Source organism: Apus apus, chromosome Z, assembly GCF_020740795.1.
Source record: "Apus apus isolate bApuApu2 chromosome Z, bApuApu2.pri.cur, whole genome shotgun sequence".
Classification (NCBI taxonomy): domain Eukaryota; kingdom Metazoa; phylum Chordata; class Aves; order Apodiformes; family Apodidae; genus Apus; species Apus apus.
This window is the reverse complement of record NC_067312.1, coordinates 41,179,393-41,251,481: the sequence shown is the minus strand read 5'-3', so window position 1 is coordinate 41,251,481 and position 72,089 is coordinate 41,179,393. Positions and strand designations below refer to the sequence as shown.

General features: G+C 44.9%; 1 protein-coding gene and 1 pseudogene across 1 annotated transcript; both read right to left on the bottom strand.

Annotated features, from left to right (window-relative positions):
- Positions 1-17,494: 17,494 nt before the first annotated feature.
- Positions 17,495-18,228, bottom strand: LOC127396012 (forkhead box protein J1-like; annotated as a pseudogene).
- A 16,643-nt stretch (positions 18,229-34,871) lies between these two features.
- On the bottom strand, positions 34,872-64,975 carry RASEF (RAS and EF-hand domain containing). The gene is made up of 17 exons (XM_051642736.1): positions 64,620-64,975; positions 54,811-54,957; positions 53,924-54,014; positions 51,075-51,170; positions 49,904-49,981; positions 49,299-49,414; positions 48,548-48,616; positions 47,129-47,213; positions 45,720-45,811; positions 43,875-44,109; positions 42,705-42,842; positions 42,439-42,586; positions 41,383-41,464; positions 39,988-40,102; positions 38,997-39,116; positions 37,693-37,769; positions 34,872-35,057 (listed from the first exon to the last, which is right to left on the bottom strand). The coding sequence occupies exons 1-17, from the start codon at positions 64,973-64,975 to the stop codon at positions 34,949-34,951; spliced, it is 2,154 nt and encodes a 717-aa protein (XP_051498696.1). The 3' UTR covers positions 34,872-34,948.
- Positions 64,976-72,089: the final 7,114 nt, after the last annotated feature.

Genomic DNA, 72,089 nt, shown 5'->3' with positions numbered 1-72,089 from the left:
GGCCCTCCCTCCTCAGGAGGATCTTCAAGGCTCTGCGCAGGGCTTTCTGCTTCTCCAGCAGGGCCAGACAGAGCTAGGAGCCCAGCTCCTCCCGTGCCAGCGCCAGGCGGGTCCCTGAGCCTGCGCAGCGCCCGGAGGAGCGGCCCGGGGAGGCCCGCGAGGGATGGGGGCACGGGCACTGCTCCAGGCACTCAGCTGCAGCGGACAGCCCTGATGGACATGGTGCTGCCAGCCCCTCTGCTCGGCCCTGCCTGCTTTGGGCACAATAAAATCTCACAGGTTCCCCCCAGGGAGCGTCTGGGGGTGACAGGGGGTGCAGGCGAGAGCTGTGCCGCAGGCAGAGCTGGAGAGCCCCTGTGCTGCCCCTGCTCTGGGCCCAGCAGCACCTTGTGACCTTAGCCCCTAGTAGTTAGGTGTTTGATGTTCCCTTAGCCCCTAGTAGTTAGGCGTTCGGTGTAGTTACCTCTTTGTGGGGTGTTGAGTGTTGTCTTCTTAGTTAAGTGTTAAGTGTAGTTATCTAACCTCCCTGTTAGACATTAAGATGTTTATGCAGGATATCCCCGACTCCTAATTAGTCAGGCATGTGTGGAATAAAGCCTTTTGTGACCACTTAGGAGCCATTGTCGTGACTTCCACCCCAGGGCTGGCCGAGTGACAGGGGCTGCTGGGATGTTTCTGTTCCTCCTGAGTCCTCGTGGTGGCTCCTGGCCCTGCAACAGACTGTCTAAAAGGTCACCTCCCCCGACCCCCCCTAGTGGGACGGGACCCCCTTGACAGCCCGGACCTCTCGCAGCCCTTTACACGCTCCTCTGCCATTGCACACTCCTATGCACGTGCAAACCCTTTGCACACCCCTTCCTTTGTGCACACGGGGCCTTCACACACCCCTCTGCACAGGCTGACGCTGCACGCCCCTTAGCCCTCCTCGCACACCCCTTGACACATCCCTGTGACTCCACACACCCCTTGGCACACCCAAACTCTTTGCTTCCCAAAGCACAGGGGCTGCTTTTATACCCAAAATACCAGAAAGAACTTGATCTCGTCACATTTTTCTGACACTCACACACGTGATTGTTTAACTAAGCCCTCGCTGCCATTGAAAGTGGCTGCATTGAAAGTCACCACGCCTGCTCAAAGGGTGGGGGGCTCTTTGTTGCAGCTCATTAAGATGTTAACGGGGTGAATCCAATTACTCCGTTATTTCACCCCAAAGCTCCAGGCTGTCCCCAGGACAAGCTGTGGGCAGTTCTCCTCTCCCTTCCTGTCCTCTCTCCTGCACGCACTGCTCTCCCCTCTGCTCCCGCGTTGCTCTCAGCTCTGCTCTCCGCCTCCCCTTCTTCCACATGTTGATGGCAGAGGCACAGCCCTCGTCTCTGAGGCCTCGGCCTTGGCCAGAGCTGTGGCCACATGTTTTGGAGTCGAGGAAGCTTTGCAGCGTCTTACAGGAGCCACCTCTGGGCCTTGTCCCTTACAACCAAGCCAGGACCAGACCAGACCAGCACGGTCCCAGCTGGTCCCAGCTGCTGAGGGGTGGGTGTCTCCACAGCCACCACCAGGCCTTTGTGATGTGGGGCCTGTTGCCCGGACACCCTTGTGATGGGGGTCTCCGTGGTGACCATGGGGGTATATAAGGAACCCGAGCCCTGGGATGCCCACTCGCAGGAGAGCATCTCCCTCAGGAGGCAGCAGCTCCCCCGCACACCTGAGGATCGTCTGCAGCAGTGGACACCCAAGATGTCCATGGAGAAGGAGAAGAAGGCCCGTTCTCAGCCCGCCAAGAGGCTGTCAGCAGGCATGCAGCAGAGGCACCATGTGAGGGACAGGGTGGGAGGAGAGGGGAGCCCGGCCACAGGAGCTCTGTCAGCCGGGACACGGGGGCTGCAGGGATGAAGGCCACACTCACGCAGCCTCTCTCCTTGGCTTCTCTTGCAGTCGGACAGCCTGGTGTACAAGGTGGCACAGCAGCAGACAGCCCGTCGCTTATCCCTGCCACAACTCCCCAGGCAGGCAGCGGCACCTGGGCAGGCAACGCCAAGAGCTGCCAGCACCTGCCCCAAGCTGCCCCCTCTGCCAGCCGCACCCGCTGCACCACTGCCCAGCGGCAGGGGCAGGTCCAGCAGCGCCGCTGCAGGCAGGGAAGTGGCTGCCAGCACCTGCCCCAAGCTGCCCCCTCTGCCAGCCGTACCCGCTGCACCACTGCCCAGCGGCAGGGCCACGTCCAGCAGCGCTGCAGGCAGGGAAGTGGCTGCCAGCACCTGCCCCAAGCTGCCCCCTCTGCCAGCCGCACCCGCTGCGCCACTGCCCAGCGGCAGGGGCAGGTCCAGCAGTGCTGCAGGCAGGGAAGTGGCTGCCAGCTCCTGCCCCAAGCTGCCCCCTCTGCCAGCCGCACCTGCTGCACCTTCACCCAGCGGCACATCCCGCAGCGCTGCAGGCAGCCACCACCAACAGCCCGTCCCGCCTGCTCAGGGCGTCTGGGATGAGTGGGGCAGCAGTGCCGCCAGGGCGCAGAGCTGGAGGCCTGCCCCACACAGCCCCGCAGCCTCTGCCCCCGCCCGGCAGGGCACAGCCCGGTGCCTGGTCCGTGAGGCCATCAGCAGGGCTGTCACCGAGCTCTGGGGACCCGGCCGGCAGCCGGTGGCACGGCAGGACTGGGCAGGCAGCTCAGCTGTGGCCACACTGACCAGGGCAGCCGAGGGCCGGGCAGCTGAGGGCGGCCAGGCCCCTGCAGCTCAGCCCCTGCCTGCTGCCCCCCGTGCACATCGGGGCAGCAGTGCTGCTGGCACGGCCCCCGTGCCTGCTGCCCCGGGCAGGGACGCGGGACCAGGATGCCGGGGACCAGCGGCAGAAGACAACTTCAAGTGCGCTGTGGGCCAGCTGAGCATCACAGCACAGCTGTCGCCGCGTCCAGCTCCTGTCGATCACATGTCAGTCCTGCCCATCCAGACGGTGCGTCTGGAGGTGCAGGAGAGGAGCTGTCTGGCCTCCAGCCAGCAGGGCCCGGCCCAGCCCAGCAAAGCCACCCTGCAGGGGCAGCAGGACATCCCAGAGGAGAGGCAGCTCCAGCAGCAGGAGGGCGAGGAGCAGTCTTTCTCCCTTACGAGGCCGCTGCAGCTCAATGTCCGAGCCAAGAACGTGAGTGCCAAGGAGGGTGTGGGTGGGGGCAGGACAGGGTGATGGAGCCTCCCTCGGCTTGGAGTCAGCTGCTGCTCTGCAGAGCTGCAGCCCCATCATCTCCTGCATCCGTGCCACAGCAACCACTGCTGGCAGGTCCCCACCAGGCATCTGCTGCTGGGCGCCAGGCTGCCTTTACCATCATCCCTGTGCTCTCCTTTCCAGGTCTGCAAAGTGAGCTTGAAGCTGCATCAGCTAGAGGTCCCACGGAGGGAAATCCCAAAGGCTGCCCTGGGCAGCCAGGACACATTGGAGTGGCTGGAAGCCCATGGACCCAGAGAGCATCAGGTGGGGGCAGCAGGGAGGAAAGTCCTGCCAGCAGCAGCAGACAAACCAGGGGCCTTGACCCAGAAGGAGGAGGAGGAGAAAGAAGGCGACAGCCACCAGCAGCTGTCTCAAACAGATGCTATCAGTGGCTACAGGATTGGAGTCAAGCCCTTGTCCCCAGAGCTCCTTCAGGACCCCTACACTTGCTCCAAGGAGAGACCCAGCCAACCCAGCAGCTCAAGCACAGAGTCTGCAAGAGAGGCAGCTGGTGACCAGCAGAGCCCATCTTCTGACTCCGCGAGGATCATAGAAGCTGAGCTGGCAGCTTCTGCCCTGGTCAGAGCTGTTGAGGAAGAGGGGCCTCTGGATCCTGCGGCACAAGACAAGGCCAAAGCACCAGCTCCTGTATTCAAGGAGCAAGACACAGCAGCAGAGGCAGAGCAAAAGGAACCGGCCCTGCACAGCCCCGCCCATGATGACCTGGCTCTGCTGGACACAGACCAGTGCATTGTGCGTGAGGTCACAGGCAGGGCTTTGCTTGTGTCCCAGGGCCCCAGCCAGGAGGACAGAGCAGCAGAGGCAGACAGTGAGGAACCTGCCCTGCACAGCCCCGCCCATGATGACCTGACTCTGCTGGAGACCAAAGAGTTCACCCTTAGTGAGGTCACAGGCAGGGCTGTGGTTGTGTCCCAGGGACCCATCGAGGAGGACACAGCAGCAGAGGCAGAGAGTGAGGAACAGGAACCTGCCCTGCACAGCCCCTCTCATGATGACCTGACTCTGCTGGACTCTGAACAGTTCACCATGAGTGAGGTCACAGGCAGGGCTGTGGTTGTGTCCCAGGGACCCAGCCAGGAGGTCACAGCAGCAGAGGAAGAACTCAAAGAAGCTGCCCTGCACAGCCCCTCACGTGATGACCTGACTCCTATGGACACCAACCAGTGCACTGTGAGCCAGGTCACAGGCGGGGCTGGGGTTACTGTGATCCAGGGACCCATCGAGGAGGTCACAGCAGCAGAGGCAGAGAGCGAGGAACCTGCCAACAGCACGGGTGAGGCAAGGGCAGCAAGAACAAGAGCGGTCCAGGCAGCTGAGGATGCTGAGGCCCAAACAGCCCACCCTGCCCCAGCAGCCCAGCAGCAGGCAGCAGCTTGCCCGTCACCCACCCAGCCCCTCGCCCGCACTTCTCCTTCCGCCTCAGCCATCGCCGCGCTCCCACGGGCCCAGGCCCGGCAGCACCGGCCCTCCCTCCTCAGGAGGATCTTCAAGGCTCTGCGCAGGGCTTTCTGCTTCTCCAGCAGGGCCAGACAGAGCTAGGAGCCCAGCTCCTCCCGTGCCAGCGCCAGGCGGGTCCCTGAGCCTGCGCAGCGCCCGGAGGAGCGGCCCGGGGAGGCCCGCGAGGGATGGGGGCACGGGCACTGCTCCAGGCACTCAGCTGCAGCGGACAGCCCTGATGGACATGGTGCTGCCAGCCCCTCTGCTCGGCCCTGCCTGCTTTGGGCACAATAAAATCTCACAGGTTCCCCCCAGGGAGCGTCTGGGGGTGACAGGGGGTGCAGGCGAGAGCTGTGCCGCAGGCAGAGCTGGAGAGCCCCTGTGCTGCCCCTGCTCTGGGCCCAGCAGCACCTTGTGACCTTAGCCCCTAGTAGTTAGGTGTTTGATGTTCCCTTAGCCCCTAGTAGTTAGGCGTTCGGTGTAGTTACCTCTTTGTGGGGTGTTGAGTGTTGTCTTCTTAGTTAAGTGTTAAGTGTAGTTATCTAACCTCCCTGTTAGACATTAAGATGTTTATGCAGGATATCCCCGACTCCTAATTAGTCAGGCATGTGTGGAATAAAGCCTTTTGTGACCACTTAGGAGCCATTGTCGTGACTTCCACCCCAGGGCTGGCCGAGTGACAGGGGCTGCTGGGATGTTTCTGTTCCTCCTGAGTCCTCGTGGTGGCTCCTGGCCCTGCAACAGACTGTCTAAAAGGTCACCTCCCCCGACCCCCCCTAGTGGGACGGGACCCCCTTGACAGCCCGGACCTCTCGCAGCCCTTTACACGCTCCTCTGCCATTGCACACTCCTATGCACGTGCAAACCCTTTGCACACCCCTTCCTTTGTGCACACGGGGCCTTCACACACCCCTCTGCACAGGCTGACGCTGCACGCCCCTTAGCCCTCCTCGCACACCCCTTGACACATCCCTGTGACTCCACACACCCCTTGGCACACCCAAACTCTTTGCTTCCCAAAGCACAGGGGCTGCTTTTATACCCAAAATACCAGAAAGAACTTGATCTCGTCACATTTTTCTGACACTCACACACGTGATTGTTTAACTAAGCCCTCGCTGCCATTGAAAGTGGCTGCATTGAAAGTCACCACGCCTGCTCAAAGGGTGGGGGGCTCTTTGTTGCAGCTCATTAAGATGTTAACGGGGTGAATCCAATTACTCCGTTATTTCACCCCAAAGCTCCAGGCTGTCCCCAGGACAAGCTGTGGGCAGTTCTCCTCTCCCTTCCTGTCCTCTCTCCTGCACGCACTGCTCTCCCCTCTGCTCCCGCGTTGCTCTCAGCTCTGCTCTCCGCCTCCCCTTCTTCCACATGTTGATGGCAGAGGCACAGCCCTCGTCTCTGAGGCCTCGGCCTTGGCCAGAGCTGTGGCCACATGTTTTGGAGTCGAGGAAGCTTTGCAGCGTCTTACAGGAGCCACCTCTGGGCCTTGTCCCTTACAACCAAGCCAGGACCAGACCAGACCAGCACGGTCCCAGCTGGTCCCAGCTGCTGAGGGGTGGGTGTCTCCACAGCCACCACCAGGCCTTTGTGATGTGGGGCCTGTTGCCCGGACACCCTTGTGATGGGGGTCTCCGTGGTGACCATGGGGGTATATAAGGAACCCGAGCCCTGGGATGCCCACTCGCAGGAGAGCATCTCCCTCAGGAGGCAGCAGCTCCCCCGCACACCTGAGGATCGTCTGCAGCAGTGGACACCCAAGATGTCCATGGAGAAGGAGAAGAAGGCCCGTTCTCAGCCCGCCAAGAGGCTGTCAGCAGGCATGCAGCAGAGGCACCATGTGAGGGACAGGGTGGGAGGAGAGGGGAGCCCGGCCACAGGAGCTCTGTCAGCCGGGACACGGGGGCTGCAGGGATGAAGGCCACACTCACGCAGCCTCTCTCCTTGGCTTCTCTTGCAGTCGGACAGCCTGGTGTACAAGGTGGCACAGCAGCAGACAGCCCGTCGCTTATCCCTGCCACAACTCCCCAGGCAGGCAGCGGCACCTGGGCAGGCAACGCCAAGAGCTGCCAGCACCTGCCCCAAGCTGCCCCCTCTGCCAGCCGCACCCGCTGCACCACTGCCCAGCGGCAGGGGCAGGTCCAGCAGCGCCGCTGCAGGCAGGGAAGTGGCTGCCAGCACCTGCCCCAAGCTGCCCCCTCTGCCAGCCGTACCCGCTGCACCACTGCCCAGCGGCAGGGCCACGTCCAGCAGCGCTGCAGGCAGGGAAGTGGCTGCCAGCACCTGCCCCAAGCTGCCCCCTCTGCCAGCCGCACCCGCTGCACCACTGCCCAGCGGCAGGGGCAGGTCCAGCAGTGCTGCAGGCAGGGAAGTGGCTGCCAGCTCCTGCCCCAAGCTGCCCCCTCTGCCAGCCGCACCTGCTGCACCTTCACCCAGCGGCACATCCCGCAGCGCTGCAGGCAGCCACCACCAACAGCCCGTCCCGCCTGCTCAGGGCGTCTGGGATGAGTGGGGCAGCAGTGCCGCCAGGGCGCAGAGCTGGAGGCCTGCCCCACACAGCCCCGCAGCCTCTGCCCCCGCCCGGCAGGGCACAGCCCGGTGCCTGGTCCGTGAGGCCATCAGCAGGGCTGTCACCGAGCTCTGGGGACCCGGCCGGCAGCCGGTGGCACGGCAGGACTGGGCAGGCAGCTCAGCTGTGGCCACACTGACCAGGGCAGCCGAGGGCCGGGCAGCTGAGGGCGGCCAGGCCCCTGCAGCTCAGCCCCTGCCTGCTGCCCCCCGTGCACATCGGGGCAGCAGTGCTGCTGGCACGGCCCCCGTGCCTGCTGCCCCGGGCAGGGACGCGGGACCAGGATGCCGGGGACCAGCGGCAGAAGACAACTTCAAGTGCGCTGTGGGCCAGCTGAGCATCACAGCACAGCTGTCGCCGCGTCCAGCTCCTGTCGATCACATGTCAGTCCTGCCCATCCAGACGGTGCGTCTGGAGGTGCAGGAGAGGAGCTGTCTGGCCTCCAGCCAGCAGGGCCCGGCCCAGCCCAGCAAAGCCACCCTGCAGGGGCAGCAGGACATCCCAGAGGAGAGGCAGCTCCAGCAGCAGGAGGGCGAGGAGCAGTCTTTCTCCCTTACGAGGCCGCTGCAGCTCAATGTCCGAGCCAAGAACGTGAGTGCCAAGGAGGGTGTGGGTGGGGGCAGGACAGGGTGATGGAGCCTCCCTCGGCTTGGAGTCAGCTGCTGCTCTGCAGAGCTGCAGCCCCATCATCTCCTGCATCCGTGCCACAGCAACCACTGCTGGCAGGTCCCCACCAGGCATCTGCTGCTGGGCGCCAGGCTGCCTTTACCATCATCCCTGTGCTCTCCTTTCCAGGTCTGCAAAGTGAGCTTGAAGCTGCATCAGCTAGAGGTCCCACGGAGGGAAATCCCAAAGGCTGCCCTGGGCAGCCAGGACACATTGGAGTGGCTGGAAGCCCATGGACCCAGAGAGCATCAGGTGGGGGCAGCAGGGAGGAAAGTCCTGCCAGCAGCAGCAGACAAACCAGGGGCCTTGACCCAGAAGGAGGAGGAGGAGAAAGAAGGCGACAGCCACCAGCAGCTGTCTCAAACAGATGCTATCAGTGGCTACAGGATTGGAGTCAAGCCCTTGTCCCCAGAGCTCCTTCAGGACCCCTACACTTGCTCCAAGGAGAGACCCAGCCAACCCAGCAGCTCAAGCACAGAGTCTGCAAGAGAGGCAGCTGGTGACCAGCAGAGCCCATCTTCTGACTCCGCGAGGATCATAGAAGCTGAGCTGGCAGCTTCTGCCCTGGTCAGAGCTGTTGAGGAAGAGGGGCCTCTGGATCCTGCGGCACAAGACAAGGCCAAAGCACCAGCTCCTGTATTCAAGGAGCAAGACACAGCAGCAGAGGCAGAGCAAAAGGAACCGGCCCTGCACAGCCCCGCCCATGATGACCTGGCTCTGCTGGACACAGACCAGTGCATTGTGCGTGAGGTCACAGGCAGGGCTTTGCTTGTGTCCCGGGGCCCCAGCCAGGAGGACAGAGCAGCAGAGGCAGACAGTGAGGAACCTGCCCTGCACAGCCCCGCCCATGATGACCTGACTCTGCTGGAGACCAAAGAGTTCACCCTTAGTGAGGTCACAGGCAGGGCTGTGGTTGTGTCCCAGGGACCCATCGAGGAGGACACAGCAGCAGAGGCAGAGAGTGAGGAACAGGAACCTGCCCTGCACAGCCCCTCTCATGATGACCTGACTCTGCTGGACTCTGAACAGTTCACCATGAGTGAGGTCACAGGCAGGGCTGTGGTTGTGTCCCAGGGACCCAGCCAGGAGGTCACAGCAGCAGAGGAAGAACTCAAAGAAGCTGCCCTGCACAGCCCCTCACGTGATGACCTGACTCCTATGGACACCAACCAGTGCACTGTGAGCCAGGTCACAGGCGGGGCTGGGGTTACTGTGATCCAGGGACCCATCGAGGAGGTCACAGCAGCAGAGGCAGAGAGCGAGGAACCTGCCAACAGCACGGGTGAGGCAAGGGCAGCAAGAACAAGAGCGGTCCAGGCAGCTGAGGATGCTGAGGCCCAAACAGCCCACCCTGCCCCAGCAGCCCAGCAGCAGGCAGCAGCTTGCCCGTCACCCACCCAGCCCCTCGCCCGCACTTCTCCTTCCGCCTCAGCCATCGCCGCGCTCCCACGGGCCCAGGCCCGGCAGCACCGGCCCTCCCTCCTCAGGAGGATCTTCAAGGCTCTGCGCAGGGCTTTCTGCTTCTCCAGCAGGGCCAGACAGAGCTAGGAGCCCAGCTCCTCCCGTGCCAGCGCCAGGCGGGTCCCTGAGCCTGCGCAGCGCCCGGAGGAGCGGCCCGGGGAGGCCCGCGAGGGATGGGGGCACGGGCACTGCTCCAGGCACTCAGCTGCAGCGGACAGCCCTGATGGACATGGTGCTGCCAGCCCCTCTGCTCGGCCCTGCCTGCTTTGGGCACAATAAAATCTCACAGGTTCCCCCCAGGGAGCGTCTGGGGGTGACAGGGGGTGCAGGCGAGAGCTGTGCCGCAGGCAGAGCTGGAGAGCCCCTGTGCTGCCCCTGCTCTGGGCCCAGCAGCACCTTGTGACCTTAGCCCCTAGTAGTTAGGTGTTTGATGTTCCCTTAGCCCCTAGTAGTTAGGCGTTCGGTGTAGTTACCTCTTTGTGGGGTGTTGAGTGTTGTCTTCTTAGTTAAGTGTTAAGTGTAGTTATCTAACCTCCCTGTTAGACATTAAGATGTTTATGCAGGATATCCCCGACTCCTAATTAGTCAGGCATGTGTGGAATAAAGCCTTTTGTGACCACTTAGGAGCCATTGTCGTGACTTCCACCCCAGGGCTGGCCGAGTGACAGGGGCTGCTGGGATGTTTCTGTTCCTCCTGAGTCCTCGTGGTGGCTCCTGGCCCTGCAACAGACTGTCTAAAAGGTCACCTCCCCCGACCCCCCCTAGTGGGACGGGACCCCCCTTGACAGCCCGGACCTCTCGCAGCCCTTTACACGCTCCTCTGCCATTGCACACTCCTATGCACGTGCAAACCCTTTGCACACCCCTTCCTTTGTGCACACGGGGCCTTCACACACCCCTCTGCACAGGCTGACGCTGCACGCCCCTTAGCCCTCCTCGCACACCCCTTGACACATCCCTGTGACTCCACACACCCCTTGGCACACCCAAACTCTTTGCTTCCCAAAGCACAGGGGCTGCTTTTATACCCAAAATACCAGAAAGAACTTGATCTCGTCACATTTTTCTGACACTCACACACGTGATTGTTTAACTAAGCCCTCGCTGCCATTGAAAGTGGCTGCATTGAAAGTCACCACGCCTGCTCAAAGGGTGGGGGGCTCTTTGTTGCAGCTCATTAAGATGTTAACGGGGTGAATCCAATTACTCCGTTATTTCACCCCAAAGCTCCAGGCTGTCCCCAGGACAAGTTGTGGGCAGTTCTCCTCTCCCTCCCTGTCCTCTCTCCTGCACGCACTGCTCTCCCCTCTGCTCCTGCGTTGCGCTCAGCTCTGCTCTCCACCTCCCCTTCTTCCACATGTTGATGGCAGAGGCACATGAATGAGAATTTCTGGGGAGTAAAACTCATACCACTGATTAATTAATGGGAGGAGATATTCTGGCCCTGTAGGTTGTAAACCATGGGAATAGAATGCAGCCAAGTGAAGTGGAAAAGCACTGACCCTGAGAAGCAAATAGTAAGAAGCCGCAGTAAATCTAAGGTATGTGAGCAGAGGAATGTGCTAAAGCCTGCATTTAGATAAGGAAACTTGCGCTTAGCTAAAAAAGTAGCATTTTGAGAAAGGCAGCCGATGTGGAGTTACGCTGAGAGCATGACTGCTGCGTGAACAGGTTAAGGGAACCAATGAAACAGGAACAGGAGTCGTGTGGACAGTGAAAATGTGTATAAAAGGCAGCCTGTGTATAAAATAAACGGCATTTTGCTTGCATCAAGCTGCGTCCCATCTCTTAGTCGCCGCAAATTGGTGGCCCCGACGTGATGGGTCGACGATCCGCCTCGCTGAAGAGGTCTGCGTCGAGCCCCACAGGGCGTTGAATGAGCCGCTGAAAGGAAGCGGGAGCCAGCCGACCTGAAATCCCTCCGGAACTGGGAGGTGAGCTGTGGGAAACATGGGGAATCAAGTATCTCCCCCAGAAAGAGACGTTTATAATTTAATGAAGTGTCTCCTTAAAAAACATGGGAGGAACTTTCCCGAGCATGACCTTAAAGCGGTGCTTAAGTGGGTGCAGATCAAAATACCCACCGTGACTGCGTCTGGTGTTTTTACATGGGAATTTTGTAGCAATGTTGGTGTTAAACTGTGGGACGTGGCAGCAACCGGGAATGTGGGGGCAGAGCGCATGCTCCCATGGTGGAGGGGGATATTTGAGACTTTGAAAGCCCAAGAACAGAGCATAGGACCGCAAGCCACTGCTTCTGTGGAAACCCCTACAGTGCCTCCTTTGTTACTGTCAGGGGGATCACCTACTGAACCCATGTCAGAAAATCCACCCCAACATTCCAAACTTTTGGGTGCGTATGCAGCAGGTCATACTCCAGATAACCCCCTAGACCCAGGTTCTATTAACCCGGAGGATGAGCCGGCCCTGTACCCCCCCAATCCAGGGCTTCTATAAGACGGCAGGCTCTAAAAGAGAAAGACCTGGACATTGCTGAGAGAATCGTTGCTCCTGTCATGTACCAAGCCCAGGGGCGGAATCCGCAATGGGAAGCCCTGTCTTTTTCGGTCATTAAGGAGCTCCGCCACACCATCACAGAACATGAGCTTTCCTCCCCATATTTTGCCAGCCTCCTTAATTCGGTGTTTGATATGTATGTAATGACTCCTCATGATTTAAAGTCTTTAGCGCAGCTGCTACTGACCCCGACTCAGTATTCCTTATGGGACTCAAACTGGAGGAGGGGGCTTCAGGCCCTCCACTTAACGTATGCAGGACATAACAATGCAGCACTGGCCACGCTTACCCTTGAACACCTTACTGGCACGGGTCAGCATACAGACACGGTGACGCAAGCTCGAGAGTGTCCGCGGGAAGCCCTTGAAGCAGTTTGCGAAGAGGCTAGAAAAGCCTTTCTCAAGGTCCCTGACTTACAAAGACCACAAAAGGCTTTTACCACCATTACTCAGGAACCCCGAGAGCCTTATATGCAGTTTATTGATAGGTTGAAACAGGCTTTGAAGAGTCAAATTGATAACTCGGAAACTAGGGAAATATTGTTGTTAAAGCTAGCTGTTGGAAATGCTAATGCTGATTGTAAAAAGCTGTTGAATTCCCCGCCTAATCAAAATCCTACTTTGATTGAGATGGTTGAAGCCTGTAACAGGATAGGTACTGTAGATCATAAATATGAGGCTATGGCTGCCGCTTTTGCAGCTATGAAAGGTCCATCAGGCTTGGGGAATTGTTATGGGTGTGGGAAACCAGGACACCTGAAAAAAGACTGTCTGGCAACAAAAGGGGGGGTTAGAACTAGAGCCTCTGGGATCTGTCCGAGATGCCAGAAAGGACGTCATTATACTAATCAGTGTCGATCTAAGTATAACTTCCAGGGACAGCTGCTGCAGGGAAACCGGTCACGGAGCGCGGGTCGGCGTCGCTCGCAGACACAAGTGCTACAGCCGATGTCACAGCCTCAGCAGAGGGAAGCATCAGTGCCTCAAGTCTTCCCCCAGCAACAGCTGGCAGCGCCGGACTGGACCTGGCAACCTCCCACGCAGTAACGTTACTTGACTCTTCTGTTCATTTTTACTTTCAAGAAATGTTTTGGGACTTTTACCCCCTAATATGCAGGCACTTTTGTTAGGAAGATCATCTACATCATTGTCAGGACTCTTTGTGTTACCTGGGGTCATTGACTCTGACAGTAATGAAGAAATTAAAATCATGGCCTGGACCCCATTTCCTCCCTGTACAGTGCCGAAAGGTAGTCGTATAGCACAACTGATGCTGGTTTCTAGGGGGGAAAACACTTCTTCCACCTATGAACCACAACAAAGGTGGGGAGGGTTTGGATCTACAGGGAACCCACAGATTTTATGGGTGCAAACCATTTCACAAAAACGCCCTATGTGTCAATGTATCCTTATCTATAAAGGACAACAAGTAGCATTAAGTGGAATAATAGACACTGGAGCTGATGTAATGGTCATTTCTCAGGCCAAGTGGCCCCCACGATGCTAATGTATCTCAAGCATTGGCCTGAATAGGGGGAACTGGCAAAAGTCACCAGAGTACTGAGTTGCTTCAAATCCGGAGCCCAGAAGGCCATATGGCCCCCGTGCAACCCTTTGTATTACCTGTCCCTACGGTTTTATGGGGGCATGATGTGTTATCACAATGAGGGATTTCTATTCAGACCCATTTTTAGAGGGGTCATTGAAGTGTGCGACACCCTACAGTTAACTTGGAAGATAAACACTCCCATTTGGGTAGATCAATGGCCCCCTACCACTAGAAAAGCTTCGCGCCCTTCAAGAACTAGTCATGGAACAGTTAAAGAGGGGGCATATTGTGCCTTCCACTAGTCCATGGAATTCACCAGTTTTTGTTATTAAAAAACAAACTGGCAGGTGGCGCTTGCTCCATGACTTAAGAAAAATGAATGACGCTATAGAAGATATGGGAGCCCTCCAACCAGGGCTCCCCTCTCCCACTATGATTCCCAGACATTGGCATCTAACTGTTACTGATCTTAAAGACTGCTTTTTCAATATCCCATTGCATCCGGACGATGCTCCTAAATTTGCCTTTTCAGTCCCAAGCGTCAATATGCAAGCTCCGTTACAGAGATATCACTGGGTTGTTCCGCCACAGGGAATGAAGAACAGCCCTACAACCTGTCAGTGGTATGTGGCTAGGGTACTTAGTCCTATTCAGGCTGCAGTGCCTGATGCATTATTATATCATTATATGGATGATATCCTCGTGGCTGCACAACACCAGAAAGCCATGGAGAAAGCTTTAGCCCTTGTCACGGCTGCTGTTACTAAAGCAGGCCTTTGTATTGCGCCGGAAAAGGTTCAGAAAAAAACAGCACCATGGAAATATTTAGGTTGGCACATAAGAGCTCAGACCATAACCCCTCAGCCCTTACAGATAAAGGCAAACATTGAGACCCTACATGATGCACAGAAATTACTGGGAACAATAAACTGGGTCCGACCGCTGTTAGGAATCTCCAATGCAGAACTAGCCCCTCTGTTTGCCCTGTTAAAAGGGGACGCTGACTTACGTTCTCCTCGCAGTCTTAGCCCAGAAGCCGCTCAATCTTTACAGAAGGTTGCCACGGCAATAATGGTCAGGCAAGCACATCGATGGGCTCCTGGGTTGCCTTTTCACCTTATTCTTTTAAATCCTGCCCAGCAGCCTCATGCGCTAATACTTCAGTGGGATCCTCAAATGTCAGATCCCCTGCTCATTATTGAGTGGGTCTTTTTATCAAATCAGCCAACAAAGACTATCTTAACCCAGCACAAGATGTTCGCCTTTTTGATGGTTAAGGCTTGGCAATGTTTGTTGTTGCTGGCAGGCGTGGACTTTTGCTGTATCTGTTTGCCTGTTACCGATATTTATCTACAGTGGCTAAACCAGCGGTCAGACACTTTTGCTGTGGCATTGGCAGATTATACAGGCCAACTTACATCCCATCCACCTCAGCACAGGCTTTTTACCACTGGCTTTAATTTGGTGCCTATGCCTAAAAGAAGCAACCAGCCATCACAGGCCCTTACAGGTTTTACAGACGGGTCTGGGAGGTCACACAAATCAGTCATTTTATGGTGGCATTCTCAGTCTAATCGATGGGACTCAGACATAACTGCTGTTCCCCGATCCCCTCAAATTGTGGAACTAGCTGCACTTGTTTGGGCTTTTCGAAGGTGGTCTACTCCACTTAATCTTATCACGGATTCAGATTATGTTGCATGAGTTGTTGAGTGGGCCGAAGCAGCAGTATTGCGTGATGTGTCACATCCTGATTTATTTCTTTTGTTACAGGCATTGATTTTTCTTTTAGATTCATGGCCTCACCCCTATTTTATCATGCATGTATTCCTCATTCCCCTACGGGCCAGTCTTTGATGGAGCGATCTCATCAATCTTTAAAGTGCATTTTACAACAACAGAAAGGGGGAATGGGGACTGCCATTCCTGAGGAATGATTACAGAAAGCTTTGTATGTTTTTAATTTTTTAAATTGCTCTTTAATAGATTAAAATCCTCCAATAGTTTGGCATTTTAATGGAAATGCCTCCCTTGAGGCATGGACGAAAGCTCCTCTGTTGATTCGTGATCCTGAAACAGGTAAGGTTTTGGGACCTTATCCTGTTGTCATGTGGGGAAGAGGTTATGCTTGTGTTTCCACAGAGAATGGCCCTAGATGGATCCCAGCAAACAATGTGAGGCCCTTCCGTGAACCCTTACTGCAATCAACAAACAGCAGCCCAGGCCCTGCATCTGTTCATCAAACACCTGAAACCTCTGACGCTGTTGACAACTGAGAAATCATCAGAACATTTGGGAAGGACTTTATTCCGACTCTTTTAGCCATTGGGAACATGATTGGTTGCTTGGTTTTAATAATAATGGGAATAAAGCCCCAAATCCTTTGGGGCAACCCCCTTCCTGAGGAGAATGTATGGATTACACTGGCAAACCTGACTGGACAAGATACCTTGTGTTTGGCTACTGCCTCTCCAAGAAACCCCTTTTCCACGTCTCGTTGGGTTGCCGCTGGACAAATGGCCAGTGCCGATGGCACAGCAGACCATGGTCCAGGGCAGTAACCCTGCTAAGGTTTGAGATGGATGGACCCCCTATCTCCCACGTGTCAAATTAGAACCACAAGAGACTGAGGTTTTGGGATTGTTAAAAATGGATTTTTGTGTCAAATTTAATTATAGGGGAAAAAATCAACCTAGAGTATGGGATGTTTCTTCAGCTCACCCCATTTTTAGAAATGAAAGTGTTTGGTGCAATTATACAGCACCTAAAACATCTAAGTCCAGTAATGTTCCCTTGCAATTACCACCAGGAAAGTTTTTTATTTGTGGAGACAGAGCCTGGCCCACCATCCCATTTACATAAAAGGGGGTCCCTGTAGTTTGGGACGCCTTTTCCTATTAACTCCTAACACATCTATGATTTTACAGCATCGTTTTCCTCATAGAAGGAACGTGGCATTCATGGATATACCCCTGAATGCGATGATAACCTGAAGTTTTGGTCTCTGGGCCAATGCTGGGCTGCATCCTTTTTTGTACGAGGGGTTGCAGCTGCAAAAGCATTAGGGCTTTTAGATAAGCTTGGATGCTGACTTGCTAAAGAAACTAATGCTACTAGCGAAGCATTGTCTGGTCTTTTGTTAGATGTTGACAGTGTTCGCCATGCTACATTGCAAAATAGAGCTGCCATAGATTTTTTGCTTTTAGCACAAGGACATGGTTGTGAAGATTTTGAGGGTATGTGTTGCATAAACTTGCAAGACCAAGTGCTGGATCCTTAACAAAACCTTTTGCTGCTTTAGGAATGGTCCCTCCTGTCGTCTTGCTTTACAGAACAGTGGACACAGTGAAAAGAGTGTAAATATAAAACATTTAACCAAGTAAACAGTGTTTTAATTAAACAGTGTAAATATAAAACATTTAGACGATGAAACAACAAAACAGTCAAAAAATTAAACAGTGTAATTATAAAATATTTCAACAATTAAACAGTGAAACAGAGAAATAATTAAACAGTGAAACTATGAAAGATTTAAACAAGTAGATTTAAACAAGAAAGATGTAAACATTTAACCAATTACACAATGATATAATTAAACTGCAAATTTAAAACATTGAAGCAATGAAACAGCAAAACAGTCAAAAAATTAAGCAGTGTAAATCTAAAACATTTAAAGAATTAAACAGCAAAAGGGTAAAACAATTGAACAGTGTAAATTAAAGCATTTAAACAATTAACCAGTGAAGTGGTGAAAAATCCACACTGAAAAGATAAGATATTTAAACAATTAAACAGCAAAATACTGAAGGAATTTGGTGTAAACGTAAATCGTTTAAATAGCTGAACAGTGAAACAGTCAAACAACTAACAGTGGAAATATCAAACATTAAACAATCAGCAAAGCAGTGAAAAAAAAAACAGTGAAAATATCAAACAACTCCAAAAGTGCATTTCCTCTAGCCCCTTCCTATTAAGAAATTCGAATGCTAAAAATACAGGTTTATTTGAATAGACAATATAGAATAGATTCTATAAAAACACCTAAAGAGGCAGACTTGCTGGATGTGTAGACCTTTTTCATTCTGGCAAAGGGGAATCACCACATTCAAACACTTCCTCCATGTTGACAGTGTTGGTGAGGCAATCGCTTGTCCCTTCATCCCAGGGATTTTGCAGGAAAGCAGCAGCCATGAAGGTTTTGTCCCAGCCCAGGTTGTTCTGATGGGATTCGGTGAGGAACCTGTCCCTGCCCCTGGGGACCTTTGGGATGCTGCCCATGGACCGTCAAGTCCAGGGCATGCATGACGGGGCTGGTTGGAGGCAGAAGGGCAAGATCCCCAAAAGTGGACAAGTCTGCGTTCAGGTTGGTGTTGAAGATGGCTTCCCAGTCCAAATCACCTTTCCAGCATCTCAGCTCCTCTTGCTCTTCCTGGGTGAACAAGGCCAAGCTGGAAAGCCAGACCACCCTGGCGGGTCGGTCGGGTGAGGGCTGCTGGCGCTTCTACCCTGCTTGGCCATCAACAGGATCCCAGGTCTGGCTGCCAGTGGTTTCTTTCAACTCTTCCACCAGCTGCTGTGACTCTCTGCTGACCCTCAGGATGTTAGTGGGGGGGCAAACTGAAGCAGCTGGGCTGGCCTCACTCTGTGGTTCTTGTTGGGCTGTTTTTGTGAAGGCCGGGTGGATCTGCACAGGGGACCTCCTCTGCTTTCTGAAGGCACCCTTCTTGAGCTGGTCGCTGCACAGGGGGTCGATCTTTCCCAGGCTCATCCTTCTCCCGGGGCACCCTGATGAAGCACTTGTGTGCAAGCATCGGGGTGTTCAGCAGCCCTGAACCTCGGGGAAATTCCCTCAGACCCCCGTGCCCAGTGTCTCCCAACCCTGGCAGGCTGGAGCTGCCCAGCAAGCTTTGCCTGAGCAGCCCGGCTGAGCCCTCAGTGTTCCTGTCCCACCACCCTCCCCTGCGAGCCTGCCGCTTCCCGCACACTCCAGCCCAGCCAGGAGCTCCTCCAGCTGCAGGTCAGAAGTGCTCACCTTCGAGATGACAGCCAAGAGCAGCACAGGCTGGCTTCCCAGGTTCACGTCTTCACCATGGTCCAGAGCCTCCCGCAGCTCCCACGGCTCCATCCCACTGGCAGCTCTGCTGAATATCCCCTCCTCCGTCGGTCCTTGCTACTGCAGGACGTCCGGCAGCTCCTGTGGCAGAGGCAGGAGGACAGCGACTTGGCTGAGGAGCTGCCTTCCAACAGCAGTGGCCAGAGCAACCCCAGCTCCCTTGCTGGGGTTGGAGAACCCAATCTGCCATCCCCACTGGGGACGCTGCCTGTGGAGCAGGCAGAGGGAGGGCTGGGACCCTCTGTCCAGGCTGGCTGACCTGGGTGGGCTGGTGCAGCATGTCATCCTCCCCACAGAGCACTGTTGGGGGCTGCCCAAAGAGTGTCCTGCTGCAGCCAGAGCCCGCCTGCCCTGCAGCCTGGGCAGGGGGCCGGGGCAGCCCCTTGCTCCTCCTCCTCCTGCTGCTGCTTCTGCTCTCCCCTGCTGCAAAGGAAAACCATTCAGAGTCCATCCATGGAGACCACCAGGCCAACACTCCTGAAGCCAGCCCTGCCTGCAGCTCAGTGTTGAGCACTGCAGAAGGACAGACAGGGAGCCAGTGGCCGGAGCTGTGGCTCTGGCTCAGAGGCTCCTGAGAGCCGATATGACAGCAGGACAGCGTGTCCCAGCCCTCATCATCCTGCCCTCCTCCAAGCTGTGTCCCCGCAGAACCAGGTCCAGTGGCTGCTGCTCAGTGGGTCTCCTTGCTCCTCCTTGTCCCTTGGGCTGCTCAACCTGCATGGCAACACTCAGGAGACAAGTGAGTGCAGCTCAACCTCTTGCAGGAGGTTGCCTTTCTTTCCAAAACTCACCTGGTACACGGAGAAGTCCCCCTCTGCTGCTCGATGGGGATGTCTCAGGCCCTTCCTTGGGATCAGCCTGCAAGAACCAGGCTGCGCTTAGAGAGCAGCCCCGCAGCAGAAAGGGCCACCAGCACCAGCAGCCTGAGCATGGCACAGCTGGGACCCTCTGCCCTCCCAGGCTCCCGGCCCCACACAGCGGGTTACTTCTCAGCACCACCAGCCTGGATATGCTGGTGTTCCTGGTGGCTCCTCAACCCTCTCTGCTCCAGGAATGGCACCACAGGAACCTCCCTGCCCTCCTGCACAAGCTGATCCCTGTCACGGCTCCTCCCTGGCACCCGTACCAGCCCACGGAAGGTGAAAGGCAGCCATGCTCACCTCTGCCTGGCCCTCCAACAGCCTCTCCAGGCTCCTGTCTCTGAAGGTCCTCCACTGGGCAAGAGAGAAGGAGGGGAAGAAGGTGAGCAGTGATACCTCCGCTACTGGGCTGCAGGAGCAGTGCTTGGGGGGACAGAGCCCAGACCAGAGAGACACGGCATGGCAGCAGCTGAGCTCTTCCTCCAAGCCTCTGAGCAGTGGCAGGCAGGTCTCGTAGGCTCCCTTGGCTCCTTCTGCTCTGCTGTGCATCAGGCAGAGACAGGCAGAGAGCTGGCTGAGCCCCCAGCTGCCTCTTCCCTCTCTCCAGGCACCTCTGCCCAAGAGCTGCCGCAGCCACAGGGGCACTTCTCCCCAGCTGGGAGCTGCGCTGCCCCGTCCGGCTGCGCCTGCAGCCTCCCCCCGCCTTACCCTGCAGGGTGCCCAGCCACAGCTCCTTCAGCAGCCGGGAGCTGCAGGAAGAGAGGAGAACCAGCATCAGGCCCTGCTGCCCCCCAGCCTCGGGCAGAGCCCACGCACAGGGCGGCAGGGGCATGGCCGGGAACCTCTCCTGCCCGCCCGTGGGACGTGGCAGCAGGACTCACCCCAGATCAGCAGCGCAGGAGCCAGTGGGCCAGGCAAAGATGAGGGAGATCATGTCCTCATCGCTGCCTCCCTCCTCCTCTGCTTCTTGCTCCCGGGCAACCTCTTCCAGGTTTCACTTACTTCCTAATTGGTGGAGCCTGGAGATGAGACAACGTGAAGGCAGGAAGGGCTGTCCCACTGCTGGCTGGCGGCTTCACTCATAGGGACCAAGTCTGTGATTTCTGAAACGCACCATTACAAGCTGAACAGCTTTTGACAAGTCGCTAAATACACCGGGCTTGGTTGCCTTCCCCAACCCAGCCAGCACGACTCGTTCTACTGCTGCTGGCGGGGTGGCCTCTTGGGGGGCTGGGAGGAGTCCTGGGGACTGCTGGCTCTCCTCTTCGGGGCTCGCCGTGGCCTCCCAGGGGAGCAGTCCCTGCCCTGGCTGGGAGTCGAGGGACCGGGCACAGCTTCCTCCGGATCCTCAAGCTGCTCTTCCTGCTCCCCACGGGCGGGAATGGGGATGCTGGTGGTGCTTCTGGGAGCCCCCTGAAGAGCAGCAGCTGAGGTGGTGGGACGCTCGTCTTCAGGGGCTCCCGCAGGGCTGCTGGAGGGGCCTGGACCGGAGTCAGGAGGCCCCCTTGGGGAGGCAGCAGGACGCTCCCGCCTCTCGGCAGCCCCGCGGCCCTGCAGGCCCAGCAGCTGGTGAGCTTCCCTGCCGCAGCGCTGCACAGCCACGTTGAGGAGGTCTTCAACAAACCTGGCAGCGCGATCCTGGAGGCTGTCCTGCAGCAGCCGGAGCAGGGCCTCTTGGTCCAGCCCGGAGAGGCCCAGGACACACGTGACGAGCTCCCCCAGGGTGACGGCAACGGAAGGCTGCTCCGCAAAGATCTGCCCCAGCTGCTGGTGGACCCAGGGCATAATGCGCTGCAGGAGGGCCGGGTGGTCGTCAAACAGGGTGGCCCAGGTGTCAGGCTGGAGGCCGCCCACTGCAGCCCTGGGCCCCGACTCCACCACCTGTGCCTGGGGCGGCGCAGCGGGAGGGGAGCGCCGAGGGGCTGAGCGCCTTCGTGCTCTTCTTGCACGGGGCCTGCTGAGAGGAGGATGCCTTCGGGAGGCAGCAGGACACTCCTGCCTCTCGGCAGCACGGCGACCCTGCAGGCCCAGCAGCTGGCACGCCTCCCTGATGGCCCGTTCCATGGCGGCCTGAACAGGTGGCTCCAAAAATGTCGCCGTGACGTTTTGGAGGGAGGACCCCAGGAGCTGGTTCAGTGTGTCTTCCTCCAGCCTGAAGAGGACCAGAAGGGGCACAACAAGATCCTCCATCACCTCTGCCACAGAATGCTGGTTCTGCATGGACAGTTCCAGCTCCTCCAGGATCCAGGGCACAAGGGTCGGCAGGAGAGCTGGGCGTTCCTGGAAAAGAGTCGCCCAGATGTCGGGCTGCAGGTCACCTGGAGGTGCCCCGGGCACCAGCCCCGCAGGCTCTTGTCCTGATGCTGCAGGGCTGTGGACAGCTGGATGGCCAGGACCTCCTCCTGACTGCTGGTGGACAGCTGGTGGAGATGCAGGTGGCAAGATGACATGCTCCTCAAAGTTGTCATCTGCCTGCACCGAGTGCACAATGGAGCAGATCCTCCTCTTGCAGAGGGGGCACTCGGGCTTGCTGCGGGCCCAGTGCAGGATGCAGCTGTAACAAAACTGGTGCAGGCACGGCAGCACGTAGCTGGTGCCCTCTCGGCTGCCCAGGCAGATGGGACAGCGGTTGTCCAGCTCCGTAGCCCTGCTCTCCCTGGGCTGTGGTGGGGGGGAGGTGGGCATGTTGCGCTGCTCCCTCCCAACAGCTCTGCAGAAGCTGGTGTCACACTAGGAAAGCAAGAGAAGCCCCAGTCATGGGCTGGCCTGGGCAGGGGGCAAAGAAATGCCCAGCTTCTTGCAGAAGGAAACCCTCCCAGCTCCTCAGGATGAGCTTTTCCCTGCCAGCTCACCTCTGCTGCTGCGAGCGTGCCTCCTGGTGCCCCGGCTGCCTGCAGCTGGCAGGGCCGGGGAGAAGCCTTTACTGGCTCTGGCGCCGAGGGTGAAGATCTCCCAGGAACAAGCTCCACAATCGCAAGCTCAGCTCCAAGGGACACTGACCGCTCCAGCCTCACCAAGGGCTCAGCTGGAGTGCCGGTAACTGAAACTCCAACCTGATTGGGTGGCTCCAGCACCTGTTGCTTGGGACTTCACCAATCACCTCTCAGGGTTTCATGACAGCCTGTCCTTCCCCTCGGCCCTTGCCCAAGTAGCCCTGCACCCCAGCATGCAGCCCCGAAGGCGTCGGGGCACCTCACAGCACACCCCCCTGCCTCTGGGGAAGGCATCAAGGGGATGGGGACGGGCTCTTCCCAGCACCGCCTGGTGGGAGGGAGAGAGGTGGTGGCAACTCCTGAAACTAGAGAGGTTCAGGCTGGAGACGAGGAATCCAAACCAAAAGCCTTGTGAGCATCATGAAGTACTCGGGTGGGTTGCCCAGGCAGACTGTGAGGTCCCTGAGCCCAAAGGTCAGCCTCCAAGACCCGAGTGGCCATGACCCAGAGCATCCAGTCCTGAGCCAGTCGCTGCACAAGAGACCTCCTTCGTCCCCTTCGAGTAGAAGCGGTTCTTGGTGGGACTGGTAGGACCAGAGATGAAGAGGAACATCTGAGCGTGAAACCCTCAGGACAGGCAGAAAAAGGGCTATGAGAGGGGCAGGTGTTGATGGCATACCGTATCTTACATATAGTCTCTATATTTTACCAGCTGTCAAATGAAGGATTCTCCCCCAGCGTCAGATTACCTTGAGGTACACATTGTACTTCACCATCCTCCGTCATCACACACCAGGTATGCCCAGGTCCCTGAGCAAAAGCAACACCCCGGACAGGTTTACCTTTGTCTGAAGCAGGATGGACCCAAACACTTTTACCCAACAGGTTTCTCTCACATACCACAGGGACTTTATACCCATCTGCAGTATGTAAAAGGTCTGACTGAGCAGGACCAGCCACCTTGATGGATCCCCTGGTATTAAATAACCAGGTGGCCTTTGTCATTTTTTTTTTCCCAGTTTCTGAAAGTTCCACCACCCATTGCCTTCAGGGTAGCTTTTAAGAGACCATTGTACCTTTCAACTTTCCCTGAGGCTTGTGCATAGTATGGGATATGGTAAATCCACTCGATACCATGCTCTTTAGCCCAGGCACTGACAAGACTGTTTTTGAAATTAGTCCCATTGTCTGACTCAGTTCTTTCTGGAGTACCATGTCTCCACAAGATTTGCTTCTCAAGGCCCAGGGTAGTATTCTGACCTGTGACATGAGGCACAGGATATGTTTCCAACCATCCTGTACTTGTTCCCACCATTGTAAGTACATGGCGCTTACCCTGGCGGCTCTGAGGCAGTGTGATGTAGTCAATTTGCCAAGCCTCTCCATACCTGTACTTTGACCACCTCCCCTCATACCACAAGGATTTCAACCGTTTCACCTGCTTAACTGCAGCACACGTCTCGCAGTCGTGGATCACCTGCACAATAGTGTCCATGGTTAAGTCCACCCCTCGGTCACGAGCCCATTTGTATATTCCATCTCTGCCCTGATGACCTGAAGTGTCATGGGCCCATCGAGCCAGAAAGAGCTCACCCTTACGTTCCCAGTCTAAGTCTATTTGGAACACTTGAGCAGCCTCATCTGCTCGTTGGTTGTGTCGATGTTCCTCAGTGGCTCGACTCAGAGGCACATGTGTATCTACAGGATGCACTTTTACCACCAGTTTCTCTACCCCAGCTGCAATATCTTTCCACAGCTCAGCCACCCAAACAGGTTTACCTTTTTGCTGCCAGCTGGTCTGCTGCCACTGCTTTAGCCAACCCCAAAGGCATTTGCTGCCATCCATGAGTCAGTGTAGAGATAGAGTCTCGGCCACCCCTCTGGCTCAGCAATGTCCAAAGCCAGCTGGATGGCTTTGACCTCTGCAAACTGACTTGATCCACCTTCTCCTTCAGCTACTTGTGCAACCAGTCATGTAGGACTCCACAGGGCAGCTTTCCCCTTCCGGCGGTTCGCTACAAGACGACAGGAGCCATCGGTGAAAAGAGCAAATTGTTTCTCAGTCTCCGGTAGATGATCATATGGTGGAGCTTCTTGAGCCCGTCTCACCACTTCTTGTGGTGGCATTCCAAAGTGTGTGCCTTCTGGCCAGTTTGTAATTGCTTCTACAATACCTGGACGATTAGGCCTTCCTTTTTGAGCTCACTGGGTGATTAATGCAGTCCATTTACTCCAAGTCACATCGGTGGCATGATGGATAGGGGAAAGGTGACTCTGGAACATGAATCTCAGCACTGGTAATCTGGGCACCAGGAGGAGCTGCGCTTCAGTGCCCATCACTTCTGAAGCGGCTCTAGCTCCTTCACATGCTGCAAGTATCTCCTTCTCAGTTGTCATGTAGTTGGCCTCGGAACCTCTGTAGCTCTGGCTCCAGAATCCCAAGGGTTGACCTCGAGTCTCCCCTGGTGCTTTCTGCCAGAGGCTCCAGTTAGGACCATTGTGCCCTGCTGAGGTGTAGAGCACATTCTTGATGTCTGGCCCTGTTCATACCGGTCCAAGGGCCATTGCCTGCACAATCTCCTTTTTGATCTGCACAAAAGCCTTCTGTTGGTCAGAACCCCATTTAAAGTCACTCTTCTTTCAGGTCACCTCATAGCAAGGCACAGGCTGGTAAAGCCTGAGCAAACCTCTGGAACATTTGTGTGTCACACTGAACATCATCAGGATTTGTAAGTCCATCTTTATCACAGATCACCTCTCACACAGCTATCTCTCTCCAGTATGTGATGGCTTTCTCAAGAGTGGGTGTTCTGCTTTGTCACCATTCAATGTCACTCTTGTGGGGGTATCTTTCCCTCACAGCTGAAAGAAGTCATTCCCACAGGGTGGTAGTTCCCATCTTACTACTAAGTGCTCTATCAATGCCAGCATCTCTGGCCAGGGATCCCAACTGCTTGGCTTCTCTCTCATCCACATTGTAGGTTTCAGCACCACTATCAAAGCATCAGAGCAACCAAGGAAGAATTCCCTCAGCATCAGTGCTGGAAAAGTCCCTTCTCATGAGGCGCGGTTCTTCCATAGAGAAAGGCTGGACAAGGTCATTGTCGTCATCTGCTGTTCTGTCTGCTTGAGAAGGGCCTGGTTTTTTATCTGTTTGAGAGGTACCTGCTCCATCATCTGATTTAGAATCCTCTGCCTCCTCAGTTTCAGTCTCTATCATTCCTCGAAGAAACTCTGGATGTCTCAGGGAGAAGCGTTTTGCTTTTGCCTTGCTCCTGGTCACAGGATGAACTAGCTTGATTCGAAATGGAGTGGACTTTATCTTTGTAGAAGCAGTTGGTTTTGTAGCAGCACTTGTAGAAGCAGCTGTTTTTGTATCAGCACTTGTAGAGGCAGCTGTTTTTGTAGCAGTATGAGTGGTGGTATCAGCAGCAGTGGTGATGGCAGCATCACGGGTGGCAGCAGCAGCACCGGCAGCAGCCTTGCCCGTGGGGGATTGGCAGTGAGTGGAGCAACACCTCACCCTACGTATCCACAAGACATTATAAACATTGAGCAGAAGCATCCCCACTGCAACAATGCTATTCAGATCAAGAGCTGGGAGATTCAGCTTGAAAGAAAATGGAGAGGAAAATTGAACCTGCTACTGGCATTACCAACATGGACCGTTCCGTTCGCTTTAGGAGTTGTACCATAACTGTACACATACAGTGCTCCCACAAAGATCAGTATCATAACCCCTAGGATCATTAGGCTGGTAATTATATGGTTGATTACGGCTACAGTTCTGTCAATAAACCATAAAACAATCACAAGAGCAATCACACAGAGCAGCTCTTGGCTGTATAACACATGTACAATTGCATATTTGGAAAAAGGTCCAATAGATCCATTGCAGAAAGTGTCTGTTCAGTTTTCAATCCATCACGAAATTCAGCAGAACTGCTGCCCATTGCTATCTCAGGAATTCCTCCCATCAGAGATGGAATTTTGACCACTCCCAACTAATGAAAATTTATAATCTGGCCTTAAAATCGAGCCCCGCATTTGGCACCGGATAGATGGAGTCCTCCCCGGATGCCAGTCATGGACGGAGGAGAAGGGAAGAAGAAGCAGGAAGGAAGTTGTCTTCTGTGATCTCTGACCTTCCTCTGAGCTTACATAGATACATGGAATGGAATATCTCTGGCCAATTTTGCTGTCTGTCTAATTCAGCCTCCTGTGGGGGGGTCATAGATCTCCCCATAGTGTCTGAGCCAGCAGAGTAAAGATGTGAGCTTGAAGACCCAACAGTTAGAAAAACATTCCACTGTTATCAATCTTAATTGGAATGCACTGGTGCTAGTTAAAAGAAAGCTTACTGAAGGAAAAAAAAAAAAAAAAAAAATCAGTGAAAGGAAAATTGGCTTCATCCTGGCTCAAACCAGGACAAACAGGGAAGGCACCTTCCTCCTTACATCATTAACCTGGTCATCAGGGAAACAGCAGACTTCCCTATGAAGTGGTTCAGGTCTGCATACTGGGCCCTCCACTCCTTTCACAAGCAAGTCACCTATTACAATGACACATCTGTTATTCTTTACTAAGCTGGCATGGATGCAGTGGGGGATCCTACTAGACCTTGATGATACCTCCAAGAAGGAAGAACTAACACCCTCGCCATTGCCCTGTTCCTCTTTCAAATTTCTGTATCTGTTATGCCACAGCACCTGGGAAAGTGCAGGAGTTGCTGGGCAGACATGCCTGCATTGCTTTTTGCATCAGGCAGAAACTTCTTGTCATTGTCCCCTGTCCTCCAGATCACCACATTCAATCAGGCAGAGGGAGGACAGGGAGTTCTCTGCAGCACTGATTCTGTCTGCCTGCTGGGTAGGATTCTCTACTTCTTGTGGAGTCTTCACCTGCTACCTTTGCCTGAAGGCCAGCAAGGTGTGGCTCCACAGATCTATCTCCCTTTTACATTCCCAGATACTTCTCAAGCTCTGCACCTTTGCTGTCAGATCATTCACCCGGTCACAGTGTACACAGGTATTGTCACTGCTGCCCTCTGGTACTAGTGACAGGCTCGCGCATTCTGCACTGCCCAGGACCTGAACAGCATCTGCTTCTGGGGCACCTCTCTCTGGGTTGCCACATTCTTTTTGGCCATGGCTTTCAGCCAAGGGCTGAGTTTTCTTGTGGGAGGGGGATGACTTCAGTTGCCCTCAACTCCTAGCCTCCCTGCCCACATGAACTGCCACACACCCTGCTCACTCCACTCCTCTGCAATAGCCACATTTAAATCTCCCAAGGTTTCCCTGGCCATGCCCCCAGCCAAATGAAGCTGTCAGCAAGTGGCTGGCCGTAAGTGGCATTCCCCAATTATTTGAGGGGATCAAGTGCTCCCTCAGAGTGCACCTGTCAGTTTGTAGACAACACCACATTAAGCAGGAGTATTGATCTGCTTGAGGGTAAGAAGGCCCTGCAGAGGGACCCGGACAGGCTGGATCAAAGGGCCAAAGGCCAATTGTATGAGGTCAAATAAAGCCAAGTGCCAGGTCCTGTATGTGGGTCACAACAACCCCCTGCAATGCTGAAGGCTTGGTGATGAGTGTCTGGAAAGCTGCCCAGAGGAAAAGGGCCAGGGGCTGCTCTTTGACAGCTGGCTGAACACAAGCCAGCACCATGTCCAGGTGGCCAAGAAGGCCAACAGCACGCTGGTTTGTATCAGAAACAGTGTGGCCAGCAGGACAAAGGAAGTGATTGTCCCCCCGTACTCAGCACTGGTGAGGCTGCATCTTAAGTACTGTGTTCAGCTCTCGTTACAAGAAGGACATGGAGGTGCTGGACCAAGTGCACAGAAGGGCAACAAAGCTGGTGAAGACCTTGGAGAACAAGTGTTATAAGGAGCAGCTAAGGGAAGTGAGGTTATTTAGTCTGAAGAAAAGGAGGCTAAGGAGAGACCTTAATCCTCTCTACAACTACATGAAAGGAAGCTGTAGCAAGGTTGGGGCTGGTCTCTTCTCCCTACAAACAAGAGATAGGACAAGAGGAAATGGCCTGAAGGAGTGCCAGGAGAGGTTTAGATTGGATATTAGGGGAAAAAAAATTAATCTAAAAGGTTCTTAAGCATTGGAACATGCTGTCCAGTGAAGTTTCTAAGTCACCATAATTGGAAGTATTTAAAAGATGTGTAGACATGATCCTTTGGGATATGGTTTAGTGGAGGACTTGGTAGTATTAGGTTAACTAGGTTAACCAAATTAGGTTGAACTTCGTGACCTTGAAGGTCTTTTCTTATCTAAACAATTCAGGGATTCTCTGATAGCATTTAAAGATGCCAATTTTACCTGAAGCGGCTCTTAATTTTAGTTTTGGGGCAGTTTTTTTCTTTGACACATGGTCTCCTGAGTATTTTGTACTTGAAATTTAAAGCCCTTTATATATCATAATTGCAACATGCTTAGTAATTCTGGTGATTTCAAAATTCTCTTTCTTATCTTACTAGTATCACTTATTAGTACTTAGAGACAGAGTGGCTAAACCATCTCTGTAAACAGATACAGCAGCATAATTTCCAGACTTATTCCAGATTCACAGTGAGGGACATCTCACAACTTAAATATAAAGTGATGGCTTTTCATTGAAGCCAAGAAGTTGGAGGCTATCAGAGATACTAAGAAATTGCATCACTCCTACATGCTGTTGGCCATGGAAACTGCTGAACCCTAAAAACTTTAAGCTGCCAGGTCACAGACACTATGCTGGACTCCTGCTCATGAGCTCCAGCAAGAATAAAATAGACTAAAGAATAATGGCTATTGAAGCATATTTTATTATACAGCAATTTGTAAGACAGAGAAGGTGTAATTCTTTTTAAACATATATATTTATACACACCAAATTACAGTGAATCCAGTGATCTGTAGTTTTGAGGAGGAACAGACTGTATGAACACCACAGTTGTATTGTAAACAGTATAAACTAAAGTTTCAAAAGTTTTTACCATTTATAGCCTCATTTATTTAATATACAGACTTTTAATAAAAGTTGGCACATGCAATTGGCATTGAATTTCTCCCTAATACTAGTATGAAAATACCCCTTTATTTTAAATACCTCACTTTATATTCAGTGGAAACCCATCACAGCTTGGGTTTAATTGTTATTCAGTCAACTAATGACTAATTTCCCATAAATCCAGCTATCTATAGCCTAACTCAAAGAGCAGAAACTGTAGGAAAAGGACTTATTTTTACAAACTAAATAACACATTTGAATCTGCATTCCACATATTTGAGTCAAATTGTCTTTTAGCATAAGCAGGTATTTGTCACAAAACAGGATATGTGAAAAAAAATTAGTAATAATGAAAACTGATGCTACTAGTCCTAAAGATACCAATAAAAAAGGATTAGGCATGATAGCAATACAGTGGGAGAGAAATACTAAAATAACTGATGCTGTAAAAAGCTTCTCCAATCCAGTAGCCCGGTTAGGGTCAGAGGGACAGCATTGCATGCTATTTCAAAATCTAGCAGATCTAGTGGTAAAAGGCGTTTGAACTGCACAAGTACTATTGGCCCACTTTTTAAAAGTACCTAATACAGTCAGAAACATCTTGGAAGTAGGTTTCTTTGTAATATAATTAAGTGACTTGACTGTATGAAAAAAATACCTCCCTTTGGTTTATGAATTAGGGATCTTTCACTAAACTATCTTTCTCTTAAAAAAATTACCTAGCATTGTTGTACAACAGTGGACCAAGGAAAAAAGAAAACGTCTTTAAAAGGATCATATATGAACAGATTGCATGCACTAGTACAGAATCTATTAGCTTAACTGGGGATGTACATGGGTACACATCTACATGATGTTCCTTGCAGAAGTGGCCTGTAGATATTTTCCACGGAATACACTGTAACAAGCCATACAGATTTAAAACTGTAATTTATTATTTTCTAAAATATTATTTTCCAAAATAATAGAAAATTTTGTAGTCAATACAAAAATAGTTACAAAGAAAAATACTTAAACCATGTTAGGCCACAACTGTATTTGCAAGAACAATTAAAAGAAGCTGTAGCTTGTCTTATTAAGCCACTAATGTATGCTAAACAGGCACAAAGTGGTTACAAGAACTTATGCGAACAAAATATATTCAGAGTGTTTCACAGAAATTATTGTCCCAGGGATGTGCACTACACCACAACCAAAAAGGGTCCAAAACCATACAGAATGAAATAATACTTCCTTGTCAACTGAATAAAAATTACTTATTTACAGATCATGAGGAAAAACATGAAAGGCCTTTCCTTTTCAAATAAATACATGTATTAAGGGAACACATCCACTACCTAAAAAAAAAAACTTTGTGCGATTAAATGAATAATTCTTATGTAATAAACAAAACCATAAAAACATTCAAAGTACAATAGTGCAACTATGTCAGAGCATAAAGCTCATGTTTGCCAAAACAACAGAAAACTTTCTTTGTTTATTATTTCCATGTATAAAGACATGCTTTATTTTCTAAATTTTAATATCTTTTTTCCCAAGTTCTTTTGCCTTAACATGAATTCTACACGGTATTACGTGAATACGCAGACTTGATGGCACTGAGCTATAGCTATATCCCCACTTGGTAGTGCTTTTTTAGTACTTTATACATTGACCATAAAACTACTCCGCTGTAAAACTTTATTAACTGTTTCCAACCCTGAATCATATTTTAAAAACAACACTGTTTCAAATTAGTTGCTTTACACAACACATAAATATTACAGAGCTTAAAAAAAGTTATTCAGTTTATGTAATTTGGCCAAATAACACAACAGATCTTAGTCATTAAAATAAATGAAAAAAAGTACCCTAAGTATGAAAGGTCCAGTTCTGCACAGAGAAAAAAAGAGGTATGAAGGCAGGCAGGTCCCTGAACCCACAAACTTTGACCAAGCTCTCTACAGGCATGGACATTCACATGTATCACTCTGTATTTTAAGAATCTTAGATATGATAGCAATTACTGCACATGCACACACACTCTGGGATGTGGAACCCAGAGGAACCTCACAATGTTGCGAATCGAAGGCCAAGGGACATCTACATAGGCTATACATACTGAACAGGGAGTTAACCAAGATCACTGCCACTTTGGAAAATGAGGTTGGACATGGAAAGGAATTTTTAATCTAGAAGAGAAGTGGAAACACAGGAACTGGTTGCCCAGAATGGTGATGGTTTATGTGTCTTTTGGGATTTTCACAGACCAGCTAGCCAAACCCACAGCTAACCTAAGGTTGGCAACAGTCCAGCTCTGCTTGGGTGCTTGGGAGGTCGGACACAACCACTTGCAGAAATCCTTCCTGCAAACAACTTTATGTGATTCCTTGCATCCAAGCAAAATGTTTTGCTCATGGAGGTGTGTTAATAAGGTTTAGGCAAACATATTTCATCTCATTTACTGCAGGCCAAGACGACTAAGCTGGCCAAACACTGTGGTTTAGGAAACACATACAGAACACTGAGTCTCAGCCTAAACTCTACAAATTAACAGAGGTCAATTGACAGAAGTTAGTATTTTGGAATGTAAGTAACAACTCAAAATCATGACATTCTCATCCTGAGAAAATTCAAACACCTATATATAATAAACTTTAGAAACCAAGTACTAGATCATACCCCTCTCTCCTCCCTGTTGTTGCAGGAAGAACGGACTGCAAGTACAAAACACATTAATTTTACTTCCCTTTGAGAGAAAGAATCTTTTGCAGACAAAGAACACCGAAGAGGCCCTCATCAATGCACTCAGCTAAGCGTGGTTTTCTACTCAGGCAAGTTAATTGCAGCTGTAGTTTTCTTGCTTAAATAATCAAGGGTTAATAATAAACAATATATATGTAACCAAGCATATTCCTCATACACTTGCATCCCCATCATTCTCTGCCACCTGCCCCAAATAAGTGTCCAGACTACAGTAAGGTGGCTTGTACTGCTGGGTGGAAAGATGCTACAACTCTTAAGTCTCCTGCAAGGAATAAGGTAGTGTGTGAAGATACCCTTAGAACTACAAAAGGACACCAAACATGTTTTGTCATCTAGGGCTGAAATAAACACGGTGAAAAAAAATTTGTTATTCTTTCTGGTATTAGATTTTCTTGGCATTAGGTCCCCTTGGAGTCTTATCTCCTCTAGGCTCAACAACCTCAACTCCCTCAGCTTGTCTTCGTAAGAGAGGTGCTCCAGCTCTCTGATCATTTTTGTTACCCTCCTCTGGATATGTTCCAACAGGTCCACAACCTTCTTGTCTTGGGGGCTCCACAGCTGGATGCAGTACTCCAGGTGAGGTCTCACCAGGGCAGAGTAAAGGGGCAGAATCACCTCTCTCGATGTGCTGGCCATATTCTTTTGAGGCAGACCAGGCATACATATAGATGGCCTTCTTGATTTTTTGTTTTGTTTGTTTTTCACATTCCTTGCCAAGTTCAGCTCCAGCTGTGCCTTGGCTTTCCTGACCTTGCTCCTACACAATTGGGCAATATCCCTATACTCTTCCTCCAACACCTGTCCCTGCTTCCAATGGTGGTGTAGCTCCATCTTGCCTTTAGTTTGACCGGCAGGTCTCGACTCAGTTACACTGGTCTCTTGCCTTCCTTGCCCAACTTCTTACACCTGGGGATTGAGATAATCTGCACTTTATGGAAAACATCCTTAAAGATCAGCCACCTCTGCTCTGGTCCCTTGCCCCTGAGGGTTACTTCCCACAGGGGTCAATTTTCTAACTCCTTGAAGAGCTGGAAGATTGCTTTCCTAAAATTTAGGAGTCCTGACTGTGCTTCTCGTCTGCCTCACACCCCTTAGGACAGTGAAATGCACTACTGCATGATCACTGCAGCCCAGGCTGCCTTAAATGTTGACATCCCTGAGGAGTTCACTTGTGACTATCAGGTCCAATAACGCATCCGTTCAGGTAGGGCTGTCTACTTCTTGTCTTAAGAAGCTGTCATAGAGGCATTTCAGGAGTGTCCTGCATTGCCTACAGCTTGCCATGCTATTTTTCCAACAGGTATTAGGGTGGTTGAAATCCCCCAGCAGAATGTGAGCCTGTGAATGCAATGTCTCCTTGAGCTGGAGTAAGAAAGCTTCATGAATAGCCTCCACTTGATCCAGAGAATGTATCATTCTGCTTCTGAGAACTCCCGTTTCATAAAACTGGTAACACAGCACAGGCTATGACTGTTTAAATATAGTGCTGATAATATGCAGTTGCAGCTCCTAGTTATATGGGTTTCCAATCAGTCCATAAAACTTTATCAAAGGTTGATTTACTGAGCTTAGGTTTCAGCCTGGAGATGTTTTATTAATATACAAATACTGAAACAGTTTGCTGGCTCTAAAGGGGCCCTCTGCCATTCCCATGAAAACTCGTGAAAGCTGAGAACTGGATCACGACTGTAGAAATACCTATGATTTATACTACACTATAGGACCATTTGGAATTATTACAAGCAATAATAATTCTGGTTTTAGAGATGCTGACACCTAAAGCTACCACCCACTGCTGAGTTTCTCAGAATTTTCCTAAAATCAGGCAAAGAAATCCTCATTAAGGTCAATAGTTGCTGTTAATTTCAGAGACTTGTTTTACCAAATAGTTTATACAGATGCTTGTGCATGTGCAGTAATTATTTCACCTGCAGGTTTAAAACTTCAAAAACACAACGAATATCCATTGAAACAGACTCCTCTATACTACTACAGTCCCTCAATTAGTGTCTGAATGGCAGGCATTTGAAAAACACGGGAAAAATTACAACCCATATTTCTCTGTAATACTAACAACTACCTAGCCTAAACAGGCAGGTTATTAGATCATTAATTCATCTCAGTAACCCTACATATCATAGGCATCATGATGTCTCCAGAATTTGAATGTTAATGGTCCATGCAAGTGTTCCTTTCACTTCTGAGCTGTGTAGAATCAGATATAAAGCCTACTTCTCAGTTCTGAATCAAACCCCAACTCTCAAAATTAAATAAATTCTCACAAACTTATATGAAATTACACCAGAACCCCATGCATCATCAACTGCCTTCTCCCAACAGAGATTGTTGAACTTTGTACCCTGAACTTAGGGTTTACCTAGATCTAGGCAATCTTGTAATGGTTTGGGGTTTTCTTGAGAAACGTTTCATCAACATATAACGTGAGGCCTTCAAAAAACTATATAAGCAGACATGAGCAAAAAGAGATAAAATTAACTAAAGCTGTAATTTTTTGTCTTTTCCTATGAGTGATATATATTATTATGTTCTGTATGTAAGAAATAGTGAGCCCATAAAGAAACAAGCAAGTAAAGGAGATAAAATATATTACAATATTTTATGCAGTAACTGCTGTACCACCAATTCTTAGATTACTTCATTGACTTGCATTACTTAAGAAAAGTGAAACCAGACCCTATGGGATAAAGCAAATGCATAAATATGAATGAGCAGAGAGTCTAGATTTTTAAGACAATGTGCAATTTCTAAATACACAAATGTATAAATCCCCAAAAAAAGAATACATTATTGAAATCCTTCATATATATATAACTTTTTTTAAGCAGACAAGTTCTTTAGGATTAGGAAAAGCATCTGTCATTTAAACACTGCAACAGTTTTTTGTGAGTGCCACTTTTTTGACAGGTGTCCCAGCCAGCCTGGTCACTGACCTTGCATCATCTTGATTATCACTTCGTTTTCGGACTTCGCTGCAAAAAAACACAAACAAACAAAACGCATGCAATTACTACATTTCTATTCATATTAACTGTTCCATTTCTCCCAGTATATCTTACAGGGCTCAGTATGATCTATTGCATGGATAAAACTATGGGTTTTAAGGCACAGAATAAACATGTCTCTTAAGTTTCTACTGTGGAAGCAATACTAATATTTCTATAGAAATCAGAGTTACTGATAGAAATATAATACTTTCTGGTATGTAATAACTCCATAATGTTCTGTTTTCCCTCTCCCTTTGATAATATTTTATTTTTTTTTTACTTCAACGTATTATCATAGGTATGGAATAGGTGAAAACATAAACCTAAATAACTGCCACTGGAAGCATAAATTTGCCCTCTGAGGAATTCTGGATTTCTATTATAAATGCAGACTTAAAAGTTTTCTATGTATGAGTGTTTATTGATCTGTATTCTTATCATGGGCCCCATAGGATGTTAAAAGCCAGCAATATGATTTCATGATTGACTATGTATATATATATATATACATATATATATATGAGAGAGAGAGGGAGAGAGAGAGAGAAAGAGAAAATAATTTAAGTTGTCCTCATATTAGTAGAATAAATTAATTATGTTTCTCTCAGAATACTGTATTAATATTCAACATGATGTCAGAAAGGTATGAACTGGTAACAGGTAAGTCTTTAAGACTATTTGCTCTAATGAAATGTTCATTTAAAATTTTTTAATTTCAAAATGAAACGCTTCTTTCAAAGAATACAAATTAGTTAGACTTTAGTAAAGAAATCACAGCCAACTATTCCAGACCAAGGTTCTAGTTAAGGTATAGATTTTTGAGGATCAATGAACCTTATGAAGAAAAACCCCAAGCTGAGTTGGGTATTCTCTGAGATTCTGAAAAGAGAGGCTGCCCAAATATTTTTTTAAACTTGAAAGAGTTAAAAAAATTTATCATGTTTAAACACTAGAGACAATTTTACAATTGTGATTAATTTCAGATAATTGTGCTATGTAAGTTCTCTAATTTCATAACCCACTGCTGCATTCATGGCCAGGTTCTTGGAAATGAGTCATTTAATGAAACAGCAATTCACTTCACATTGACACTGCCAAATAAACACCTATCTTCTTGCTGCTTCTCCGACAGATACGTTTTCTTGGAAATACTCCTGAAGAAGCAATGATCCTCTCTAGAGAGCCAGTAATTTGTACGCAAGCCATGCTAACAAGTAGTATTTTAAGAATTAATCAAATACTGACCAAGCATCCGAACGTTTGATTATGCACTAGGCTGCTGCAAAAATCACATTAATATTGCTTGTAATTCTGGCCTTGAGCTCCATGTATTAAACTGAAAAGTCAGAGTCTGAGGCTTCATTACATACTCTCAACCCTTCAAAATTACATTGTAACCAAGAACGGCTTGGAAAGGTAGTAGAAGTCTAATGTTTGACTTGCACATTATCACAGAAATATCAGGTTGCTAAATGGATAAACCTGGAACTACTACCTTTTAAATAATTTAAAGAATGGGACTTCAAAGAAAGTATGCTACATTGGAATGGTCAGTAATAAAACTGAATATATATTAATATATCTGAAAGACTTAAGCAGGCTGCCCATGGAGCTTGCAGAGTCTCCATCTCTGGAGATACTCAAGACCCGCCTGGATGCAGTCCTGTGTCGTGTGCTCTAGGGGATCCTGCTTTAACAGGGGAGTTGAACCAGATCAATTCTAGAGGTCCTTTCCAACCCTGACAATTCTGTGATTCTGTGATTTAACAATTCATTACACATAGAATTATATGGATTTGAGGTTAATTTAAAAAAGAATTAAGAAATTAAATCCATGTACCATTAAAAATGTAATCCATTCTCCAAATAGGTTTTTAAATTGTGAGCTACCTAATTGATGTCCAATTTAAATCTTATAGAGACAGCGTTATAGAATCATAGAATCATCCTGGTTGGAAGGGACCTTGAAGATCATCAAGTCCAACCATAACCTAAATCCACCAACCATAACTTAATTTACCGGTTCAGTGCTTAAATCATGTCACTAAGCACTGTATCTGTATTCCTTTTAAATACTTCCAGGGATGATGACTCCACCACCTCACTAGGCAGCCTGTTCCACTGTCCAACCACTCTTTCAGTAGAGAAATTCTTCCTAGTATCCAGTCTAAACCTTCCCTGGTACAGCTTCAGGTAATTTCCTCTTGTCCTGTCATTATTACTTGAGAGAAGAGGCCAACAACAATCTCCTTTCACATAGCTGTAGAGAGCAATGAGGTCTCCCCTCAGCCTCCTCTTCTTCAAACTAAACAATCCCAGTTCTCTCAGCCTCTCCTTATAGGACTTATTCTTCAGATCTTTCACCAGCTTGGTAGGTCTTCTAACATTTGTTTAGCATGGTAACATTTGCAAGCAAATATGTTACTTGATCCACCTGAGAGTAATAGTGTCTTGCATTTCCCTATAATGATTTAACATGGTACTCTTCATTTAGTTTGTTGAATTTGATGCTGGTACAATTTTAAATGTACATGTCTTTATATGCACATTCACATAGAATGTACTTGTTATAAAATATACTTGGATGTGTTTATTCAAAAATAGAAACACGGCTACTTACCGAGCAAGATGAAGAACTGCTTCTACAATATTAGATCCATCTTTAGCACTTGTTTCACAAAATAGCGCATTATAAGTCTGTGAGTGAAAATAAAATGTTAAGCCAACTAATCTGATTTTTTTTTCCATCTAAAAATGTGTATTCAATTATAAATGCTTTCCTCGATAATACTAAGAATGATGATGTGCATTTAAATGAACAGGATTTCTTTTGGTACTCTTCATTCACCCATATATTCACTTTAGCACTGAAAAAAACAAAAACAAAAACAAAAAAACAACCCAGTAGCAGCTTTTTAATTGTATCTTTTTATACTCTGTATATTCTGAATTAATAACTGAATAAAAGCACATCATAAGTTTAATGTCCAAACTCAATTGTGTAGTCCAAAAGACTGCAGAAATAGGAAGAGAGTTGTTAGGACAGGGTACTAAATTCAGCTTGTTAGCAACTCATGAACTACAGCATCTGGTATTCTAGCTGAATCAGAAATATCATTCTGGCATAATCAACCCATTGCACAGCCACTCAGCAACTCAAGATTCTAAAGGCTCTACTGGTTTTCTGCAAAATATGGGATATGTGCATCCCTTGTCCTCCATATAAATACATGCAAAAAACTTCTCTTTATAGCAGAGAGTTCTGTTTTTGTTTCTGCAGATGTAGCAGGAACACAAGATAGTCTCCTGAAGATGAAAATATTCCACACAAAGTTGGACAGCCGGGCAAAAAGCCTCATGTGCTTATTAGTGTGCATCATACTTCCACTGGCAATTTTTCTTTGGCAGAAGAAAAACTCAATCTCTTAGTCCATCCACTTTTTCGCCATAAAGACTGAGAAGACTATCTCAACCAATAATGAAGTTCAGCTCAGAGGACACTAAGATGTGATTTAGCCAAGCAAACACCATGAAAAAAGGATTGTTTTAATGAAAAGTATCCATTAATTAATTAGTAGATTTGAATTAATGATCAGTAAATTACTTTTGTTTACTGTTTTCCCACATGGGGCAATGGGTACAAGCTGGAACATGGGAAGTTCCATGTAAATAAGAGAAACAACTTCTTTGCTATTAGGGTGACAGAGCACTGGAATAGGCTGCCCAGGGGAGGTTGTGGAGTCCCCCTCTCTGGACACACTCAAAACCTGCCTGGATGTGGCACTGTGTAATGTGCTCTAGGGGATTCTGCTTTAGGAAGGAAATTGAACTAGATGATCTCTAGAGGTCCCTTTCAACTGTGACAATTCTGTGATTAAAGCTCTTAAGACTATTTTATGCCAAAGTGGTAGACCTGGACCTTACCATAGCCAGCTTTTCTCCGTAGTTTACAGGCACACATTTTTGCCCTTGTTCTGTAACAGCTTGGCGGAGATCTGCTTTGTTTCCCACCATCATAATTGGAATATTCTCATGAGTTGCATCCTGTAAAGAGGATTTTATTTCCTTATTGCTAGAACACTCAGAATACAAAAAAACAACTAGCATCATGATGTTATACTGATTTCCTTCCCACAAAAAAAAAAAAAAAAAAAGTCTTGTATGTCATCACAAAAAATGAGAAATTACAAAAGTCATGCCAAGATCTTTTGAAAAGCTAGTCAATATGTAAGGAGCCAGCTAAACCAGCCTGCAAAGATATGCTTCCATTCCCATAAACCCTGTTTCCCAACAAGGAATGTCTTATGTTCATCTAATGGAAACAGTTACTGTATCTAAATGCTATAAGAAAGAATTACTATCGTAAAAGTGATCAGCTCCTTTACCATGATTTAGAGAAATTAATTCCATTCATAGATGAATTAAAGATTTTATCACTTTCCCTCCTATTAAACACCTCTGGTACAAGAGAAAAGTCTTTTTCATTAAATTCAAATTTTTATTCAAATAAACAAACAAGATGTACTAGTAGAAAGAAGTACTGAAAATTTCGCTTGAACTATAATGTACAGAACCTAACACACTAGTTAAAAATGCAGAGAATCCAAAGAATACTCAACCCATCTACAAGAGGGTATCTGAAATAGCCTCTCATGCTCATTTCAATAGGAAGTGAATGGGGAGACCGTGATTACATGATACTCTTCTATACAAAAAGATACATCCGTTTTAACACTAACTGAATACGCCAGGATACATTTAGAATTTACACGTGGCTTTTACCTCTATGGCTTTTACCTCTATGCGAGACTGCACTCTGACTAATTTCAACATACAGTTACTCAAATCTTCAAAGAATAAGGTTAAAAATGCAGTGAAAGGCAGTTTGTAATTTGGATATACTTAAAGATCTTACCTCAATCATATCCACCCATTCTCGCACATTGAGAAAGCTTTTTTCACATGTTACATCATATAGCAGTAAGACACCATCTGCTCTTCTGAAGTATGATTTAGCAATACTTCTGAATCTTTCAGAAAAAAAAAAAAAATTGCATAAAGCCATATTAAAAAAATAATTCAATTTAACATCATTAAGAATGCAATACTACTTTATTGCACTACTGAGTAAGATTATCTCCACATTACAAGATGAGTTTTCTCCTAGTTTCTTTCATAAGTAGTTCTTGAAAACTGGTGATGCAGGCCTACAAATGCCCAATAAGGTTCCACAGGATTCTGTCCTGAACAGCAAGCAACTTTTTTGGTATCAAAACAATCTACAGTGTATCTATTCCAAATATTCTGCTTTGCACTGAGCTTTTGATTAGAGGGCAGAATTTTTTCACTTGTATAGAACTTCCTAAGTTGAGTGGGTTACTCTGCTACACTTTAAAAATATGAAACCAATACACTTGTTCCAGGTATGAATCAATCAGTTATAGTAATCTTTGCTGTTAAAGTAACACAATCTACTTAATAAACAAGTGCAACAACTAGGTTTTTACATTATATGTTAAAATATTTTTCAGAAATTCATTATGTGGAAGGAGAGTAATTTAGCCTCTGACTGCCTACTTCACATAATCACTCATTCAGGTAAAGTAAACACATACAGCCCAATATAAATCTTGGTCAATGAGCTGATTAAAGTGAATTAGATTAACCTCTTTACAAGCCCCAAAAGCTTGTAAAGAAGCCCCCAAAATTAGTAAAGTAGTAATGGCTGTCAAGTAGGGATGTAATTAAATTTTAAGGAAAGTCTACGCAGTAACTTGAAAAATTTTACATATACATTCAGTAATCTGTACAAGTTTGCCAGAAATTTTTTAAGTCTTTGGGGAGAAGTGTTCATGTACTAAATACAATGCAAATCAGGATCAAGAACTTCAAGAAAGGGAGAGGAGAAGGGAATCTCTAAGACAAAGCCTGCTCAGAAATCCAGGTCTGTAAGAACAAAGAAAGCAAAAGGCTAAAAATGGAAGAAACAATGTACACCACCATATTTTTGTATTGCAAGTGAGGGACAGATGGATTTAATTAATTAATGCTATGGTGAACCTCAACTATTCCTCTCTGCAGAGATATGTCAGGCATCACCAAAGCTAAAAAATAAACATTCCACCTTTCTTGGGGACTCACCAGAGCAAAATCACATCTGTGTATAGACATCTATATATGGCTTTACTCACTTACTTACAATAGCGCCTTATAATATTTACTGGAATTTTTTTCATCTAGATGAAAAAAGGCAAATGTCTTTCAGAAACAAACCAATACTGAGATTATGTAAGTGCAGAGGATCACTAACCTCTCTTGCCCAGCTGTGTCCCATAGTTGTAGCACTGTAGGTTCTCCATCAACAATTAGTCTTTTCATTTGAAAATCCACACCTGAAAAGAATATGTGTAGTCTAATAAAAAACATCAATAACCTTAAAAAACCCTCATAAAATTAATAGCTATGTGTCATATACAGCTTATTTCAAAATTCATCCCTTTTAATTGATTATGAGATTTCAGTATGTCACATAGCCTTGAACTACAATAATCAATCTCTTGAATGCATTTAATTTGTCCTTAGAAAAAACATTTAAAGAAATATTTTGCCCTCGCATTTTCCCAGAAGTACTGAAACAAATTTGATCAACAAACAAGAAGATCCCTCTCTGCTTTATTTTGCTGAACAGATTTATGGAAGTAGAGAAAATGTTTTATAAAACAGAATTTATTTCAAAGGCAAGGAGGAAAAAGATTAATTAGAGCAAAAATCCTGGGTCAGAGCCAGTAATACAAATATATAACGGTGATTTGATTGGAAGGCAAAAATTTGGTCTTTGGAATCAATAAGATTAGTTTGTTAGCTGACAGCCATAATAATATATATAATAAGCCAGTCAGAAATCCCTCCAGCTGCATTTAAACCAAAGCTTCAATAAGACTTCAAAGAAATGGAGACAAAAAGTAGTATGAAAGACATCAAAGCATAATGTAAAATACTGAGGAAGGCCAAAAGAGCTGAGAAGACAAGAAAGCAATGAAAATAGTGAAAAGGATCATACACCCATTCCAAGTTCATTATACTGAAACTCCTCTTTTCTAGTGCTTTGTGTTGTTCCCGAACAGGCTTTGTGCCTTGCAAAAAGAAACTAGATTAGAGCAGTACCCTGCTATTCACTCCAAACAGCAATTAGCCAATTCTAAGCTTTAGCACTCAATTAGATATCACAGCCTAAGAAACTGCATGTGCATATTCAGGAAAGCAAATTCATTGCAAGGGGTAATTCATTGAAATGGGTAATCTTTTCACCCAAGTCTGCAGAACAACAATGATATGCACTTTAGTATTTTAAGAACAATAACTATACCCAGGGTTGCACTTGTATTGCCTCGAAATTCATTCTTGCAGAGTCTTGTAAGGAAACTGGATTTTCCCACTGCTGCATCTCCCGCAAGAACAATCTTGTAAGCCTTCTCTGAACTGGGGTATTTCGGAGAACACTCAGTTGCATCTGACTGAAAATAAAAAATAATCCCACTATTCAACTCATATTAAAAAAATATCCTCTAAACCTAACACTTTTTTTTCTTTCTTTCTTTCTTTTTTTTTTTTCCACCCTAAAGAACCAGTTACCTGAGGGGTGAGAGCAGATATGTGTTTCCTTGTTGAAGCAATTGAGCTGCTTCGACTTACTGGTCGTGAGGGCTTCCAGTCTAAAACTGTACTGCTGTTATCAGGACTGTACACTTCTTCATCCCTGATCTCTGGAACCTGGAAGTACAAGCAAGTGTGTTAGCGCCAGTGAGAAAAGCATGCTTTTTTCCAAAAGACACAGCTAAAACTGAATAAGTAATTTATCAGTTTGGATTAAACAGAGACAAAGGACCAAATAGAGCTATGTAATTCTACTCAAAATACTGGGCTAATTCTGTTCTTATTCACATTTGCTGCTTACTACAGCCTACATTTGGTTCCTAAAAGTATTTCCTATCTGGTATATACACTTTCAGTAATGTTTGCAGTAGACCACATTAATTTGCATAGGGACAATTTAAAGATTAAAATTAATTAAAATAAACAAACACTTTATTTCAAAGCTTATTTTACAAAAAACAAGAGTTTTTCTACTCAGTATGCAATTACTACTCAAATGAAATTACATACAGGACAACTGAACTCAGCACTACTCATAGCATTTTTAACTGCAAACAGAGAATATACATCTCTACTAAATGCACAGTAAAGCATCTGCTCTAAAAAGCCCCTGTGATCCGCTGTGCTTGATACTAGTTTTGCTACACAGCCATCAGTAAAGCTCTCGATTTTACTAAAAATAAAATGGAAAGAATAACACCTTCCTATATTTCTTAATTCTCAGAGACCTACCATGTAAGTCAATGTATGCACTAGCAGCTGTTTTTCTCATGTTTTTTTCATTCACTGCCACAGCATAGTAAGAGAAAGTGACCAGATTTTACTTCTATAGTATCTGCTTTTTAATAATTAGAAAAAGGGTTCATGTCTACATGCTGTTTAACAACCTTCAACCCTCATGTACTTCAAAAATGAAGTTATTACATTAAAAATCTACCAAGAATGTCAAAACATGCATTTTATCTTAAAGAGGAGTAACTATTTATTCATTCTCCTATAAACTGTCACTAATCTTATTTAAATGTATGCATCTAAAATACTTAGCTTTAGTTGGCATATGGGCAAAGGTTATTTAATTTTAAAAACTGGAAACTTATTTTGCCTCCAACCAAAGGTCTTTCTTAGAGAAGGAGTAAATCCGGCACTTACATCTGTATCAGAAGCATCACCACCAAAGCTTTCTTGCATACACTGTGACCTTTGAAAAATCCTTTGATGCCTGTATTCCACTTCTGAGTCATATTCATTTGAATCTCTCAGTGTAGACAAACCACTGTCAAAACAGCTCTCAGGTAAGCTGTCAACTTCACAGTTTATCCTTTGCATAGGATCACAAAGGGCTAAAGAATCATAATCTTCATCCACACAAGAAGAATGAGATGATCTAATAAGAAAATATTGCGGGGAGGGGGAATTATTCCACATTTGTTCTTCACAACAAAATCTGTGCCATTCTAGAATAACAAATAATTAGAAATGCTAACTCTACAGTTTAATACATATGTTAATGCCTATTATTTCACCTTTCTAAATTTTTCAATCACATCTCTTAGGATGCTCAGATTAAATATATAATCTATGTTATTAATTATGACCTCCTGAGTTTCAGTAAGCATGCTTATTTATTGACACACAGAAAAAAAAAATATTCAGAAAACAATGTGTGGTATACTATGAAGACATTAAAGGCAGATAATTATAGCTGATGCTTTACCTAATTTTGGCCTATTCTAAGACATGTAAAGTGACCTTGAAATACTGTATCTAATTTAAATGGGTGCATTTGCTCACAGAGGCATGTAGGCCAGTAAGTAAAAACTATAAATATAGAAACAGGGGACAAAAGAGTTCAGGAGATCAGTGGTGGAAGAAATCACTGAAACTTGTTTTCTTACAGTTTGGCAGGCTACACAAAACTTAAATTTTTCCATGAAAGTTCTTTCTTTCTCTTCCCCTTTCCCTCAAAGGCCTCTTTTTTCTTTTTCCTTTTTTTCTTCTCTTTTGTCAGTCTGGATGTGGTAATATATACAATACTCAAATGGTGACAGTAATGACAATATGGCTTACAGAAAAAAACAATTTAATTTTCATTAATGTAAAGAAATAAAGGGAAGATTAATACAGTAAATCTTATAAGAACCAACCTTTTTTTAAAAGTTTGCTACGGTTACAATCATTAACCTGCTGCTGCAGCAAGACAGGGACAGGCGCCAAGTAAAGGGAGGTAGAAAAGGTCTCCAAGTCAGAGCAGAGAAGAAAAAAAACAGTGTGGCTCTGTCCTATTGGGAATGGTTGTAAAACACTAAATTGCTAGAGCAGATGAAGTCAGTATCAAGCCTCATAAAGACAGTTTGCTGCCAGAGGGGCTGGGAGGTCGCAGTATAATGGCAGACCTGAACACTGGGGAAAATCACCAATTATAAAGCTGTTACTGAGTTGAAGATAATTCCTACTTCCAAGTGGCCAAATAGTGATGACAGGTGATGACATGATGATGACAGATCCACATGTATTCACTACTCTTGCATGTCAGTGTGAGATGAGGATGTTTATTGTTTAGAAAAGTGAGGCTTATATACCTTTGTCATCATTATTACATGGAAAAACCAGACACACAGACTAAAGATAGGATCAAAAACGTTTAATTTCCTGAATAAGCTAGCTAACAGAGATCCTTGGTAGATTTTTACAGTATCTTGGAGACACAGAGAGGTGACTGAGAATCAAACTAGAATCAAAACAGTCCAAGACCAAGAAACAGGGCATCTGAACTCTCTGTAGGTTCATGATTAGCACTGAGAAAAGTTCTCCTGAGCTTACTGAAGTCACTGAAAATGTTTCTATTGATTTCAATACACTTGGATCATATGTTACAGTCACACATTCCTTCTCAATCATACAAAGCTACTCTCTGTTACTTGACAATATTTGCTCTTCTAAGAGAAGTGTGAAGCCCCAGTCTTTTTAAACTTAATAAAAGCAAACCCGGCTTACCTGTCATATCGTGGGTTTAGAGGAGACTGTCCACCATTAAATTTAGGACTGCTTCTAGAAATGGTACTTCCTGGTGAGGTGTTTGCTAGTCGCTGCAAGAGGTACATAACAAATGCATTATATGTTTGATGAACACAGTATAAGAATCTAGATTTGTCATGAAAAAAGTGTGCAACATCAAAATTACTGCTGTTTGTTTTTATATATGTTTAACTACTTATTGTTAATTAAATCACATGCTTTAAGTAGGACTGGATGTCAAAAGTCCCCTTACTTGCAGTACTTTGGCTCCACTGTTGCAGTAATACTGAAGTTGCTGGCCGTACTCAACCACAAAAGACAATGGAAAAGCCAAGAGGCTTATTTTAACGGCACGTTGACTACTAGAGTGAAAACAGAAATGCCACTAGCTGAGCTCATTTCAGTAAAGACAGCTCCTGGATCTTGAGTGAGATAGCGGAAAGAAGGAAAGAGCTCTACATGACAGAGTATTTCACATGTTCTACTGTCCCTCTATATATTTATTCACTGGGAACAGTTTCATCTGTCATCTCTGTAATCTGCTTCTCTTGCTTCTGTTCAGGGCACAGCAGAAGGAAATGATGATATCTCTTGTTGCATCTGCAGTGAATCTCTCAAAGCCAGTATCAGCAAAAGACACACTCGTCAGTATGGTATGCTGAAAACAGGTAATGACCCTCTTTTCCTCCTTCCTGGTAACTCTTGTCTCTGTGGGATCATTATTTCAGACTCATCCATCTAAAACAATTAGCTGCTTTCCTGATGGTGTAATGGTTTGCCCAATCATTTATTTGGGAGTTTAACACTTTCCCAATGTTGCAAAATGGCACTGTAAAGTAGATATTTTACAACTTTTAAGCCTTCCTTTCTCTGTTTCGGAGTATGCCAGGTTACATTGGTTACAAGTCATCCTCACACAGTTGTGATAGCCTAAAAGGGCCTGATGAGGTACCTATTATCATCAGTCATTGCTATTCACATGAACAAAAGTTCAAACTAGGTTAAGAACTTGCTACTAAAAGAAAGCAGTTTTCTGAAAAAAAAAGTGTGTTTTCAGTGATAGGGCACTCCTATATATATAAAACAAATATGCTCACTTCAGTGCAAGAGAAATTGCTGATTTATTCACCTTCTCAGATACATTTGCCATGTGATATTAAAAAAAAAAGTCTCAAGCACTTCAGAAAGCATCTCTAACAAAATCCCATTATTTCACATAACACAAGTAAAATCCTACAAAATTCAACTATACAGGTGTATACCCAGAGTGAGTCCACTGAAAAAAAAAAGGATTTTCTGAGTACCCGGCAAAATACAAGCAAATATGCATATGGTGTTTTAAATTCTTAAATCTTCTAGTACAACATAATAAAATTATAAATACATACCAATGATCTGTTGTACCTGCTGAAGCTGTTTTCAAGTGCACTTCTTAAACCATCATTGCTGTCATGTAGCTTTCTATTAGCTGATCTAACAGGGAAACATACATACTTTAGCTTCCAGGAGTAGCATAAATAAGACATCAAAAATTATTTAACTTACCACAAACAAAACTTGAAAACTGTGGCATTATTCACTTGGGAGAAGAGGCCAACACACACCCCACTGCACCCTCCTTTCAGGTAGCTGTAGAGGGCAGTGAGATCTCCCCTCAGCCTCCTATTCTCCAAACTAAATAACCCTAGTTCCCTTAGTCTCTCCTCACAGGACTTGTGCTCTAGACTCTTTACCAGCTTGGTAGTTCTTCTCTGGACTCACTCCAGCACCATAATGATCCTCCTGTAGCGAGTGGCCCAAAACTGAACATGATACTTGAGGTGCAGCCTCACCAGTGTCAAGTACAGGCAGCCAATTGCTTCCCTGGTCCCTCTGGCTATGCTATTCCTGATGCAGGACAGAATACCATTGACCTTCTTGGCCACCTGGGCACACTGCTGGATCATGTTTAGCCAGCTGTCAACCACCACCCCCAGGTCCTTTTCCTCTGAGCAGCTTCCAAGCTACTCTGCCCCCCAAGCCTGTAGCGTTGCATGGTGTTGTTGTGACCCAAGTGCAGGACCCAGCACTTGGCCTTGTTAAATCTCATACAGTTGGCTCAGTCTGTTTATTCAGCCTATTCAGGTCCTTCTGCAGAGCCTTCCTACCCTCAAGCAGATCACCACTCCCTCCTGGTTTGGTGTCATCTGCAAACTTACTGAGGGTGTACTCAATCCCCTCAGCCAGATCATTGATAAAAATAGTGAACAAGACTGCACACCAAACTGAGCCCTGAGGGACACCACTGGTGACTGGCCACCAACTGGATCCAGCCCCGTTCATAACTATCTGGGCCTTGCCATCCAGCCAGTTTTTTACCCAGCAAAGAGCGCACCTGCCTATGCCATAATTCTCCTGCTTCTCTAGGAGATATTGTGGGAGACTGTGTCAAAGACTTTAGTAAAGTCCAGACAGAAAACGTACACAGCCTTTCCCTCATCCACTATGCAGGTCACCTGGTCATAGAAGGAAATCAGACTGGTCAAGCAGGATGATCAAATAAAAACATCAGTGAGAAACACAAAACTCAGATGCCACAGCAATAAATGTTGTCTCATGAGTATCTGACTTGAGTACACAGAACATAAACTTAAAATGAAATTATAAAGATTAGTACTGTTTTTTCTATAAGAATTGAGGCCTTTCAGTAGTTTTACTTGGTATATTTTTCCAAATCTCATGCCAGTCTTTTGCATACAAAAAACATTTACCCTCAAATATGTCAGCACAATTTTTTTAAAGAAAAACCTGAATTACCAAGAACTTACTGAAGTATTTCAATTTGTCTTTCCAGGTTATCTCTGTCTTCAGTATACTCTCGGATAATTTCTAGGTCTCTGCAAAAAATATTTATAAGAGGTGATAAATATATTGGGAAAATATATAATCTCAAAAACATTTACTTTTCCGCTGAAATATGTAAAAAGTCATTTTACGCAAAGCAAAATCACTTGGTAAACTCAATTATCTCTGCCATTATATCTCAACAAAGACTGTGAAAGATGATCAACAAAATAATCATATGGACTGCTTCCTTTCCCCTTGAATATCATTTGTGTTATCTGAGGATAAGCATATAATAAAACTGTCATTTACGTTCCTTTAAATGAGTATCTAGAAGCAGGTTTCATTTACTTTGAAAAAAACTGGTTTAGACTGACATGGGAGGCTTTCAAATCTATTCTCCGTAATATTCATAAAGATATTCATCTGAGTGAAAGTAATGGAGTAAAAAAGTATGTGATGCTCTATCTTTAACTCCTAATCAAAGTCCAAACAAAATCAATGGATTTCCTTGCAAGACTATGAGAATTTGCTTCATATCCAAAACTAGGTCTTTCAGAAACCTGACAAGAGAAGTGAACAGAAGTAATGGCACGCTTTGTAAAACGTCAAATGTGTACCTATCATTCATGGCAAATTTAGAAAATAACAGTTACCAACTGCATACATAATAAGTACATCAGATAACAGATTTTCTTCCTGTGGTGAAAATATTATCATGTAGAAGCACCTTACCTCTCAGTGTTCAAAGTTTGATCTGCATACTCGCTTTTCAAGCTATCTAATTCACTCTGCAGAAAAGCTATATTTGTCTGTGCTTCTAAAAGATCTTTTTTTAGCTTCTGATTTTCCTTAAAAAAGAAAAAAAAAAAAGTAGATGTTTGCTGCCAAACACCTGACATATTGTAATGGCAAACTATCAAAATTAAACAAAACATGAAATAGTAGAAAACTGGAGCACATAGGAAGAAAGAAAATGAAAGAACTCTAAATCAACAGAGAAGTCACTAAATTAGCATGCAAGAACCACTGAATTTTTGTGTGCCTTTTCAGTTACACAAAAAGGGACTACATAATCTCAAGCCATTTCTAAATGTGATACCTAGAATGTGCATGTATTTATAGAGAAAGGTGTTTTCCATGCTAAAGATCCTCATACACTTATGAGCAACTTTAAAAGTGCCTTTCTTAGCTTACCAGTACTACACATGGAAAAAACAAACAAACAAACAAACAAAAACCCTCACACCTCACAATCTCTATTGCAACAAATATAAAACTGAGGCTAACTGAAGATGTTAATTCATATTGATATGATTCAAATTATAATAATCTCTTACCAGTAACATATCATGCATTCTTTTTTTCAATTCAACCACATCTTCCTTGTGATTTACATTTTTTGATTGCTCCTCCAGCTAGAAGGATAAAAAGCCTAACAGTTAATCTATGCCATTGATTGTTCTGATCCAAGTACATAAAAAGTAATGGAAATCACAAGAAATAGCCCCTAAAAGATGTTACAGCTGTTAAAGTTTTTAAAATGCATAATTTTCTCAACTCTGTGAGTAGGCAGCATTACTCCAAAAATTTCTGGGTTTCTGTACAATCTTTTAAGTCAATACTTTAAAATGTTTAATGAACATTTTGCAGTCTGTAAGGGCTGAATATGCCTAACTAGTGACACAGAAGCCAGCTATTGAGACGTTCCATTTTATCCCCACTAACATTAAAAAAAAAAAAAAAAGTACATTCTACCTCATTTGTGCACTATTTGTCCTACAAGCTCTCATATTTCTTGTAATGAACTTCCATTTCTACCAATGCACTTTTAAGTGCAAGTAAGAAGAACCAAAAATATATCCTCACTGCTCACTGTATTTCTGGTAAAACTTACAGCAAAATCTAATGACAAAATTAAACTAAAATTACAGATTAACCCAAACCAATATTTGTATCTGAGACTTCGGTTTACTTATGCTTAGGTATGAGATTAAAAGATAACACTGGAATCAGGTTCCAACTAGTAATAACGAGTTTCACTAGTAATTTAAGTTTAAAATTTCAGCTTAAACCCACCTCTACCATTACCTAGATGATAAAAGGCATTATAGTACTGTAATGCAGTAAATTAATATATTTGGGTTGCCAAATTCATCTAAAACTATGAATTACAAATACTTAAAAGCAATATATTAGACTATTTCTGATGTACCAAACGCAAAGCTAGGTAACTGCAGTGTTCACAAATTGATGGATCTAGAAAATACTTTGGCAACAGCATTTGGCTAGCAGTTGATCCCTTTCCTAAATATTTCAGTAAATGCCACAGAACAAATATAACAGCACAGAATGACAACACAACTTAACAAAGTATTTGCAGTGTCCATTTGCTAATACACCTTAAATTAAAAAAACTACAGTTATGATTATTTATCTTGGGGAAGGCACTTTATAAGGTCATCATCTCTTAAAACACCTTAAAAAAATCTTCCAATGACTTCAACTCACTTTTTTAAGTTTTTTTATTGTCACCTGAAGATCCCCAACTTCAGTATCATACTGGCGCTTCAGCTCATTTAGTGCTTCTTCAGCTTTTCGCTTCTCCTGCAATATTTTTTTATCTCATTAGAAGTTGAGACAGGTTTCAAATGTTTCTTAAAAAGTGCATTCATCAGTTTGAAAAAAACAAAATTTGCCCCTAGACTGTGTGCAATTTTGTTTTTTCAGTAAATCAATCTGCCCCTTCCTTAGGATCCACCGGTACCCAATTCTGTACTTGCAGTCCACTTATAAAATATTCAGACATAAAATGGTAATGTGGAGGCAAACAGCGGGTGAATTGTTTGCTACTTATGTCATAGTCTCCCATGATTAACAGTTTCAATGTCACATATAAAAAAAAAAATAAAAAATGAAAGTGTTCAAATTTTACTTGTACATAGATTTAGGTATGTATTGCATATACAGATGTATATAGACACACCAACAGAAAAAACAGGACAGTACATGTTTTCTTTCAAGCCAGACTTCTATGCCTAAGCACACAATGTGCTAGTAAGAACATTACTGTGCCCCCATCAGCTATTTATTTCTGGGGGTTTTCTACATTTTTTTCCTTTCAAAGGTTTCATATTACATGCCCACATCCAGTAAAGTTATGCTGATGACAGTATCTTTAGTTTACTATGGTACTTGACCTGAATATCAGACAAAGTACACTGAGTTTTATTTTAATCAAAACAGATTTTGAAAGAAAGTTACACCAAGCACAACTGCAAGAACAGTACATTTCAAATGCTATAGATGACCAAGTGTTCAACTCACTCCCATCACTCTCCAAGAATTTAATAGACAGTTTCAGAATACAAGAAACCTGAACACAGCAGTGACACATGATGTCAGTGAGACATGTTGAGTTCTCACAAAGAAAAGACAGACATGGACCTTGCTCAGAATTCAGTGTTTTCCTGTAGGTGATGTTGACATCTGTGTGGTAAAATTATAATCCATGTGTTAAAATGATAATCAAAGTAATCAGCTTAAGATAGATTCTTTTACTGTTGGCAGCTATATACTCCGAGGTAATGTTTGGTAACTATTTGCTTCCCTTGAAGAAACAAAATATAGGATAGGCTCAACCTACAGATAGTATCATGCAGAAGCAGGTGTCATGGTGGCATGAGTGAGATCACTCTTAAACAATTGCGCTGATTGCAGGCATTACGATTAACAATTTAGTACAATCCCACAAAGTAAATAACTTACATTTACTTTCAGGGCGTTTTTGTAGGTGGAGTATGTGGAGCTACAAGCTAAACAGAGTATTTATGAGTGAAAATTAAAAGAGCACAGCATGAAACAAGATACAGCCCATCCTTCGTATCTATAGTTAGGTGTGAACAGTTGCGTGAACAAAATCCACACAACTTGATGACAATTTGAGGACTTTTTAGCATGAGAAATACAGACTAGATGAAGATAACACATAGCAGATGGATTTTACATAATGCTAGTACATAACTGTCCTCAGAATGAGTGGATACACACATCCCAGTCATCTTTTTACAGTAGTGAAAAAGAGACTTCAGGGACTTTTCAGTGATTTACCACTTTCTGCAGAACAGAAATTTTTCAGAGCAAATTAATTTATTTTCTAATCATAAATGCTCAGTCTCTCTGGAAATGGAAAGTTTATCTGTATTGAGAGTTGCAGTATCATCCGTTCGGCATATTATGATATGCTATTTTGCTGGTGTGAAAACTTTAACATTTTTATATCACTATATTTTGTTTCTAAGAAAACAGCTGACTTATGGTTTGGTAGGAGTGCTTCCTACTGTACAAAAAAAGATGGTGTTTGAAGCAAATCTATCAGAATAACATTTTCCTTCACAGATCAATTACTGTGAACTATTTAAAATCAGCAAGTTGGCAGATCACGCACTTTGTTGCTTCTGATTCTGCAAACATGTTGGTGAAATAACCTGTACCAAATACACAGACTTTCAGTAAGTTATATGTTCTACAAAGTGATAATTATGCTCAGAGTATTATGTTTTAATAAATTGATTCATGTCCACATTAGAACACTTTCACAAAATGTTATTCTTATGCACATAACAGTTATGTTAATCTTACTTAATTTAGCAACAGTTCAACATGAAGGAGACAATACAGGTGGGGTAGTTTTACTGTACTGCTTTCTGCCTAGAATTACACAGCCATATGTGGCTGTAATGTGTCTTTCCATGGATAAGGGGAAGAGGACTCTTGTACTCTTCCATCAAGACTGCAAGTTGGTTGAAACAACAGCTAAAACTTGAGCACACTGAAACGGAATTTCCCATCAACGTTGGGAGGTCCAGGCACTCACACACTGTCATCACAATTATCCTCTCTTACATCCCTAACTCTCAAATCTAGGTGGAAGATGAGAATGGGGGAAAGAAAGACCACCACTCCAGGCAGATACACAGATTGGGAACAAATGTTCAAAGTATTAATTTCTGCATAAATTTATCTCCTAGAAGAACTAGGTTCTATTATGATGAAAGGTTATTTTCTCCAATCTGTTTCCAATACTAGTCTCAGAAATAAATTCCTCTAGGCCATCACATTCTCAAAAAAAAAAAGTGGCTTTTTTTTCTTGGTTTATTATATATGAGCAGCCATTCCTCCTTGGGAAAGCATGAAGAGAACACATTTTCAGTCTCATGGATAGCTTCTTTTCACCCAGACACTGCCTTTAGTGGCTTTGAGTTAGTCCATCAGGATCAAAAACACACCTGGCCACCTATCCTGCTTAAGACCACTGAGAGTTTGGTAATTACAACATTCTGTAAATATATAATACTCACTTCCTTTTTAACTTTATGCTCTGCAGCCTGTATCCGTTGTTCCATCTCTTCCTCCAGCTCACTGAGCTGAACTGCCGCTTTATCTTGAGCTCTAAAATTTAAAAGTAAATACACTCTTAGGAATTACCCTCTGGCTTGAGAGAAAAGTTGTGAAACACATCTGTCTACCTCAGCTGAAACAAATCAGACAGACAGACATGAAAACAGCCTCAAACTGTCCAGACTGTGAAAATGGTATGGTTGGGAAACAAATTCACAAATTAATTTGAAGACACAAGCAAATTAGATTTTAAAGAGCAGCAGACAGCCCATGATTAGTACGAAATACATCACATCTGCACTTTGAAAATTCAGTTACAGAGACAAAAGGTCCCTCTGGTTATCCTATGAAGAGACTTCAAAAGGATAACTACAGCAACTTGCAACATGCACATATACAAGATCTCTGTCCAGAGCTAATTTGTTTGGTTTTGGCAGTAATGATGTGAGATTGCAAATGCTGAGTATTTACAACAGGTAAATACACCCGTGGAAGCTGAAGAAGCAAGAATATGACTTATAAAATGAAGGTATCATGGGAAAATATGCTAAAACTCAAAGTTGCAATGAAGGAAGAGGAGTCACATTTTTTAAGACATTAAGCATACAAATACAGCCTGCAAAAATTTGATCCACAACTTACCCAAAACATTAACAGGGAATAATCTGTAAGCTGCTATAGGTGCTTGTGCATATGTGCATGCACAAAAACTAACCTTTGAACTCTTGTTTATAGAAATAATCTGCATGACATGTTTTGGTATTAACTCCCACTAGTTTAACCCAACAAAGTGTGAGAGAGGAAAAAGCAACTGCATTAACTGAACAACAAACACAACTCACTATACCTTTTTACCGCAATGGCCAAAGTTTCCATCTCTGTGCTTTGAAGTTTGATCTCTCGAATGAAGTTCTTAATGACATGTTCATATGGCTGGATTAATCTTGGTTCTGCTATGTGTATGTTCTGATACAGAACACTGACCTGATCTTGTCTGAAAAAGAGAGATACCACTTTAAAAGACCTACCTGGAATAACATTCTATAACTGGCTTAAGAAAACCACATTACTAATTAAGATAATCCCCTCTTTGCTTATTTTTAAGATTTAGCAAGTTAGATATGGACTTTGAACATTCAGCATAGTATGTCTGAATTCTTCTAAATTATTTTTACCCTTCCTACTTCTTTAATCTAGTTAATGTAGGAAAAACTTTTCAGTTTAAGTAAATTTTTTGTACTTCTGTTCATGGTGTATTGAAGATCATGCCACTGGAGTAATCCATAATGTTTATCAAGTTTATTGGTGGCTCTAATGTTAATCATAATCCATGAAAAAGTTTACGGGTTCATCAGATCTCAATTAAATATCAAGTGTACAGCAGATTTGTAGCATTCAGACACCGATTTCCAAGCACATGCAGCTGGACAAACAATAAGTTCAGTGACTCAAGGTGTTACCATTTACAGAATTTCTACCACACTTCCATTAATGTTGAGTAGGCCTGAAGCAGGAGCCTGGCTATGCTTCAAACATTACAAAATGTAGCCTCTCTGTAGCCTCTCAGTTGAAATTCCATTTATTTTCAATACTTGGATTGAGCCTACATTTCATGAATTTTTAGCATTTCAACCATTATCCTTCAGAGATGCAAACTGCTCAACAAAACTGCCAACAAGTTATTCCAGAACAGCTTCAAATTTTACATAGAATCAGACATTGTTCATATCCAGAATTTGCTGCTGAAGAACATAGCTTGTTCAAAGAGTGTGAATATACATATAGTCCTTTAAATAAGTTGCATGTAAAATAGAAATGGCACTAGCCACAGCGAGATGGATAGTTTATCAGTCTTTCAAGGCAAATAAATTCAGCATAACCTAGGTCAACAGACATGATTTTTAGAAATATAAAATACAAACATGAAATCTGTGTTTTCAAATGTTCTTTTTTCCTTTTTAAAATTTCACCATCAAGATGCCCACTAATCACCATGTTTCCTAGAAAGCAAACAATCAGAAAATTACTTGTTACTTGATGCGAACATCAAATATTCATTACATGAGCAAACGTTTTCCTGATTCTTCCCTAAATCACAGGTGACTGAATTAGGGTTGGATCTCTAAGGATCTCTGTAACTTTTTTAACAGATTATAAGGCTATGTTGGTACTCTAACTTTTCTCAACCCATCTTTTGCAGGATTAATCAGCTGCTGCCTTTAAACTGAAATGAAGCTACATCCCTAAAACTACACTGCATTTCAAACTGTACCGCAAATCCTGTGTTCAAAATAGCACATGCATAATGTTAATACCAGAAGCTTCCTACCATACAGATTACTAATAGCATAGCAAATTGGAGGTACAGCGTCTTACGTTGAGGGAGTACAGAATTAAACAATTAGTCCAACCTTTGCTTGCTATATTTTGTGACAGGAGCAGAAGACATTTGTAGCATAATCCTGTAATGTACTTCTGCAACTTTCACTCTCACACGAATGCCACAGCCACTCCCTCTTGCAGCTTCTGTTCAAAGTGTATGCAAATGCACATAGAAGTTCTTTACAATGAGGGTAATGAAGCACTGGAACAGGCTGCCCAGAGAGGTGGTGGAGGCCCCACCCCTGGAAACATTCAAGGTCAGACTTGACCAGGTCCCCGTGCACTGCAGGAGAGGCTGGACTATATGACCTTTAAAGGTCCCTTCCAGCCCCATACATTCTGTGAAGTGAAAATAGAAATCGGTATGTCCATGCTGTTGAGATCGTGTCACACAGCCAAGTTTGCTTTAAGATGGAGTAGTCAGAAGCACAAGATAGTTATTGCAAGAGTTTATTCTCCCTCTGTGACACAAAACCATCTGTATTTATTATTCCTCCTTAGCCCAGTGACCAGCTATCATCCAGAGGGATCTAAAATATCTCAGTGACAGTTTTATAAAGTAGTACCTAGACTTAAGAAACAAAACAATAATCATACAACCACAACAAGGCAGGATCCTGAAAATGGCCTGGAAGGCTTTTTTAGATTGAAATTGGCCACTGTACCTGAGTGGCAACTTTATGGGTAATCTTAATTAAAAATATGACTCAACAACTACTGCAGCAATAAAAAATAAATTTAAAAAAAACAAAGAGAGAAAAAAAAAGTCATGCAATAAAATTGATGTGACTCTGCCTAATCACCTATGCCTTGAGCAAAACGTAATACACTTTCATGACATGGGAAGACTACTGTTGATTTAATCACTCCAGGTATCAGTGATGAATTAGCAATAAGCACAATGTGATAATATTTTATACATACTAAGGATTTTAGAAGGATGAAGCTACATACACTCTATATCAACATGTGATAAGTATTTGATGATTATGAGAAGAATTGTTCTGAATCGTCCCTTTCTATACTTTCAAACCCTCTTCCATTTTGACATGCCTTGATAAATCTTAGTCCTGCAGCAGGACACATTAGTTGCAATTAATATTGCCCCATTTGTTTGTTGTCTCCAGTTTCACTGAATCAAAGAATCACACAATGTTAGGAAACAGATGGGATCTCAAAACATCACCTAGTCCGACCCCCTGGCAAAGCAGGATCCCCTGGAGTAGGTCACACAGGAATGTGTCCAGGCAGGTTTTGAACGTCTCCAGAGAAGAAGACTCCAACAACCTCACTGGACAGCCTGTTCCAGTGTTCTGTCCCCCTCACAGTTAAAAAGCTTTTCCTCACATTTACTTGGGACTTCCTATGCTCCAGCTTGCACCCATTGCCCCTTGCCGTACCACTAGACATCACTGAGAGGAGCCTGGCTCCATCCTCCTGACACTTGCCCTCTACATATTTATAAACATTAATGAGGTCACCCCTCAGTCTCCTCTTCTCCAAGCTAATGAGATTCAGCTCCCTCAGACTTTCCTCAGACGGGAGATGTTCCACTCCCTTAATCAATCATCTTTTCCCTTAAACACATGCTATTGCTTTCTGCAACAAAATTTTTTCTCAAGGAAGATGTCACAAATGGATTTTGCTGAGCTGACTCCTCAACTCTGAACAGTCTAAAAAGGCAATTGGAATGCTCTTACTTCAGCTTCAGCAAAATTTGTCAGCTATGCTTTACTTTGCCCTTAAAATCCAGTCTTCCTTGAAATCCTGAAATCACTATTTAATGGGTTTAGCTGCACCCCGTCAAGTTCCACACTAACACAATTCTAGACATTTACAAATACTAATGCCTTCAGACCACCTGGCACTATGGTTACACTACCCAATATGCTTTCTGCTGCTTCTACAAAATACAGACACAAAACACAAGTACTCAGAAAGGTGTAGTACTCTAGCCAGGTACTGCTCTGCCTTTACCCTACCTCACCTCAAAGGTTTTATAATGTAAGCTGTCTGTAAAATTAATTAATAAGTGTAATTAGTCAATATTTGCACAACTTTACATAAGACTTAATTTAAGCAAAGTTACTATATTCACGTGGTTTCAAAGGGCTCCTGGGACAGAAAGAAAACAGAACTGCCCACATGATCAGGTAATTTGTATTATGACAGATTTAAAATACCATGGTATTTTAAAGGAGGATCAGGGGGAAAAAAAAATTACGTTCTATAAAGTTACATAATTACATATAACACACAGAGTTATGGTAATTCCTTTCAAGTTATAGTATTATTTTTAGTTGTTGAATGTACAGTGACTGCCTGATGATCAACACTCTGAATGCAGCTCAGAGGGAGCTGATGAAACTTACCAAAAACGAAAACTCTGCAGTTGCTCAGTATCTTACATGGGTTTCCTACTTAGCTGCCAGAAAGAGGTCCCTTAGTCTGACCACAAGTATGGTATTTTCCATACAGTTTTCCACCAAAGGTGTACAAAGTGCAATAAGCCAGCAGAAAACTGGAATAAAAGTGATAGAGCAGTGGTGTTAAAATACCACCTTCTCTCATTCACATGGTAAAGCTTCAGTGTTCTTCCACTGCTATTTTGCATATGTTCACCTGGGTCTACTTTAGGAAGATGGAGACTGACCAAGTGAGCAAAACAATCTCAGACTTTCCCTGTGCAGAGCACTCTGGGGAACACAAATCAGCAAAACAATGTAAAAGCTCACATAGGCAGCACCTGTGTGCAGGCAGTCAGGCTTAGCTGGGCAAGGGTTCTACCAAGGTGAGAAAACTAGACTGAAGTGTTGCCCAACAGGACTTATGGAGGTCCTTCTGTGTACATCCACACCTTTCTCAGCACTGTCCCTTGCCAGTTACAGACCTCTTGTCTTCAACTCTATCTTCTTTCTTATACATGCTCTTACTTGCAGACTTAGGGTCTCTGGACACTTCTATGTTCTTGACCCAGACATCTTTCAAGCACTAGAAAAGCCGAGTTTCTATTTTTGTAGGTGCAGGTAAAAGCAAAGATAATCACCACTACACTTAAAAGTCATTCTCATGTTGGTAATATGCTCCAATTCCTAAATTTTAGAACACTCTTCTAATGGTCTTTTCCCAGTGTAGGTGTGCTTGTAAAACTACTCATCACTTGTAACAGCTCTGTTCTGGTAAAGGGATGATGCACAAGATAGTCTGAGCCAGAAAGGTCTGAGCTGGGTGGTCAGAGAAAGACCAAGAATTGCACATCTGATGATCATCATTACACTGTAGACCAATAGGCTATTAATGTCACCAAGAGATAGAGAAATTCCTTTTCCTACAAAGCAGATACATTCATAGGCCATCATACCAGCAAGATGAATCACATCCATTTCAAATTGTAAAGGATGTACTTTTCTCACAGCTGAGTGACTAACAATTTATCCCAGATTAAGTGCCTTGAGGAAAAACAGATTACATGAAACATTAACACAGGGTAAAAATAAAGGTATTTCTCAACCTGAAGCACTATGGGGTTTTTTTAATACCACTTTTTTTTCTTCTTTTTTTCTGCATCTGCCCCTTCAGAAATGGGCTGCATAAAAACAAGACAAAAAAATCTCCAAGGGCTGATTACCAGGCAAGGGATTTTTAATGTTTCCAAGGAATAAATATTGTTCCCTGCCTAAAGACAGAGGTGTGATTTGGAGCTAGTGGGGTATAGGTGGAAAAGGCTCTGGGACAAAGAAGGAAAGACAAAGCCTGTAGAAAAGGAGAGCAGTCCAAAGCATGTGGTTATGAAAAATGATTATTCTTACAGCACTGATCCCCTCTCCAGCACTGTGACAAAGCAGGGTTCAGCATCTGTTTTTTCCTCAGTATTTGCCTTTACTGGCTCTCCAGGGAACACACTTAAATTTCCAAGGAAACCTCTCCAGTACTGATATCATGGTCTACCTTCTCTTGAAGTAAACAAATTGCTGTCAAGCGCCAATGCTGTGCTCGGTATAGACTTTGGTAAAAATCCATCCTGGCTTATGATAGCAAGAGCACAACAGATTTTGGAGGGATTTTTTTTGTGACCCTCTTGTTTGTTGTAGCGCAGTAGTATATCCTGTTGCCAGTCCTCACAGCTTAAGTAGCTCATGTTAAAACAGCACTTTTCATGTCCCCCAGATCCACATTTTCTATACAGCTCCAGATGACATGATTGTGGGCAAACTGTTATCATAATCACATAGAGAATCTGGAATTGTACAATGCACAGAATGTCACAGTCTAGCAGCACTGAAATCAGAGTTCAGTGAACAGTCATTTTGGCCCGAAGTACAAGGCACACAAATAAAACAGATCCCAAGACTAAAAACCAAAGAAAAGCAGTTTGAGGACTCTAAGAAAGCAGAATAATTTAACTCAGAATAGGGACTAAAAAATCTTTTTCTCCACATTCATCTACTCATTTGTGCTAAAATTAATTTAGTTCATTTTCCAATTTGATTATCCAATCAGCCAAATACCACACAAAAATTGACTGGTGGGCCTCAAAGGGATTTGGTGTATCCCAGCACAATCCCACAATAAACAAGAAGGCACACAGCACACACAGTCCCAAGCTTTTGCTCTTCCCAGTTAAAGATATTAGAATTGAAAATCTGTTTTCTGGCAAGCTTTTTGCCTGTGATTTACAAACACAAATAACTGTTGTAGTACTCATCATTACAGGTTTTCTCTTGAAGTGTCAGTGGATGTTGTAGGTGTTGTATCATTCTTTGTTTAAGCTAAGGAGTGGAAAAGCATTGCTGTTAGGAGACTTTCCCACATGCTTTAGGAGTCAAATCCAAACAGATCTGAGATTGGCCAGGTATTAAAAAAAATAAAAAACAACACTCGTTAACATAGTCATGAGCAAACACCCTTCCAGTGTGGGCAGTACACTGAAGCACTCACAGCCTGGAGCACCAAATTGTTAAGTTTCTTAACTTGGTCTACTCCTGTATCATTGCAAATAGGTCTTGGAGGAACAAACTAACTAGCATGCTGGAGTTCTCAATAAAACTGCTCTCCTGTGGCTCACACAGGTATACTCCAGTTGGCAATTCACTACATATAAACCAAAGGCATTACAATCTTTTGTACTTGATTACTCGTATCTGATTGAATATAACAACACAGAAGGGTAGCTGCATTTTAGATTTAAAAAAAAAAAAAAAAAAAAAAAACACACACACAAAAGAAAACCACAAAACAAAAAAAACAGTGGCAACCCTCTATACAATTCCATTAAAATCTGACTTCACACATTTGTCATTAGGTCATTATTAGGTCATCAGCCTGGAAAGACTTCCCACTAAAGAGAACAATGTGTAAAGACTAAGGCAAACAATATACTCACAGTGACCATGTGACAAAGAAATCTAAGTTAATTCTGTCCCAAAATCCTGTTCAGATGGGGAAGTGATGAGCAAGGCTAAAAAGAAATGTTAATGTTACACCTCTTGTTTAGCTTCAACCAGTGCACCCACAGCTCCAGTCCAGGCTTGGATGTTTTAAAGAATAAGCTAACAAAACAGTGCAACTGACACATCAAACTACAGAAGCAGGATCCACCTCATCATAAAACTATATTTTTGAAAATTAAATACATTCAAAATAAATTTATTTTATATGTACTTAATTTAATACCTGGAAGGAAGCAATCCCTGGCAGTAAACAATGTTTGATCTAATGTCTGCTGCTACACTGACGACAGGGGTCAGATTATTGATCAGTTACTGGGTTTCACAACTCATCATGGAGGCTTATTTATGGCTTTTAAAACCTCAGTCAAAGATACAGAGGCTGAGCCATGTGTACTGATATGAGTGAGAAATTTCCCCTTGATTTCCATGGGCACTCAATCAAGCTCAGGAATGATAAAGGCCACAGGTGTTCACTGCATAATTTTCTCCTGACTTCAGCCCTGGTTTTATCTCACTACTTGCATCTGCCATGCTTCATTTCTCTTTATAAACCACAATAGCATTGAAGAACAAATGCCAGCATTTTGCAAGACTGAGGCCAGAAGACACAGCTTTTTGAGAGACCAAACCCCAGAATGATCAAGATAAAAATGATCAAGAAAAAAAAACTATGTGGAAAACAAACACCACCCATCTGAATTTGAGGAGCTTTTTTCTTTGCAATTAATTTTCTCATGGTTTCCAATGCCAATGTTAGAGCAAACATATGAAGAGTAATAAACCACAATGTGAAGTCACCAACTGTTTTATAGTACTGAAGACGCAAGTGTGTTCTAAGCTAGGTCTGATTTTCAAAGTACTGCCACTTCCTAAAAAAAAAATTCTGGATGGATAAACAACTTTAAAAAACATTAAATTATTTAAAGAAGAAGATAAATACCTTCTTTTTAAGAACCAGCTTGCACTTTACATGGTTTTGTTATGTTCTTAATACCTCTCCTATGCCCCAACTCCTCAAAAAAATTTCAACATATTCATTTTTTACAGAAGTGATCCTAACGATTTTAATGGGACTACCTGCAGGTGAAAAGTCTCACACACACGTTTCACAATTAAAAAAAAAAAAAAAAAAAAGGTCCACAAATGGAAAAAAGTTGAGCTGTAACACAGGTCTGCTTCTAGCACTTCAGGACAGGAAGGAGAAAGGAAAGAAAATAAAACAAAGGTCACTCTGTTCCTTCAGCTGACGTTGGCAAACACCTAATAAATTCAACTAACTATGAAGGATGTTCAAAGCTATTTATGAAGCTGAACATGAATAAGAAACATTTACATCAAATTACTGCCTACCTGATACATATGTATTTAACTATCAACACATAGCTCTGCTTGCAATTTTGATGTATGAGAATGCTGTCAACATAGTTACCAAGATACCGAGATAGCCTAATTACCACAAGGAGACAGATGCTTTCACAAGCCACCACTTCTCTGTGTGTCTCTTTCTGTAAAAAGCATGTAGCAAGGAAGGCATCACAAAGCAGGTAAGAAAGACCTGTATTAAGTTACTGATCTGTCTGCAATGGAGCAGTCCTAGACGACTAAGTAATATTTACTCTTGCAGTGCAAAAAGAAGAAAACAGTTGACTCCGGTTGTGCTATGAGTAGCAGGTTAAGTAACTGAAAATTTCTCTGACAAAACTTTTCATCTCACAACATGAGCACATATTTTAAGTGGTTAGAACCAAAAAAAATTTGGGTAGGTAAGAATCTAAGTTGCACTATACAGAGTATGATAAAAGTTTGACAATGACTTGACACCTTGCTCCTGTAAAACAAACAGTACATTCAATTCGGTTGCTACAAAAGTTACATAGAAACTAATGTGTTTTTTTTTTATTTTCTTCAGTGTACCTCCCAGCCGGAACCCACTGCAACTTGACACAGTCTCTTCGGGTATCTTAACGTATTAAATTTTTTAACTACCTCTTAACTAGCTGCTAAACTCTTAAACTCAGATTGTTTGTTTTCCAGATTAAATGACAATTTTTAAGTGAAGCAGAATCACTCTGAACTTTTTATGGCCAACATTCTTAAATCAACCTTGAGCACCTGCGGATTCAGGCAGACTACCGGGAATCACACAAACGTGCCTTTGCAAACTGGAACCAGCTCAGTACTGACAGCCCCGTGGTAATGGGGTTTAATCCCAAACCGAGCTTCCGCCAGTTGTCTTCACTACCCTCACACGAAGGGCAAAGACCCACGGACCTCAGCGAGCTCCTCAGCCCGAGAGCCGTACTTCTGAACACCGTTAACCTGGAAGCAAAGGTGGTTTTGGGAACGAACGGCGGGGGTGCAAGCAAGACGGGAGGGAAGGAGGGTGGGGGATTCAGTTTACGGAGCCGGCAACACTTTGCATCCCGTGCGCTTCACCGGCCTCGTCTTCCCACGTGTCCCGGGCAGAGCAGCGGAGAGGAAGCAATCGCTTGCACAGAAAAACAGAGGTGGAAATCTTCAAAACCGGGAAGCAGAAGTGGGGAGGGGCTCTATACACCTGCAAGTCCAGAGGGCGAGGGGTCGGGCTGAACGCCGGTACGGCCGTTCCCCAGCAAGGTATTGCATCAGCACCGGTGTCAGCCGCTGCCAGGAGGGCCGTGCCCCTCCGGGGGGCGGCAGGGGCGGTCTGTCGCCACGGAGGTCCCCGAGGGCAGGCTCACCCCGGCCACCCCCATGGCTGCAGTCCCGTTCCCACCGGGGCGGCGATCCCCGCCGGGGCCGGAGGACGAATGCGGGCAGCGGCGCTGCCGGGCCCGGGCCTTACCTGGGGATGTACCTCGCCTCGTCCCCGAGCCGCACCTCGAAGTCCCTCCAGGGCTGCTCCAGCCCCCCGCCGGCCCACCCGGCCGCCATCTCCTCCTCTCCCTCCGGCCCGCCGCCGCCGGGTCGCCGCCGCGTGGCGCCGCGGAAGCCGCGGGCGAACTCCGGGAAGGTGATGGCCCCGTCGCGGTCGCTGTCGAGGCGCTGGAAGATGGCCTCGGCCTCGGCCGGCTGCACCCGCAGCTCGGCGCAGAGCGCCGCGAAGTCCTCCCGCTCGATGCGGCCCGACCCGTTGGCGTCGCAGGCCAGAAAGAGGGCGCGCAGGCGGGACAAGTCGTCCCCCGCTGCCTCGGGATCCATCGGCCGCGGATGCGGATCCTCTGCCCGCGGCCCGGGCGCGACGGGACGGGACGAGCGGCGGCGTCCAACCCGGCGGCACAACTCTGCCCTCGCCCCGGCGGGGCGGGGCGGGACGGGCCCTGCTCCGCCCTGCCGGCCCGGGCGCGGCCGGGAGGCGGGGCGGGCGGCAGGTGGTGGCCGCGGCTCTGGGCCGGGCCGGCCCGTGGCGAGCCCCGGCTGCCCCCGGGGAACGCAGGTGCCGACTCCCTCCTGCCGGGGGCTCCCGCCGGCAGCCGGAGGGGCAGGGCAGGGTGTTCCCTTTCCGCTCCTCTCTGCCCGGTGAATTGCAAACCGCGCAGGTAACTATTTACGAGCATCAGACATTAAAAGCACGTCCCACCCCCTGCAGCAATCCAATGTGAGTCCCAGTACTACGCACGCACTGCAAGGTGTTAAATCGCATTCCTGTTTTCCAGCAAAATAAAGGCACTCCTGACGTTCATGGAAGACAAGGAACCCACCATGACCCAAAGTCTCACTAGCTAAATTCTTGCTGACCACGAGTTGTCTTGGAGATACACACTGCTGAGTAGATGCTCACTGCTATCCCATTACCAGTAATTTTAAAAAGTATGTTGTTAAAATACCTGCTTAAGCAGCAAATGAAAAAGCTAGATTCAAATAAATTAACTGAAGGAACCAGATTTTCAGTGTTCTCTATAGACAAGCTGGTATTTGCTTTTCTTGACAGAAGTAAAAGCTTCTCACTTTCTTGAAGTCTGACTCAAAACTCAAATTTAATTGGAAGCAGTTAAATTTTGACCGAGGCGGTGTGTGGTGTTTTGCTTGTTTATTTCCCAGTATTTATCCTTGTTTATGTCGATCTGCAAATGTAAATTGCATATAGCAAAGTTGTGATAGAGTTAAATAGAATACAAATTCAACTATGGAAATAGTGTTTCTTTATTGACTGAAACATAGCCCAAGGCCAAGTACATGATCCAGCAAAGCACATATCGTCCAGCTGACCTTTCATTAGAATAAGTCATGTTCTGCAAATGGGAACTACAGAGTGCTTCTCTGCCTGAGAGGTGTGGAATGCCCTCAAAGGAACTTATTATTTTAGAGTTTGTGATTACTATTTCGTCAGGTTTAGACAGATTCAGCCTGAAATCCTGCCAACAATCCACCTCTAGTCAATAAAAAATTTTGTGAAATGTGCCCAGCACTCTAGAAAAACACAACTGCTAAGTTATTTGGAATATAAATTTTAGCTCTAAAATATGTGATAACTGAAGGGCTTCAAATTATTATTTTATAAATTTTTTGTCACTACACTATTAACATTACACAGTTGTAAAAATCAGAGTAGCAAAGTAGTACCATCTTCAGATTCTGAGCCTAGCAAAATCTAGTGCTTTAGTAAAGCAGAGTTATTTAACAAAAGTATTAATTCTATTTCATGGTTTCTCATCTGTCCATCAAATTTTTATACACAAAAAGTATCATGAAGCCGCTATGGGGCTGATGAAGGGTTACTCAGCCATCAAAAGAGACAAACTTGTCTTGCTTACATACACCAGTTCTCTGTTCATAGCTGTCACAACATTTAGCTTTCAGTGTTAACAAGTTCCTGAGCTGAACTGAAACAGCCTGATCTGGGGCTGAATCTGACTCACTAGACAGACAGGGTGTTTCCACTCAAATCAATGTGGTCACCTTGTTTGTTTTTGTGGCTACAGGTTTATTGATTGGTGTTTGTCAGTAATCCAGCTTACCCACAATCTCGTTCATGCTGTTGTGTGTATCTCTTGTGGCAGTGACTACCTTTGACTGTCAAGTAGAAGGCATAGGCTGTGGACATAGAGCTTTCATCTTTTTTTTTTCTTTTTTTCCCCCCTAGGTCTGAATATTTTTTTATTTAGAAAGGGGTTTGTTTCTACCTGTGACATACAAGTAAATAATAAAGAAATGAAAACAAATGCAAATCTTCACATTAACATTCAGTTTTGCGTCAAGTCAGATTAAAGTCTTGCAATATCTGCCAATGCAATGCCTATATGGGCACATAATCCCTTCTATATCCAGTGGATGTCCTTGTCTTTGCCATCTCCCTTGGTTCCAGTGTTGCAGAAGTTCTGTCACACAAATCTCAGGCATTGGCATGAAGTACTGTGGGTCATCAAGCACTGCCAATGCATAGATATATTCTGCAAAACAGACAACATCTACCAAGTTACACTACACCATGCAACCAACGGTTGCTTGACAGGCCATGGTTCAGTCAAATGGTCCTAACACAACTGCATAAAAATAACAAATAAGAGATTACTTACTTGATAAGATCTAAGAGTGAGTGGTGAGGGCAGGATTCTCAGCAGGAAATGGCAAAACAGTGCTTCATTTTGAAATTTTGTGCCTATCCTAAGAGGGAACTGTCCCTTCAAGTCCAGCTCTAAATTAAATAAATGTGCAAAAATAATGCATTGTTTCTGTGACCTAGTCGTGTGGATATGGTACAGGAGGATTTTTTAATTCATAAGTAATATACTTAAGCTACAGATACAGATACACCCCATGCAATAGATCATTAATAAAGGAATAGTGAAGTACTCAAGTTACTTTTACAGAAATTATTAAGTACTGGCAGCAAAGAAGGTATGAACATTTGGCAGTCTTTTTAAAACTTCTCTGTATTATCAGCTGAGTATTCAGGGTGGTCCTGAAGTGATCTGTAATGACTTCTGGGCCTACCTTGAAGGAGTAAGCAGTCATGACCCCACTCCTCTAACAAGAGTACTCCAAGCCAAGAAGTAACAGAAAATTACTTTTCTAAAGACATGCTGTCCTGTTGCCAGTTCTAAAAACCTGTAATCATTTTGAATAACATAAGCAGCTAGCAATTATGAATTCCATCTTTTACAGGAAGGTTTTCACTGAAATTTTAATGATACATTGATTTTTTAAATCATTTTATTCTGTCCTGTTTTAAGGACAAATACCTTGATTTTTAATAAACGAGAAAAGAAATGCTGAGTTTACTGAGTGAAATGCAAAAGAAGTAACTGAATCCTAAATTCCACCTTCAGGTATGGAAGAAACACTTCCTCAGAAACAAAGGGGAAAATGAGACTGTTTGACATGGAAAGATCCACAAGCATCCTTGCTGAACAGAGGCTTTTCTTCACTTGTCTTTTTGGTCCCACTAAACTCAAATAAATCAAAGTTCCTAGATCCATTCTGTCATTTTCTTGTGATAAGGTTAGATTTCTACCAGAATCACTAATTATATTGCTCTGTGAAGAAAAAAACATGACCACTGCTTAATTTCTTATTACTTCTTTCTCCACAGCTGTAAAATAAAATTTATCCAGAACAAAATTCTGTGAGTCCATTCATGAAGAGAACTGAAAAGAAAAACAGCTATTCTGTGCAGAGAGAAATAGTGTGTCAATGGAAAACTAATTTATTACATTAGATTATTACATGCTGCTCATGTTTGAATTTCACCATGGACTAAGTATTCCTTTGTGTGTGGTCACAAATGGTGAAATTCATGTTGATCAGGCTGCTAAGTTTCCTACAGAAACTACGAAGAGAGTCAATGGTAGTGCTGAAATAGGCAGAATATGGACAGAATAGTCTCAAAAGATAAGCAAAATAAGTTTTATGGGTTATGATAGTATCTTTTTTTAACTAAAAATCTACAAGCTGTCAAGTACATAAGCCTTCTTTGTGTTTGAAAGTGTACATACATTTTCCAATTATAATAGTCTACTGATTAAACCTCTTTGTTCTTGAAGAAATTGGCATCTCAAAATGCAATTCCCCATGTGCAAATCTAGTTAACGATGAGCAATGCGTATCCTTGTGTCCTTTTCAGGGCAGAGATTAACAATGTCAAGTCAAATGGACATATCTCCTTGACCTTTTTCTGCATAATCATGCCAAAGCTCCTTCAAAAACACAGCAATGTCCAAGTTTTCCTTGCAAACAGAAAGGTTACTGTATCATCCTCTTCCTACCTTCCTTTCTTGCTTAATGTGTTGGAGCACTTTCCCAGAAGCAGGAGAACCAAGTTTAAGTCACTGCCTTGTCTGAAGCAAATTAAATCTACCTTTCTTTTTTCTCAGTCAAGTGTCCTAATCACAAAGCTGCTGAGGAGAGTGAAAGAACTGAGAAGCACCCACCTGCTCAAAGCCACTGCTCCATGTATCATTTCTGGGTTTTATAGTGCGTTGTAACTAGATACAAAAGTCTTCAGAGCAGACACTGGATGCCCATTTTTCCTGTTCCAGTGGATCATAGGTAATTTCCCTCTATCTGGGGAAAAAAAAAAAATCACATTATTTTCACTGATGCTGTCTTAATGGTATATATTCAATCACCTGAGTAACTATGGGACAGCCTAAAGGACATGTTTTCTTAGATGAAGCAAGAAATACGTGAATCTGTTCAGAGAGAAAGACTGAATCTCCCAAGCTGTGTGTAATGCTCTTACCTTTTGGTTACTCTATAGGGAAGACACACATAATCAGTGCTTCTTTAGTGCTTTATCTTGGGCAAAAGTGGCTGCCAATGTTTCATTACATGAAACCTACTCCTGTTCATATTATACAAACTGTACATTGACATCAAAAAAGGCCTTGAAAAATGAGAGAAGGTTGTCTCATTTCTGGATACCAAGAGGATATGGGCTGTTGACCTGCTCAGTGCCCACAGGGCTATTGGAAATGTCCACAACTTCAGGCTTCTGGGCATTTTTCCAGGGGAGAACAGAGCTGCTAAATGCCCCTTTGAAAGCATTTTGAATGGTGTTTCTCATTCCCCGTATCTGCAATTAACAATTTCCAAAGTGACAGGTCTCAGGCAAAGGTACTGAGACTCAACAACCTACACTGCTAAATTGTTTAGAACAATTTCCTGACATTGGATGCAGGACAACTAGAATGTCCAAAATTATTCCTCTGTCCTAATGAATAGTGTTTGGGGGACAGCATAAGACAATTTTAATGTGGCCATCCTGTTTTGGAAGGTAAGCCTATTTTAATAATAATGAAGTGGACCAAGTCATAGCCACTGATCTCAGTGCCAGAGAACAGTTCTGGTGCTTTTAATTTAGTCAGGCAGAAATATACTTTTTGTAGGCATTTTTATTTATGGAAGGTCAGAATAACATTTGAGATTAAAATCTTATTAGAATCTACTTCCTGAATACACAGGACTTAAAACGTGTTCAAATTTAAGTTCTGAATAAATGTGAGCAAAATTAATTTGACTTTTCTCCAGCTAGGCAATGTTAATTCTGTATCATGTGAGAAAGCAACCAGGTGCATTTAAAAGCATTAAATAATTATTTATTATTGTGTACAATCAAACAATGTTACAATAAAAATACGGAGAACTGGACAAGAAGAAAGGTGCAATAAAGCATCCCTTAGGGATCTTCTAAATAGGAAAGGGTTGAAGGAAATTAAAGGGGTTTCTATATCATAGTAGATTAAAGGTTACCTGACTCAGAGCTGAAAAGTAAGACAAACAATAAGAGAATCACAAAGTGATAATGCCACATTAATTCTTCTGGAATGTAAGATAAAATACTGTGCTTGTTAATCTTGAAGAGGAAGGAGTGAGATTTTTGTCATAGTCTTTGATAAAAGAATTTTAAAAAATAAACATCTGACAGAGTTTCTACCAATTTAAGAGATTTTCTCACTATACAAATTACAGAAAAGACAATGCATCTCAGCAACATAGTTAAAATCAGAAGGAAGAAAAAAAAAAGTGTCTCATCCTCTAAAAGCATACTAAAGCTATGATTTCCTCATATGCCTCCAAGGAATAAAGAAAAAAAGCAATGTTCTTATGAGCCCAAATTAATTAACAGACTTAATAGATTTGTGTATTAACTGGTAGATCTTTAATATTTACACAGCTCGAGAAGACGGCAAAAATAACTTTCTAATGTATTATTTTTTCTTCAGGTGTGTTCCGGTTTGATTTGGTGGGTTTTTTGGTAGCAGGGGGAAGGCACCAGGATTGGCTCTGAAAAGAATCTGACAAGCTCCCCCTGCTCCAAACCCAGCCAAGGAACCATTAGAGGGACAAGAGATGTGTCTCTGCAATTAACATACAAAAGAACTGATATAACACCTGAGCAGAGAAGGTCTTGGGGAGAGAAGAGCTGTGCTGGAGGAGAAGAGCTGTGCTGGTGATTGGTGAGGAAGAAGGGGAAGAAGGTGCCCGAGCAGAAGTTTCCCTGCAACCTATGGTGAGATGGCAGCTGTCCCCCTGCGCTCATGGAGGAATGTGATGGAACATTCCCTGAAGGTGCCAGGAGGGGTGAACTTGGCCAGTGGACTTGGATTTTGTGGCCAGTGGACTCTGATTGCACAGCTTTGGAAGACCCCGACACCAGGGGAGATGGCTGTTCCCAACAGAGCCCGTGACTCTGTGGGAAGCCCAGGCTGGAGCAGCTCTGGACCTCATGCGAAAGACTCATGAAGTAGAGGTTTGTGAAGGACTCTTTCCCATGGGATGGATTCCATGGGAAAGCGGGGAAGGACTGTGAGGAATCCTTCTTCCTGAGGAGGAAGGAGCAGCAGGAACCACCAGCCTGTGAACTGACTCTAAACCCCATCCCCTGTCCCCCTGTGCCACTGGGGGGAAGGAGGGAGAGAAACCAGGAGCAAAGTGATTTGGGCCCAGGAAGAAGGGAGGGGTGGGGTAACATATGCAAGCCCTGCTCTGTGTGTGTCTGTGTCCTGTGTGTGTTTGATTAGTGTGAAATTAAATTATTTATTTTTTTCCCCAAGTTGAGTCTGTTTTGCCCGAGACCTTAATCAGTGAAGAACTCTCCTTGTCCTTTGTCTCAACCCATGAGGTTTGTCCTCCTCATCCCAGAGTGTGTGTGTGAGTGAGGGGCAGTTGAGTGAGTGGCCATGGGGCTGTTCCTTTGTTGTCATGTTGGGCCTAAACCATGACAAGGTGAAACGTATTCTGCTTATTGTATTTTATCAACCTTTGCTCGCAAATAATTTACGAAGTGGGTATCCTGAAGGTCACATATAAGTAAACTTCAACTAAATCCTCAAGAACTTCTATGGAAATTTAATTCTGTGTATGTAAAATAGAT

Excerpts from the sequence above, each read along its gene's own strand:
- RASEF (XM_051642736.1), bottom strand. The coding sequence starts at position 64,975 with ATGGATCCCGAGGCAGCGGGGGACGACTTGTCCCGCCTGCGCGCCCTC. Across the intron at positions 54,015-54,810 it reads TTGGCCATTGCGGTAAAAAG|AGCTCAAGATAAAGCGGCAG; the intron begins GTATAGTGAGTT and ends TTTAAATTTTAG. Across the intron at positions 51,171-53,923 it reads AGCATAAAGTTAAAAAGGAA|GAGAAGCGAAAAGCTGAAGA; the intron begins GTGAGTATTATA and ends AAAATATTGCAG.